General features: G+C 46.2%; 4 protein-coding genes across 7 annotated transcripts; 2 read left to right on the forward strand and 2 right to left on the reverse strand.

Annotated features, from left to right (window-relative positions):
• Nucleotides 1–20,034: 20,034 nt before the first annotated feature.
• Nucleotides 20,035–25,013, reverse strand: LOC125537201 (serine/arginine repetitive matrix protein 1-like). The gene is made up of 3 exons (XM_048700502.1): nt 24,927–25,013; nt 20,980–21,337; nt 20,035–20,887 (listed from the first exon to the last, which is right to left on the reverse strand). The coding sequence occupies exons 1-3, from the start codon at nt 25,011–25,013 to the stop codon at nt 20,319–20,321; spliced, it is 1,014 nt and encodes a 337-aa protein (XP_048556459.1). The 3' UTR covers nt 20,035–20,318.
• Nucleotides 24,854–32,812, forward strand: LOC125538470 (putative pentatricopeptide repeat-containing protein At5g08490). Of its 3 annotated transcripts, none has more exons than XM_048701755.1 (4): nt 24,854–27,847; nt 28,083–28,210; nt 28,703–28,878; nt 30,668–30,704. In XM_048701755.1, exon 1 carries the CDS (start codon nt 25,012–25,014, stop codon nt 27,631–27,633), a length of 2,622 nt encoding a protein of 873 aa, XP_048557712.1. In that variant the 5' UTR covers nt 24,854–25,011; the 3' UTR covers nt 27,634–27,847; nt 28,083–28,210; nt 28,703–28,878; nt 30,668–30,704. The 3 variants fall into 3 exon arrangements, with proteins under 3 accessions (XP_048557712.1, XP_048557714.1, XP_048557715.1); XM_048701757.1 differs by lacking the exon at nt 30,668–30,704 and adding an exon at nt 29,324–29,837; XM_048701758.1 differs by lacking the exons at nt 24,854–27,847; nt 28,083–28,210; nt 28,703–28,878 and adding exons at nt 29,554–29,838; nt 31,722–32,107; nt 32,263–32,812 and having other exon boundaries at nt 30,668–31,454.
• A 2,032-nt stretch (nt 32,813–34,844) lies between these two features.
• LOC125538471 lies at nt 34,845–41,113 on the forward strand. Of its 2 annotated transcripts, none has more exons than XM_048701759.1 (12): nt 34,845–35,103; nt 35,962–36,114; nt 36,199–36,369; nt 36,579–36,661; nt 36,762–36,960; nt 37,500–37,621; nt 38,230–38,296; nt 38,371–38,421; nt 38,593–38,645; nt 39,086–39,296; nt 39,578–39,748; nt 40,814–41,113. In XM_048701759.1, exons 1-12 carry the CDS (start codon nt 35,023–35,025, stop codon nt 40,904–40,906), a joined length of 1,455 nt encoding a protein of 484 aa, XP_048557716.1. In that variant the 5' UTR covers nt 34,845–35,022; the 3' UTR covers nt 40,907–41,113. The 2 variants fall into 2 exon arrangements, with proteins under 2 accessions (XP_048557716.1, XP_048557717.1); XM_048701760.1 differs by lacking the exon at nt 40,814–41,113 and adding an exon at nt 39,863–40,153.
• A 286-nt stretch (nt 41,114–41,399) lies between these two features.
• On the reverse strand, nt 41,400–44,056 carry LOC125538473 (two-component response regulator ORR1-like). The gene is made up of 7 exons (XM_048701761.1): nt 43,806–44,056; nt 43,520–43,703; nt 43,195–43,253; nt 42,673–42,750; nt 42,495–42,565; nt 41,910–42,108; nt 41,400–41,806 (listed from the first exon to the last, which is right to left on the reverse strand). The coding sequence occupies exons 2-7, from the start codon at nt 43,635–43,637 to the stop codon at nt 41,666–41,668; spliced, it is 666 nt and encodes a 221-aa protein (XP_048557718.1). The 5' UTR covers nt 43,638–43,703; nt 43,806–44,056; the 3' UTR covers nt 41,400–41,665.
• Nucleotides 44,057–71,112: the final 27,056 nt, after the last annotated feature.

Here is a 71,112-nt window from a genome sequence, read left to right on the forward strand (position 1 = left end):
CTTTTGGCGGACGAAATCCTTTCAATCACCGTACCCATCAACGTGCGGTGCTCTTCTGAGATAGCCGCTTGCTCTAGCAGATCCCTCAGTACGTCCGACCATACACCAGACGGTGCCAGACTCTTTCGATTGCCCTCTTCAAGAGCCGGATACTGAGGACTTCGGGTGGCCATTGGATTACCTTCTGGCCTTCCCGGATCAGGAGAAACCCTCAGCGACGACACCTCGAGGTCGCCCACCTCATGAGGCGGTATGGCAGGGGGAGGCGTTTCGCTCTCCATCATCTCTGGAAGAAGATCCCCTGAAGACGAGCTCTGCTGAGAAGGGCTAAGATCCGAACTGCAAGATAAATGCTTCGGTTATTTTCCTCACAAGTAAGGCGAGATATTTTCATTATTAAGTAACCTTTTACTTACAGCTCGGTGGAGGGCTGATCCCCTTGGGGGCATAGTGCGGCCGGAGTATCCCCCAGGGCAGGACCCTCCGGCGAAGATTTCTTCCCCCGTTTGGAGTCCATGGTCTCCGGGTCCTCAGAGGCGTTCCTCTTCCTTCCCTGGGGAGAGGAAGTTTCAGTTCCTCCTCCCCAGTTGACCTCCTTTGCGGAGGCGCTATCCTCCTTGTTCCCCCCTTTATCTTCTCCTGAGGGCGCTTGATAAGGCGCGATCTCCAGCATCCTGGTTAGCACGGGATTTGGTGATGTCTCAGGGAGGGGGGCCGGACACCTGATCAACTTTGCCTTCGCTATCCAATCATGGTCAAAGAGCGGCTTTTTTAGGGCGATGTTGCGATAAATAAACGGACAGTGTGTTCGTATGCGGGGCTACTTACTTGGGTATCCGGCCGATTGCAGCTCAGACTTGCATCCTCAGTGATGTCCGGACACATTATTTGTGGTCCGAAGAACAATTTGTACATCTCCTCGGGCGTCATGCCAAGGAAGTGTTGAATAGCTCGCGGTCCTTCTGGGTTGAATTCCCACATGCGAAGGGGCCGGCGTTTGCAAGGCTGGACTCGACGAACTAGCATAACTTGCACTACCATAACCAGACTGAAATCTCTCTCAAAGAGATCTCGGATACGGCTTTGCAGTATTGGCACGTCCTTGGCTGGACCCCAGCTCAGCCCCCTGCTGATCCATGACGTCAGTTGTAGTGGGGGGCCTAAGCGAAAGGTGGGGGCAGCTACCTACTTGGCACTTCAGGGAGCTGTGATGTAGAACCACTCCCGCTGTCACAATCCGGACACCTCTGGGAAGCTACCCTCAGGCCATGGAGCGTCAGCAATTTTGCTTATTAAAGCGCCTCCGCACGCTGCGTGCTGCCCCTCGATCATCTTCGGCTTCACATCGGGTCTTGAGCCACAGGCTGAAGTGAGGGGTAATGCGGAGGAAGGCCTCACATACGACAATAAATGACAAAATGTGAAGAAGGGAATCCGGGGCCAGATCGTGAAGATCTAGCCCATAATAGAACATAAGACCCCTAACAAAGGGATCCGGAGCGAGGCCTAGTCCTCGGAGGAAGTGGGAGACGAACACGACGCTCTCGTTGGGTTCGGGAGTAGGGACGACTTGCCCTCGGGCAAGCAGCCGATGCGAAATTTCGGCGGTCAGATATCTGGCCTCTCTCAACTTCTTGATGTCCTCCTCTGTGACGGAGGAAGGCATCCACCGACCTTGAAGGTTGGATCCGGACATAGTTGAAGTTCTGAAGTGCCTAAACCTGAGCTTTGGGTGTTGGAACTCGAGGCGGGAGGAGGATTCGATTAAGATCGAGAGGAAAAAGCCTTGTCCCCTTTATAAAGAGGGTGAATATCGAGCGTCCTCCTCGTGGCCGTTTGGGACTTGCCTAAGATCTAGGAGTCCTACCCATAGGCATGGTTGGGTTACCCACGTCCGTATTGATGAGAATCTCATGATAAAGGGGACACGATCTCTGCTTCGACAAGACGTGCCAAGGAAACCGCCTCGCGAAACATGCTGAGATGGGTTATGAAAAACGATTCGAATAAAGACCTGGCTGTGGTGTGATGTCACACTACGGGGTACGTCAGCAGATTAGATTTGTGGAAATATTATTCTCTCTACAGTGGTATGTGGAACTCATTTTGTAGAGCCGGACACGATCCTCGTGTTCAAAATCTTCTATGAAGTATTCAGAGGAGGAACCCGCCTTGCAATGCCGAAGACAATCTGCACGCCGGACTCATCGTCATTGAAGCCTGGTTCAGGGGCTACTGAGGGAGTCCTGGATTAGGGGGTATCCGGACAGCCGGATTATATCCTTTGGCCAGACTATTGGACTATGAAGATACAAGATTGAAGACTTCGTCCCATGTCCGGATGGGACTCTCCTTGGCGTGGAAGGCAAGCTTGGCAATACGGATATGTAGATCTCCTTCCTTGTAACCGACTCTGTGTAACCCTATCCCCCTCCGGTGTCTATATAAACTGGAGGGTTTAGTCCGTAGGAACAACAACAACAATCATACCATAGGCTAGCTTCTAGGGTTTAGCCTCTTCGATCTCGTGGTAGATCAACTCTTGTAATACTCATATCATCAAGATCATTCAAGCAGGAGTAGGGTTTTACCTCCATTGAGAGGGCCCAAACTTGGGTAAAAACATCGTGTCCCCCATCTCCTGTTACCATCCGCCTAGACGCACAGTTCGGGACCCCCTACCCGAGATCCGCCGGTTTTGACACCGACAGTGAGTTTTGGTTGAAGGAAGTTGGATTCCTTGGACATGTTATATCCGGAGAAGGAATAGCGGTAGACCCCAACAAAGTCGTCACTGTGCCAAATTGGGAGGCACCCACGACAGTTGGAGAAATCCGGAGTTTCCTTGGACTCGCGGGATACTACCGGAGGTTCATTGAGAATTTCTCGAAGATTGCGAAGCCTATGATGGAGTTGTTGAAGAAGGACACCAAGTTCAAATGGACTGAGGAATGTGAGGCTAGTTTTCAGGAATTGAAGAAACATTTGGTTACATCACCAATGTTGATTCTGCCAGATCAACGCAAAGATTATGAAGTGTATTGCGACGCTTCTCGTCGAGGACTTGGAGCAGTGCTTATGCAGGAAGGAAGAGTTGTTTCATATGCCTCACGGCAGCTTAAACCCCATGAGTTAAATTATGCTACGCATGATTTGGAGTTAGCAACCATAGTGCATGCGTTGAAGACTTGGAGACATTTTCCCATCGGAAACCATTGTGAGGTATACACGTATCACAAGAGTTTGAAGTATATCTTCACGCAGAAGGAGTTGAATCTCGGGCAGAGGAGATGGTTGGAACTCATAAAGGATTATGATATGAAGTTGCACTATCATCCCAGAAAGGCTAACGTAGTAGCCGATGCGTTGAGCCGCAAGAGTCATGTCAATACACTCATGACAGGAGAGTTACCCAACGAGTTAGCAGAAGACCTTCGTGAGCTATGTTTGGGGATAGTTCCGAGAGGCTATGTTGCAGCTTTGGAGATTCAGTCTACTTTGATGGATAAGATCAGAGAAGCGCAGAAGACGGACAAGGAGATATCTGAGATAAAGGAAAGGATGAGCAAAGGAAAAGCCAAGGGATTTCGTGAGGATGAGCACGATACCCTATGGTTTGAGGACCGCGTATATGTACCAAATGATCAGGAGATCAGGAAGCTGATTTTGCAAGAGGCCCATGACTCACCATATTCGATTCACCCAGGAAATACCAAGATGTACCTGGATCTGAAGGATAGATTCTGGTGGACCGGAATGAAGAAGGATATTGCGGAGTATGTAGCAGTCTGTGATGTATGTTAGAGAGTGAAGGCAGAGCATCAGAAGCCAGCAGGATTGCTGCAACCATTGCCGATACCCGAATGGAAGTGGGATAAGCTAGGCATGGACTTTATCACGGGATTACCCAGGACTCGTTCAGGCTATGACTCGATATGGGTTGTAGTCGATCGTTTGACGAAAGTAGCTCATTTCATCCCAGTGAAGACCACTTACACCAGTGCTAAGTTGGCAAAGATATACATGACCAGGATCATATGTTTGCATGGAGTTCCGAGGACAATTGTATCAGATAGCGGAACCCAGTTTACCTCAAAGTTTTGGAATCAGTTAGATGAAACTTTGGGAACCAGGCTAGAGTTCAGTACGGCTTTTCACCTGCAGACGGATGGACAGACTGAGAGAGTCAATCAGATTCTGGAGGACACGTTGAGAGCCTGTGTGCTAGATTATGGATCTAGTTGGGACGATAATTTGCCTTACGCAGAGTTCTCTTACAACAAAAGTTATCAAGCCAGTTTGAAGATGGCCCCTTTCGAAGCATTGTACGGAAGGAGGTGCAGAACACCGTTGTTGTGGGATGAAGTTGGAGACCGACAGTTGTTTGGACCAGATTTGATTAAAGAGTATGAAGAGAAGGTTAGGCCGATTCATGATAGACTCAAGGTAGCCCAGTCCAGGCAGAAGAGCTATGCGGATTCAAAATGCAAGGAGACAACTTACGAAGTTGGAGACAGAGTGTATCTTCGTGTATCACCACTCCAAGGAGTTAAACGCTTTGGAGTTAAGGGAAAGTTAGCACCATGTTTTGTGGGACCATACAAAGTTTTGGAACGTATGGGAGAAGTTGCTTACAAGTTGAAATTGCCCAAAGGATTGTTAGGAGTTCACGATGTGTTCCACGTTTCTCAGTTGAAAAAGTGTCACGCAGAGATGGCTGATATTCCTCTGAGAGATACAGTACCACTGGAAGCGATACAGTTGGATAGTGATTTGACATATGAGGAGAAACCAGTCAAGATACTCGAGTTTGCTAGCCGAGTCACACGCAGAAAGTTATCAAGTTTTGCAAGGTTCAGAGAAGTCACCATATCGAAGATGAAGCCACCTGGGAACAAGAGGAAGACCTACGGAAGGATCACCCACACCTATTTTCTAGCCAACCCGAATCTCGAGGGCGAGATTCATCTTAAGGGGGATAGGTTTGTAACATCCCAAATTTTCAATTTGGAATGTTATACATTAGATCATCATTGCATATCATATTTTATTGCATTTTGGCTAGATCCTAGAAATTCTACGCAACTCAAGGACCCACGAAGAGAATTGGGAATTTCGTTATTTTCATATTTGAGTTTTTCTCAAATTTTGAAAAGAGGATCATTTGATTTTAATTATTTTCTCTTCGATTATTTCTTTTGTAAAAATAAAAGAGAGAGGATAAAATGACTTCCTCAAAATAAAGAAATATCGAAGATTTAATATTATAATTAAATAAGATTTTTATTCGGAGTTTTATCGCTATTTTATTTGAATTAGGAAAAATATGCATTTTTCAAAATTGCATTTTAGGCCCAAATAAATGTTCACCTTGTCCGGCCTATTTTTAGAGGACGGGGAAAATTTATTTCGGGGTATTTGGAGTGCGTTTAGTATTTCTTTTCTTTCTTTTTCTGCATGTCGGAATTATTTAAAAAAAGTCAAACCGCCTCCGGGCCGTACCCGAGCGGGACTCCGCTCGGGGGGGGGGGCTTTATAAGCCGCGCCATCCGAGCCGCCGAGGCCCAGCCGCAGCCGAAGCCCACCGTCGCCCAAACCCTAACCATGTCGCGCCCCGCCGCCGCCCCACACCGCCGCCGCGCCTTGCCGTCGCCCGCGCCGCCACCTGCCGTCGCCCGTCGCCGCCGACCACCACTGCCGGACCCGCCGGAGTCGTCAAGGTAGCCGAAGTCACCGCCACGGTTTTCGTTAGAAAACCGTCGGGTTTTTTTGTGAGAACCCTAGATCCACTTTTTTAGACCTGGTTCGGTTTTTTCGGTTTAGTTAAATAGCGGACGCCCGTTCGTACGTTCGTTTTAACGAATGGTTTTCGTCCGTTAGCCGCAGACAACGAACGTTCGTCCGTTAGCCTATTCGTCAGTTTTTCTTTTTCTCAGATTTTCCATGATTATTTCTAATCGCGATTTCTGATCCGATTTTCGTTTTAGTATAACTTTTCACTCGTTTATCGGAATCAGGCGATTCAAGCGCCTAGAGTTTCGTCTCGAAGCCTTCTTTCTGTTTAACCAACTTAAACAAGTTTTTGCTACTGTAAAATTTGACTTTAGTCCAGATTAGTACACGAAGCTTGTTTCTTTCGCCGTTTGAGTTTGGTTGCTTCGTTTGATTTGATTCTTTTTGCAAGCCGGAGTTCTTAAGTTGAACTTTCTGGTTAGATCTCTTATTTGAGTTTTACCCGTGCCCTTGCTTGATTGCTTATTGTATTCTTGTTTGATTGCGATAGAGTACCCGGAGTGCCAAGCGTGCTACATCGAGTCGCTAGGTTTCACGAATCATCAGCAAGGCAAGTAACACTTTGATCATACCTCTTTACTACCCAGTTTTATTGCATTAGATCAATCCTCAAACAATTGCATGGTTAGGATCTGAATAAATTGTGGGTTGGGAAGTAGATGAGGTAGTACCTATTCACATGTTTATTAGCAAACCCTGGGAGTTACTTCTACGTTGCTTATACTGCTATGCTATGCTCGTAGACGTGGATTGGGTTTGAGTGTATTCATGACAGATGTGAGATTGTTAATTAATGGCTCAACTTAAGGTGGCAACTTAAATACACATCTGGGTGGATTGAGGCACCTGGGGTATCCAGTGATTGCCTGTATTTTTTTGGAAATCCCGGGGTACCATGTGATTTTCCTATGGACCGCCACCCAGGCTCAAAGGGATCATAAGATTATTCATGCTGGAAACTTCTGTGTGCAGCCACATGCCATTATGGGCTCTGGCATAGTTGAGTAAGTTGTGGGAAACCTTTCCATGATGGGCTAGCAGATGTAGGGGATTGTAGGTGTACCGGCCTATCTATCGGTTAAGGTGACCTATTTAGAAAGACTGTGTCTCGGTCATCCGTTTCTCAAACATTATGTAGTGCAATAAATCCAACAGAGGAGATCGAGTCTTGTGGGGAAAAGTGCACAAACCTCTGCAGAGTGTACAAACTAATCATGGTTAGTCGTGTCCCCGGTTATGGACATCTTGAGTATCTAGTTCTTGGATTATCATGTGGATCTCATCACTCTTAAATATAATTTGATTGGGTTATTAATTACTTTTAATTGGGATTGCGATGGGGTTTACCTTCTCAATGTTTTTCAACAAACTTTGTAGTTAAATAAAATATATTCCTTTGCAGTAGGGAAAATTTGGCTTTTCGCAAAATCTATTAATCATACAGCCTCCACCAGCCATATATGCATGTAGTGATAGCATTAATCTGTTCATTACTCTCTTGTGTTACACTACCATCATATTCCATGTGCTGGCCCGTTTTCGGGCTGCAACGTATCATGTTGCAGACTTTTCAGACGACGAGTAAGGTGCCTTAGGTCGTGGTCTTTCACTCAGTGATGCCATTGGAGTTGATGGACTAACTTTATCTTCCAAGCCTTCTGTTGTTATCGTTTTAGATGGCCTTAAGCCATATTTATTGTAATAAGTTCTCTTTTGAGACATTCGATGTAATAAGTGTGTGATTGCTACTCTGTTATAAATCCTCAGGTACTCTGCGTGTCAGCATTACCGATCCAGGGATGACAATGATGCACGGAGATCAGACTGTTTGAGGTCTGGTCTCTACAACAAGCTTCGCTTGAGTCCGGAGGCCTTGTCTGAAGAGGAGCTAGCTATGGCTCTCCGCCTCTTGGTCGGGGACGACCAAGAGTATCCGTCGAGTGCCCATGTTCCCTTGTTCCTTCGTAAGGACGGGGCGCAGGTCGTGGTCACCATGCTCACCTTTGACGGGCACGGCCTGATGCCGTCGACGCCCCCTGGTGTCCCGGTGGCGACGGCACCGGTGGACGTGTCTTCTGGCAATTCCCATGGGTGGGGGAAGAGGAGGAGGGTGAGGAGCGCGACTCGGAGGCGACCCCCGAGGGGATGGGGGAGACCTCCCCCTTGCGCAAGGCCGACTGAGGGAGTCCTGGACTAAGGGGTCCTCGGGCGTCCGGCCTGTTATCTATGGGCCGGACTGATGGGCTATGAAGATACAAAGACTGAAGACTACACCCGTGTCCGGATAGGACTCTCCTTGGTGTGGAAGGCAAGCTTGGCGAACAACTATGAAGATTCCATATTGTGTAACCGACTCTATGTAACCCTAGATCCCCCCGGTGTCTATATAAATCGGAGGACTTAGTCCGGATAGGGGATACTCAATACCGTAGTCATACAGGCTAGACTTCTAGGGTATAGCCATTACGATCTCGTGGTAGATCAACTCTTGTAATACTCGTATTCATCAATATCAGTCAAGCAAGACATAGGGTATTACCTCCATCAAGAGGGCCCGAACCTGGGTAAAACTTCGTGTCCCCTGACTCCTGTTACCATCAACCTTAGACGCACAGTTTGGGACCCCCTACCCGAGATCCACCAGTTTTGACACCAACATTGGTGCTTTCATTGAGAGTTCCTCTGTGCTATCGCTGAAAGGTTTGATGGCCCCTTCAATCGTCAATAATGGCGATGTCTACGGAGAAGCTTTCCTCCCCGGACAGATCTTTGTGTTCGGCGACTTCGCACTGCGGGCCAACTCGTTTGGCCATCTGGAGCAGATCGAAAGCTACGCCCCTAGCCATCAAGTCAGATTTGGGAGCTTGAACTACGTCGTGGACATCCGTGGAGACTTGATCTTCGCCGGATTCGATCCCGCGGTAGCCGCTCCCGATTACCCTGATGATCATGACTTAAATTTATCATCGGACCGCATCCAGGAGATCGCTCCTGTAACCGCTCTGGCCCTAGAATCGGAGTAGGCCGCGCCATCCAAAGATGGGAGGATTAACTCCACCACGGAGGCTGCAGATTCCACGGTGTTGGAGCCGCACATGGACCTGGTCTCACTCGATGCCTATGCCACCGGAACACCGGACTCGTCTCCGGCTATAGGTTCCGAACCACACGAGCCCGCGGACGCCGAGCTTGATCATTTATCAATCTTTGAATTCGGCGCCGCAGACATCTTCCAGCACTCGCCTCTGGGCGATGTGCTAAACTCGTTAAAAAGTTTGTCCGTAGCGGAGGACTCTCAGCCGAACTATATCCGGCTTGAACTAGGGGCTGACGATGGAGAATTTCGCTTCCCACCCGCCACCCACTTTATAGCCACGGTCGAGGATTTGACCGACGAACTTGATTACGACTCCAAGAACATCGACGGTATGGACGACGATGCCGAAGAAGAAGAAGACCAGAACCCTCCGTTCACCGGACGCTGGACGGCCACTTCCTCGTATGACGTATACATGGTGGATGCACCAAAGGAAAACAGTGGCGACGACAAGGAAGACCCAGTTGAGGATAAACCTTACGAAATACAGTCCAAGCGTCGGCGTCAGCGGCGCCGCTCTAAGTCACGCCGCGGTAAATATAATAACACCGGCACAGGAGAAGATGACACTCCGGAAGGTGCCGAAGACAACGAAGACCCCGTTGACACAACAAATGAACAAGATGAACGGGAAGATGCGCAGGTTAGCCCTATTAAACAGGCCACGCACAAAGATTCGGAGGATGATAGTTACCTTCCGCTCTCCGAGGACGAGGTGAGCATCGGCACCGAGGATTTCATCATGCCTGAGGAACCTCTTGAGCAGGAGCGCTTCAAGCGCCAGCTAATAGCCACTGTAAGGAGCCTGAAGAAGAAGCGGAAGCAGCTTCAAGCTGACCAAGATCTGCTCAACGATAAATGGACTGATGTCCTAGCAGCCGAAGAATACGGCCTCAAGCGCCCAACCAAATCCTACCCAAAGCGTAAATTGCTACCTCAGTTCGACGAGGAGGCGCCGGAATATATACCACCATCATACAATGCGGCTGACCGACCACCGCATGGTTGGGACAAAACGGCAACCCATGCCGAACACTAGCCCACCCCGCCTCGTCACTCAGGCAAAGGTACATTCGCCCACGGCCATACATATGACCTCCGGCAGAACCTGAACAATAAATCAGGACCTACCAGATCAATCTACGGATCGCGAGGACGCACCTCGACACGTGACAACGGCCACCTATTAGGACATGACAAACCCAGTCATGCGCAGGCCGAACACCGCAGACGGACTTCATCATAGCTGCATCACGATACGACCCGATACAGAGGCCCCGCACACCCTCACTGTTTCACCGATGAGGTCCTGGATCACGAATTCCCCAAAGGATTCAAGCCCGTGAACATAGAATCATATGATGGGACCACGGACCCAGTGGTGTGGATCGAAGACTTCATTCTTCACATCCATATGGCACGCGGAGATGACCTCCACGCCATCAAATACCTCCCTCTCAAACTCAAGGGGCCCGCTCGGCATTGGCTAAACAGTCTGCCTAACAATTCCATTGGCAGTTGGGAGGACTTGGAAGACGCTTTCCTCGATAACTTCCAAGGTACATATGCTCGACCTCCGGACGCTGATGACTTAAGCCATATAGTCCAGCAGCCCAGAGAGTCCGCCAGGAAATTCTGGACAAGGTTCCTAACTAAAAAGAACCAAATCGTTGACTGTCCGGACGCTGAAGCTCTAGCAGCTTTCAAACATAGCATCCACGATGAATGGCTCGCTCGCCACCTCAGCCAAGAAAAGCCAAAATTCATGGCGGCCCTCATGGCACTAATGACCCGCTTTTGTGCAGGCGAGGACAGTTGGTTAGCTCGTAGCAAAAACAATGCAAGCGACGCCGGCACCCCTGAAGTTAAAAATAACAAAGACAAGTCTCGACGCAATAGATACAAGCGCCAAAATAGCGGTGACAACACTGAGGATACGGCGGTCAACGTCGAATTCAGTGGCTCTAAGTCCGGTCAGCGGAAGAAGCCATTCCAAAAAAACAATTCAGGCCCATCCAGCTTGGACCGCATACTTGATCGTCCATGCCAGATTCACGGCACCCCCGACAAGCCTCCTAATCATACAAATAGAGAGTGCTGGGTTTTCAAACAGGCCGGCAAATTAAATGCCGAGAACAGGGAAAAAGGATCGCAAAGCGAGGACGATGACGAAGAGCCACGGCAGCCGAACACAGGGGGACAGAAGAAGTTTCCCCCTCAGGTCAAAACGGTGAACATGATATATGCCACCCACATCCCCAAGAGGGAGCGCAAGTGTGTGCTTAGGGACGTCTACGTGATAGAACCAGCCGCCCCAAAATTCAATCCATGGTCGTCGTGCCCGATCACTTTCGATCGCTGGGACCACCCGACCAGTATCCGTCACGGGGGCTCAGTTGCACTAGTCTTGGACCCAATAATTGATGGGTTTCACCTCACTCACGTCCTTATGGACGGTGGTAGCAGCCTCAATCTGCTCTATCAGGATACAGCGCGGAAAATGGGCATTAACCCATCAAGGATCAAGCCTACAAGGACTACCTTTAAAGGAGTCATACCAGGTGTAGAGGCCCACTGTACGGGCTCAATCACATTAGAGGTTGTCTTCGGATCTTCGGACAACTTCCGAAGCGAGGAGTTAATCTTCGATATCGTCCCATTCCACAGCGGCTAACATGCACTGCTCGAATGAACTGCGTTTGCTCGATTCAACACAGTGCCACACTATGCTTATCTCAAGCTGAAGATGCTCGGTCCACGCGGCGTTATAACATTCAATGGAAATACGAAACGCTCTCTCCGTACAGAAGAGCACACAGCTGCCCTAGCAGCAGAAGTACAAAGCGGCCTTCTCAAGCATACCCTTCATTCGGCTGACAAGCCCGCGGACATCCTCAAGAGGGTCCGAACTACTCTTCAGCATGAGAGCTCGGCACGTCAGGAGATCGACCAGCAATCTGGCCTCCGTCTCAGTCCTGATCAAGTGGTGGCATTCGTGCCGCGCGTACATAACTACGCACTTAAAATTCCATGGGCATTGACAGAGGCACAGACAACTTGTGATCCATGGCATGGCTCAACCGACATCGGATACACACATACTTTCACTTTAATTTGTTTTCCTTTCAGGTCTCAATCCCACAGGCCCCATCGGGGGGTCTGGTCATCGGTCCTCTTGTAGGATAAATACACCAAGACAGCGAGAAGCGCGGACATATGGGGAACTTTTTAGGTGATTCCGTTAACGATAACTCTACCTACTTTCCAGGGCCCATATGCAGCTCTCCCCTGGTTTCGGCATGTTAAATAGCCTATTGCTTATTGCACTATTTGTATCAATGCGCCTTGACGTACTAATTACATTACAATGAAAACAGATTGTAGCTGGAGCTTTAGGACCCCAGCTTTTCACCTTTACGTCTTGTTTGTTTTCTTTCTCTCTTTTCTTTTTTAGATTCCCTGTGGATAACCCCATCAGGTAGCACCCGTACACTTTGATACATTTGACGTTTGCCAGGGGCTTTATAGCACCTTACACTACGGCAACAAAAGTCCGAACACTTTCTATAAGTATAGTTCGGCACCCTGAATTTAGCATTATATGCATTGGCTCCGAAACATGTCTTTGGTCAATAGTTGGGTTGCCCAGCTCTTGTGCTTGCTACCCTACGTTCCGCTACATCGGCTAGGGTAGTAAAGGGAGAACTACTGTGATTGTGTCCTGGTCTAAATCGGATGAGCACCTCAGTAGAGAAAGCCGAAAACTAACTGTCATGATGCGACGAGAGTTGGTCAGCTGTTCGGAGGTCTCAAATAGTTGGAGATTTTTCTGCATTTCACGAAGGATCGGTACTTCTCGATTAGACGCTGACGGCACTTTGGTTCGTATACCAGGGGCTGCGCCTATGTTTTATTATAAAACTCCTATGGCTAAGTGAGGGCGTTCAAGCCGTGTAGTCTGGTTGCCTGGTTCGTTGCGCTAAAGAACTCCTTCAAGGACCATATAATTAGATCAAGATTGTTTAGATTCCATCCCGAACACCTCCATACTACCTACGCGAGGGCTGAAGCCGACGGCTGGTTAACCCTCAGATTTCATACAACACGGCCGCACAGGAGGAAACAATCAAAACATAATAAAAATTATATATTACAAAGTGGATTTGTTGTCATCATACAAGACAAAATACGAGTGTATTCACTCAAAAATAATGTCATGTCCGCACTGCGTGGCTACAATAGGAGACCCCTCGAGGACATCCGCAAAATAGCGCTCGGGTGTACGGTGCTCCTTGCCCTTCGGCGGCCCCTTGGTCAGCTCGATGGCATCCATTTTCGCCCACCACATCTTGTAGCGAGCAAAGGCCATCCGGGCACCTTCAATACAGACCGACCACTTTACGACCTCAAGTCACAGGCAGGCACTAACAAGCCGCTTCACAAGCCCGAAGTAGCAGCTGGGTACCGGTGCGGCAGGCCATAGCCGGACTATCAGGTCCCTCATGGCCAGCTTGGCTGCCTTGTGCAGCTCGACCAACTGTTTCAGCTAGTCGCTGAAGGATACTAGATGTTCTGGTCCAAGATATTGAGACCAGAACAGCTTCTTTGTCGAACTCCCTTCCTCGGCTCGATAGAATTCAGCAGCATCGGATACGCTGCGCGGCAAATCCATAAACGCCCCTGTGGAGCACCAAATTCAGGTAAGCAGCAGGAGTGTTCCCTTCATCAACTTGCTTTGCATAATGAAAAACTTACCCGCCGCAATCTTCTTAGCCACCTGGAGTTCCTGAAGAGCGCTTTGGGCTTCGGCTTGAGCCTCTTGTGCGCTCTGGCGAGCTTTGGCAAGTTCGAACGTCTGCGTCTTAGAATCACGCTCCAGGGACTCGTACTTCTTAACGGCATCCTGAAGCTCTTGCTTCACCTCGCTGACCCAAGCCTCGTGCTTTTCGCGTGTAGCGCGTTCCTTGGCCGCTTTGTCCTCGGCCTCGGCTAATGCCTTCTTGAGGGCCGCCACCTCGGTCGTGGCCCCTAGCATAGTCCATGACACTTTAGTCAGCACGAAGTATTCATCCTTCCTAACATACACGCACAGGTTACTGCATACCCTTGTTGTCCTCCAGTTGCGTCTTCACAAGACTGAGCTCTTCCTCGGCCTGCTCCAGGCTCCGCTTCAGTTCGGAGACCTTCGCAGTATGAGCGGCAATAGCCAGCAGCGACGCCTTCTTATTCACATAGACATCATATGTTAGACTCCTGCGGAACTTGTTTTGATCCTTTGTTCGGCTTTTCATGGATAAGGGCAGCCCTTCTCCATGGATAAGGGCAGCGATGGCGCTCGCGCTTCTCCGGCCCGATCATCCTCGCGAGGTTTGGGGGAGCATCCTCGGGAGGAGTCAGCCCCCGTGGCCCCGCTGGCTCCGGATGTGCCAACGCCTGGCTCAGTCGCCAAGATCCCCAAAGCTCAGGAGCCTCCGTCTTCCCAGGCCATGGTGACGACGTCGCCTCCTCCCCCTTCTGCCGCACTGCTATCTCCGGATCCTTCGGCCTCCCCTAACGTTCTGGAGCGTGCTCTTTTTACGATGACCCTGCTGCGAGAAGATCTTCAAGGCACCGACCGTCGCCTGGTGGTCGGGCGCCTGGAGCTGGTCTCTGGCTGGCTTTACTCCGATGTGTCTGTCCGGACGACACTGAGCCAGGATGCTGTGGACTCCAAGAAGGACAGGGAGGCCTCGCCCAAGCCGTGGCCGCCCGCGAGGTGGCGTTGAAGGATGCCGAGGCCGCCCAGGACAACGGCCTGTCGCTGGAGGCCGAGCTGGAGACCGTGCGGAGGGAGCGCGCGAAAGAAGCCCGAGGCCGCAAGGTGGAGGAGGATAAGATGAAGGCCCGAGAGGACACCGTTAGGGACCGCGCCGCCGAGCTAGAGAAGTTGGCGAAGGCACAGGCCACGGAGCACAGCCGGCTAGAGGAGCTGGAGCTGAAGCTGAAGGCGGAGAAGGCCGAGCTTGAAGCCAAGGCGAAGGTCCTGGCTGAGGACCGCGCGGCCTTCAAGCTCCTCGAGGAGAGGTCTCAGACAGTGTTGTGATCACTCAATGAGAAGGGCTTGGAGGAGCCACCGGCCGTTGGCGACGAGGGCCCCACCCAGCTGCTTCCTTATCTGGTCGATGCGCTTGAGGACGTCGTGAGCGGTATCGGCCCCATGGCAGAGGAAGAAGCCCGCGTTCTTTCCTCAGCCGTTGAAGGATTTTGGGTTCCGGCAAAACCCTTGAGGTTCGAACACTGGGGTGCGCACGAAGATCTCTCCCCCCTCTCTAGCTCGCACACATCATGATCTCACGGCCTAGCTCGACGAACCCAAAGAACAAGAGACACAAGAGTTATACTGGTTCGGGCCACCGATGTGGTGTAATACCCTACTCCAGTGTGGTGTGGTGGATTGCCTCTTGGGCTGAGGATGAGTGGTTACAAGGGAAGAACAACATCCTGAGGAGAGGTGTTCTTGTGCTTGATGAGCTTGAGTGGCTGAGGATGGTCTGGATCCAATCTCCCTCCTCCCCTGTCCTAAGGTGGTGGCTAGTCCTCTTTATAGAGGCCTTGGTCCTCTCCCCAAATTTTGAGTGGGAAGGGATCCCACAACGGCCAAATTCGAAGGAAGACAACTAGTACAAGTTATCCTGACTAACCGTCCTGCCGTCATGCTGGTCTTGGTCTTGTTGCACCGATATGGAAACCTTTGCCTGATGCCTCGGGACTCCTCACCTGTGCTTGCCTATTTAGCACCAAAGAGGAAACGAGGACACTGCGCGCTGGCGCCCGCCTGGCTCCAGTCGTCATGGCTTGCGTCACAGAAACCTCGCGAGGTGTCCCTTGCCTTGATCTATCCGCTCCTCGCGAGCCTGCTTGGTGAAGCTGCCCCCGAGGAGGTCTTGTGTCGTCTGCCTCGTGAGGCTTGGCCCCTCACGAGGGTCTTGAGTGTTTGCTGGCGAAGATGGGTCGTACAGCGCCGCTGGTCGAGCCACGCTGTGGGCCGCAGGCAGGCAAGTCTAGGGACCCCTGTTCCTAGGACACCGACAGTAGCCCCAGGGCCCAAGGTGCGCTCAGACATGGCTTCGAGGCGAAGCCAAGGGGTAAGTGTAGAGCGTTGCGGGCCCCAACAGCCTGCGGCCCTGCTTGACGTGTGGTGATTGATTGGACGTGGTGTCTCTGCTTCCCCACACCGCCTCAGCAACTGCCCGACTTGACGAGTCCTTGCTGTATGCAGAAAAATATCATTATTACCTTAGATCGTGGAGGCCGGCGGTTGGCCTCCCCTTGGCTATAAATGGGACAGAATGAAGAATAGAAAGGTTGAACCAACGACGGAAAGAATTTGAAAGATCTTAGAGAAAGACATATGACTGATGACAATTCATTCTTACGTCAAAAGTTGAAATGAATTTGAGAATAGCTTCGAGAAAAGAAGAGTTAGGTAAGATCTTGGAAACGGACCTGTGGGTTAAGGCCCATACAAAGATACACCGTTGAAATGGTTGCTTGGAAGAGAGATTGCACCGGTTGAATTAAATGGCTTGAATGAGATATCAACCTCGAAATAGCTTGAATTGATTAAGAATGAAAAATACGAATCTCCTGAGATATATTCAGTACTCCAGAACAAATGAATGGTGAGAAGTGGATGATTACGAGGTTCACCGGCATGAGAAAACATTTGAAACAGAGAAAGGAATATGATTAACACTAAAAGGTTGAATTGAATCCACCGGAAAATAATACGAGAATAAAGAATGATAAACTTGAAGCTTCCTGAGCATCTTCCTGAGAATCACCGGATAAGAACATTGAAAGAAAAGAATGAAGAGACTTCACATCCATAAGATGGATACTTGATTAAGAAATCCGGGTCCTTGAATAAAAGGGGGGGGGGGGGGGGTAAAACAAATGCAACTTGGGATGGATGAAACAAACACCGTTGAGAGAACTTAGAATTGATCTTGCGGATGTTGAAAGTGATCAGATCCACTTGAAGAGGAGCACTTCGGATGGAAAAGAATTGGCATGACAATCTCGATGATCAAGAAGGATTAGTACTCCCATAGAAATATGAGAACACCGCTTAGGAAAAGGTATGGAATCAACACTTGACATTGAAGCAACTCGAATACCACAACTCAAAACAAAACAAAGGATTTGGCTCGCAGAATAAGCCGGAACAAACATATGATAGAGATTTCGTCCGAAATTTTCATGGTGGGGCCCGCACGGGCTCGATCGTACAGCACCATCATGTACAAGGCAGTGCACATGACATACGAAGCGTCCCCAAGTCAGCTTAGCCAAGGCCTCTTTAAGACACAACAAGACCACTGTAAAACCAACCGTGGACAGGCGGACCACTAGACGTCGACCCCAATCTCATATCATGCATCTGTCGAAAAGATATCCTAGGTAACTACTTGAATTCCCACCTATAAACTCCTTTCTGGTTATGCAGTCTGGTATTGGGGATACAGGGAGGCACAATATACATCACACAACTAACAAGCCCTACGCTCCAACTGTATCCATCCGTCAACACATAACCAAGAAAAATCCGGAAATCGTGTACCTCAACCTTCGAAAAGCATCTGTTATACAAGCTATGGCAATACTCCCGAACTCCCTCCCCAGTACTGGGTGGCGTCGAGGTTATCTCACCACTAACTTCATAAAAGAGATTTTCGATGTCGGCGAACTCAAGTATTCCAGAACTGCAACAATAAAATTGTGACGACAACACCTCAGAGCTCAACTCCCCGGGACACTACCACAACCCCTAAATGTTAGGAGGCACCAAGAACAATGTTCTCATCACAAGAATATCAGAACGATTCCAAGATACCCGCGTGATCCTAAAAAAATTAGTGAAAATTTGAGGAGAGGAAAGTCAAAACTTCTACGTCAGGAGGCCTCACCAGAGCGACGAAGGGAATAGGGAGTAAAAGGAATCCTACTCTCTGATATATATAATCCTAAGACTCAAAACATTTTTGTTCTAGACTCAACGACGTCAGCGATTCGATCAAGCAGGGGGCTCCTAAGTTGGGGATGGCTCTGATTACCAACTTGTAACACCCACGACGCGGCTATATCTTCCACATGTCGAGGCACGACTTAGAGGCATAACGACATGGTGGTTTTGTCGCAAGAGGGGTAATCTTCACACAATCTCATGTACTGAATAAGAAAGGGATAAAGAGTTGGCTTACAATCTCCACTTCACATAATACAATAAATCATACATCATTCAAATACACTCATAGCCCGACTATGGTCAAATCCAAACGAAAAGTAAGATAAACCCCAAATGCTAGATCCCCTATCGTCCCAACTGGGCTCCACTACTGATCATCCGGAAACGAAACATAGTATCGGCCAAGGTCCTCGTCGAACTCCCACTTGAGTTCGGTTGCATCGCCTTCACTAATATCATCAGCACCTGCAACTCTTTGGAAGTATCAGTGAGTCACGAGGACTCAGCAATCTCACACCCGCGAGATCAAGACTATTTAAGCTTATGGGTAGGATAAGGTAGTGAGGTGGAGCTGCAGCAAGTGCTAAGCAAAATATGGTGGCTAACATACGCAAATAAGAGTAAGATGAGAAGCTACGCAACGGTCGTGAAGCTAGAGGTGATCAAGAAGTGGTCCTGGAACTACTTACGTTCAAGCATAACACAAGACCGTGTACACTTCCCGGACGCGGTTGATTCATTTTAATTAAGTCAAGTGTCAAGTTCTCTACAACTGGATATTAACAAATTCTCATCTACCACATAACTGCAGGCACGGCTCTCGAAAGTTTATACCCTGCAGGGGTGTCCCAACTTAGCCCATCACAAGCTCTCACGGTTAACGAAGGATATTCCTTCTCCCGGAAAGACCCGATCAGTCTCGGAATCCCGGTTACAAGACATTTCGACAATGGTAAAACAAGACCAGTAAAGCTGCCCGATGTGCCGACAAATCCCGATAGGAGTCGCACATATCTCGTTCTCAGGGCACACCGGATGGGCCAGACGTCGGGTTGGCATAGACCCTGGTTGCCCAGGGGGCGCCGGACATCGCCCAGGTTGGACCAACACTTAGAGGAGCACTGGCCCGGGGGTTTAAAATAAAGATGATCCTTGAGTCTGCAGAACCCAAGGGAAAAGGCTTAGGTGGTAAATGTTAAAAACAAGGTTGGGCCTTGCTGGAGGGTATGACGGAAACTAGGGCGGCAAGAGTGGAATAAAACATTAAATAAGAGATATGATATCCCAACATAAACATGTTCCAACATGGAACAAACTTCAACTTCACCTGCAACTAACAACGCTATAAGAGGGGCTGAGCAAAAGCGGTAACACAGCCAAACAACGGTTTGCTAGGAAGGTGGTTAGAGGCTTGACATGGCAATATGGGAGGCATGATATAACAAGTGGCAGGTAGCGCGACTTAGTGATAGAGTGAACAAATAGCAAGCAAAGATAGAAGTGATATCGAGGGTATGGTCATCTTGCCTGAGATCCCGCAAGGAAGAAGAACGAGTCCATGAAGAAGACAAACGGACATAGACGAACAAATCATCACAACTCCGAAACGAAATCGAAGCAAACGAGAGAAGCAAACCAGAAAGAAGCAAGCAACATGGTAAACACCCAAGCATAAACATGGCATGATGCACAACCAAGGATGATGCATGTCCGGTTTAAATATGCATGGCATGGCAAAGTGCGCAAACAAAACTATAAGTTAAGTGGAGCTCAACATGTAACAAGATGCATGTTGACGAAACACCACATTCGATTATTTAGTTCACTCCCGATTAGGTACTCAACAATATTAACTGTTGTTAAACATGGCAAGAGGTGAAACATAAGTAAACTAACTATTTAGGCAAGTTTAAATGAGGCCGGAAACTACAAGTAACAATTCCGAAAAATCCCCATATGCATATTATGAATTTGGTATTGTTTTGCCCTAAATCATATTTTAGAGTTGTTAAACATGCAAGATGAGTGCACCATGTTAAACTAGGCATTTTTCTACCCATTTTGCATATAAAGTTTATTTAAATCCGAGCTACGGTTAATTAGTTATGAATTAAATCATTTTAGCAACATATTTATGCAAACTAAAAGGAAACAACAATTTAAACATTTCAAACATGGATGAAAGTTGCATATTGTGAAACTAGATGAAATTCTAAGCATTTTTCATATTTAAAACATTTTAATCCGATGCATGATTAATTAATTGTGAGCATTTAAAAACAATGGCATTCTCTGAAATTATGCATGCAGTGGTTAAATACAAAATTCGTCAGGCAGGAAAAAAATACGCGGGCCGAATCTGCAACAGGAGCGGGCGCTAGATAGCAAAAACGCGCTCGGGGCGGGACTTTGTGGGGTGGCTCACTTTGGGCTTGCGGTGGTCGGGCTGCGCAGGGGTCGGATCTGGGCCAGACGGTGGGGAGGTGCAGCTGGGCCTGGCAGCAGGACGCAACCCACGGAGGCTAGATGCATGGTCAACGCAGCGACCAACGCTGGATCAGGCGAGGCTGGAGCGCGTTGGGCCTTGGGGAGGCATCGGCCCACGTGCGTGCGTGTGAGCAGTGGTTGGCGAGCGAAGCGCTCGTCCTCCTCCGGGAGCAGAAGCAGGGGAGACCGGCGGGGTCCTGGACGGCAACGCGGGCACTTGACGACGAGGAAGACGACGATAGCTTGGCATGGCGCGGGACTTGGCTCGGAGTCGAGGTCGCTGGAGGGGGCGAGGATGGGGCCTTGGGCATCGCGGATAGCAGAGGAGGCCGAGGCTCCATGGCCGGAGAACAGCAGTAGCGGGGCAACTTGGGGCACCGGCAGCGCCAAGAACGGCGAAGACGGGTGGATCCGGTCGGCTAGCACTGGGTCCGGGCAATGGCGCCCGCGGACTAAGCTCGACGACGACGCTGTTCCAAATCCACGGCAGTGGCGGCGAGTTCCTGCGAGAGGAACGGGAGGGAGAGAGAGAGATTAGAAAAGAAAGGGGCCTCGGGATGGAGAAAAAAGGAAGGAGAGCAGAGGGGTCGGCGACCTGCGGGGTTTCGGCCGGCGATAGAGATGCTCCGGCTAGTAGTGCGTGGCGACGGGGATCGAGCTCCACTCAGGAGCGAGGGGCGGTTGCCTCGATCCAGATCGGATCGAGCACTGCGGGAGGTGTAGGCGTGGGTGGCTGGGGACACTGGCTGTCGTTGGATCCTGATCCGACGGATCGGATCACGGTGAGGCTGGTGCCCTGGGATTGGCTCGTGGGGAAAACAAGGGAGGGGGTGGCGGCGGCTGGTTGGTGGATCAGGAGGGGAGCTGGTGGTTGGCTGGATCGAGGAGGATCCCGATGAAGGAGAGGGAGTGGTTGGCCTGCGACGGCGCGATGATGGAATGAATGGGACAAGCTAGGGGCTAGGGTTTCATCTGCTTTAAATATAGTAGGTAGGGATTGGGTAGGGGCTATCTCGTCCCTCCAATCGCAATCGGACGGTCGAGAAAAAGAATAGATTGGGAGTCCAAATAAGAAAACGAAGATGTTTTATAGATGTTTGGGGATGATCCGGACCCATCGGTAACGACAAACCGGGTTGGGTTCGGGACAGCTTTCGCACGCGCGTGAAGGGTTTTAGTATTGTGTAGAGATGGTCAAACGGTCGGACAACAAAACAATGGTCAGTCTGAGAAAGGTCAACAGAGACGAGGAAGAAGCGGCAACTACCAACAGATGCAAGTTTTAAAAACAATGACGGCAACAGAGTGCCGATGCAATGCAAATGATGTGATGATGAATGCAACAAACAAATAAATCACAGAGCTGACAAGCAAAACATGGAAGGCATCCGGAGCGCCGGTCTCAGGGCGTCACAAGTGGCTACAATCCCGCTGCCTGGCGGACGTTCACTGTAGCCACACCCCATCTCTTCTGATTAATCGAGCACATATTTTGAGGGGGGAGGGGGCCGCCTGCTAGGAGGCGGCCCGACCCCATTACCGCCTGCTGGGGATTTGTCGCCTTCTGGGGCTCGCCGACAGGTAGGGCTCGCTGCCTGCGGGCCGTACCGACCGGCCGTCGTGGGAGCATAGCTCCCTACGTAGTAGGTAATGTCACGGGCAGCGTGGCTACAGTACCCCGTCGGGTGAGGGGCGTCCGCTTGGTACGGTCGTATTGTAGCTGCGCTCAACCGTAGATTCGGGGGTGGCAGGTCGCACTGTAGCCACGCCCCGTCCTGTCGTAGTTATGTGGGTGCAAACTTTGAGGGTATGAGGGGCCGCCTGCTAGGAGCCGGCCTCCTCGTAGCCGCCTTCTGGTGTCTTGCTGCCTTCTAGTAGCCGACCCACTAGACCAGCCGGCCCGAGGAGCCGGCCATTCGTCCAGGAGGTGTGAGGGGCGCAGCTAGCCTCGATGTCTTGAAATATCATAGGGAGCCGATGAGGCTACCCGTGGTCATTTACTCCGACACCACCTGTGTGCAAAGCACGTCGATAGAACCAGTCTCATAAACGCGGTCATGTAATGTCGGTCCGGGCCGCTTCATCCAACAATACCGCCGAATCAAAGTAAGACGTTGGTGGTAAGCAGTATGACTATTATCGCCCACAACTCATTGTGTTCTACTCGTGCATATATCATCTACACATAGACCTGGCTCGGATGGCACTGTTGGGAAACGTAGCATGCAATTTCAAAAATTTACCTATGCTCACGCAAGATCTATCTAGGAGATGCATAACAACGAGAGGGGGGAGTGTGTCCACATATCCTCGTAGACCAAAAGCGGAAGCGTTAGGTTAACGTGGTTGATGTAGTCGAACGTCTTCGCGATCCAACCGATCAAGTATCGAACGTATGGCACCTCCAAGTGCTGCACACGTTCAGCTCGATGACGTCCCTCGAAATCTTGATCCAGCAAAGTGTCGAGGGAGAGTTCCGTCAGCACGACGGCGTGGTGACGGTGATGGTGACGTGATCTGCGTAGGGCTTCGCCTAAGCACTACATGAATATGACCGGAGGAGTAAATCGTGGAGAGAGACGCCGCACATGGCTTGGAAAAATTGGTGTGTCTCCAAAGGGTGCCCTGCCCACGTATATAAAGGAGGGAGAGGGAGGAGGCCGACCCTAGGGGGGGCGCCATAAGGGGGGAGACCTACTAGGACTCCTAGTCCTAGTAGGATTCGCCCCCCCCCCCTTCTTTTCCTTCTCATGAAGGGGGAAAGGGGGAAAGGAGAGGGAGTAGGGGAAGGAAAGGGGGGTGGTGCTCCCTTCCCTAATCCAATTCGGCCTCCTCCCTTGTGGGGGGTGCACCAGCCCTTGTGGGCTGGTTAGCCTCCCTCCTATGGCCCATATGGCCCATATCTTCCCCCTGGGGGTTTCGGTAACCCCTCAGGTACTCCGGTATGTACCCGATACACTCCGGAACCCTTCCGGTGTCCGAATACTACCTTCCAATATATCAATATTTACCTCTTGACTATTTCGAGACTCCTCGTCATGTCCGTGATCTCATTCGGGACTCCGAACAAACTTCCGTCACCAAAACACATAACTCATAATACAAATCGTCATCGAACGTTAAGCGTGCGGACCCTACGGGTTTGAGAACTATGTAGACATGACCGAGACACATCTCCGGTCAATAACCAATAGCGGAAACTGGATGCTCATATTGGTTCCTACATATTCTACGAAGATCTTTATCGGTCAAATCGCAATAACAACATACGTTATTCCCTTTGTCATCGGTATGTTACTTGCCTGAGATTTGATCGTCGGTATCATCATACCTAGTACAATCTCGTTACCGACAAGTCTCTTTACTCGTTCCGTAATGCATCATCCCGCAACTAACTCATTAGTCATATTGCTTGCAAGGCTTATAATGATGTGCATTACTGGGAGGGTCTAGAGACACCTCTCCGATACTCGGAGTGAAAAATTCTAATCTCGATCTATGCCAACCCAACAAACACCTTCGGAGACACCTGTAGAGCATCTTTATAATCATCCAGTTACGTTGTGACGTTTGATAGCACACAAGGTGTTCCTCCGGTATTCGGGAATTGCATAATCTTATAGTCAGAGGAATATGTATAAGTCATGAAGAAAGCAATAGCAATAAAACTTAATGACCATTATGCTAAGCTAACGGATGGGTCTTGTCCATCACATCATTCTCTAATGATGAGATCTCGTTCATCAAATGACAACACATGTCTATGGTTAGGAAACTTAACCATCTTTGATTAGCGAGTTAGTCAAGTAGAGGCATACTAGGGACACTCTGTTTTGTCTATGTATTGACACATGTATTAAGTTTCCGGTTAATACAATTCTAGCATGAATAATAAACATTTATCATGATATAAGGAAATATAAATAACAACTTTATTATTGCCTCTAGGGCATATTTCCTTCAAAACTATATACTCCATATAACATATATGGTTGAACCATGTATTTTTTCTATTCAAAACATTTTAATGTTGAATTGTTGTGTGCTATTTGAATAGTTAAATGATCACGTGTACGTGTTTGCGTAAAAACGGGGGTTTGCAAATGGAGAGAAAGTAAGTTTACGTGTAATTTTTGTAGCTTGCCCGGGATTATTTTGACCACCATGGATGCGGTAGTTACTGTAATGTTAAAAATTCGACGTCAAATTTTAACCATGGCAAATCGAATGTTTTTATGCCAAATTTAATTGTAGTAAGAATGAAAATTTTCTTTAGTAAGCATACCAAATCCTGACTAAAAAATTGAACATGGCAAGGATTTACCATAATTGCTAGGAAATTGCCATCCTCATGATAATTAAATTTGACATGAAAACCGGTCTATTTGCCATACTAAAAAGTGAGTTCGATTTGTTTGGGTCAAAATAGCCCGTTATGATGATGATCGGAGATGCTCCGTAACGCGAGGCCCGTCCCCTCTCGGCCCCATCATTTCCTCCCTCTTTGGCAGAGCGCGCGGCTGCGGCCCGCGCCGTGCCCACCTTGTCGCTGCGCCCCAGCAAGCTTTCAAGGCCTCCCATGCCCACGCCGGCACGCCATTCTCCACACTGGACCTTCCACTGAGCCATGCTCCTCCTCACAAGGCTGGCCAAACCCGGGTGCTGCTCTCCGACGACCTCCCCGCGTGTCGCCCATGCTGCTCTCGGCTGGAACCGATTCTTCCACACCGGCGACGCACACAATGTGTTCGGTGCGATGCCTGCACCGGACCACAGGCAGTGCAGTGAACTTCTCAGGGCGCGCACCGCGAGCGGGGATCACTACGGGTCCGTCTGCCTCGTCCGCGGGATGCTCGGGCGGGGCCTCCGGCCCGACAGGCTCGCGCTCGCCGCGGCGATCAAGTCGGCGTCGGCGCTCCCCGATGGCGGCGCCCTGGGGAGGTGCCTCCACGGGTTTGTTGTCAGGCTCGGGAACGCCGCGGGCGTGGCGGTGGCGAAGGCGATCATGGACATGTACGGGAGGCGTGGGGCTCTCACGGACGCCCGCCTAGTGTTTGATGAAATGGGCTGCCCTGACGCGGTATGTTGGAACATCCTGATCACTGGGGCCTCCCGGGCTGGGTATTTTGACGACGTATTTGCCTTGTTCCGGTCGATGCTTGCGTGTGGTGTAGATGAGAGCATGCCGACTGCGGTGACGGTGGCTGTCGTCATTCCGGTATGTGCAAAGTTGAGAGATTTAACGGCTGGGAGGAGTGTCCATGGCTATGTCGTCAAGACTGGGTTGGAATCTGATACTTTGTGTGGGAATGCATTGGTATCCATGTATGCAAAATGTGGTGCAGGTGGAATCACGGATGATGTGCATAGAGCCTTTTCTTCAATTCATTGCAAGGATGTTGTTTCATGGAATTCGATCATCGCAGGATACTCCGAGAATGGGTTGTTCGAAGAAGCACTCATACTATTTGGTCAGATGATCTCAGAGGAATGTCTTCCGAATTATTCAACGGTAGCTAATATTCTTCCTGTATGCTCGTTCATGGAGTATGGGAGTAACTATGGCAAAGAAGTGCATGGTTTCGTGTTCCGGTTTGGCTTATATATGGACATATCTGTTTGTAATGCGCTGATAACTCATTATTCCAAGGTGTGTGAAATGAGGGTTGTGGAATCAATATTCAGAAGTATGAATTCAAGAGATATTGTTACATGGAACACAATAATTGCTGGATATGTGATGAACGGGTGCAACTCTAGGGTGTTAGGCCTGTTCCGTAGGCTTCTGTCTACAGGAATGACCCCTGATTCTGTTTCTTTCATTAGTCTGCTCACTGCTTGTGCTCAAGTAGGTGATGTCAAAGGAGGGATGGCAGTTCATGGTTATATTTATCGGCATCCAGTACTTTGTCAGGAAACATCCTTAATGAATGCTCTTATTAGTTTCTATAACCAGTGTGACAGATTTGATGATGCTCTTCATTCTTTCGCTGATATTTTGGACAAGGATTCAGTATCATGGAATGCAATTCTATCGGGCTGTGCTAACAGAAAAGAACATATTGAGGAGTTCGCCAAACTCTTCTGTGAAATGTGCCGCAAGGTAACTCGTTGTGACTCAGTCACAATCTTGAATTTTATCCGCATGAGTACCTTCTGTGGTGCTAAGAGGGTCCGGGAAGCTCATGGATATACCTTGCGAGTTGGTTATATTGGGGAAATATCAGTTGCAAATGCTATTCTCGATGCATATGCAAAGTGTGGTCAGCCGCAGGATGCAGATACACTTTTCAGAAACCTAGCCGGCCGGAACATTGTAACAGGCAATACTATGATTTCTTGCTACCTGAAAAATAACAGTGTAGAGCAAGCTGAGAGAATCTTCAACCAAATGCCTGAGAAAGATAGGACAACATGGAATCTCATGATCCAGTTGTATGCACGCAATAATATGTCTGATCAAGCTTTCTGCCTGTTTCATCAGTTGCAGTGTCCCGACACTGTTGGCATTACAAATATTCTCCTGGCTTGCATCCATTTGAGTTCGGTACAACTTGTGAAACAATGCCATGGCTACATGCTCAGAGCATCCCTAGAAGACATCCATCTTGAAGGAGCTCTTCTTGATGCATATTCAAAGTGCGGGAATATAACCAATGCATACAACCTATTTCGACTCGGCCCTAACAAAGACCTTGTCATATTCACTGCCATGATAGGAGGCTATGCAATGCATGGAATGGCAGAAGAGGCAGTGGAGCTGTTTTATGAAATGCTTACACTTGACATTAAGCCAGACCATGTAGCTCTAACTGCTCTGCTGTCAGCCTGCAGTCATGCTGGGCTTGTTGATGCAGGAATCAAGGTTTTCAAGTGCGCCAGAGATATTTACAGAGTTGAACCGACAGCAGAGCACTACACATGCATGGTTGACCTTCTTGCCCGCAGCGGGCGTCTCCAAGACGCATACAGTTTTGCGTTGGATATGCCCCCTCACATGGCCAATGCAAATGTATGGAGCTCTCTGCTAGGAGCATGCAAGGTCCATGGAGAGGTCAGAATCGGCCAACTCGCAGCTGATCACTTGTTCTCCATGGAGGCCGGGGACATAGGGAACTATGTCATTGTGTCAAACATCTATGCAGCTGATGAGAAATGGGACGGTGTGGAGCATGTCAGGAAATTGATGAAGTCCAAGGATATGAAGAAACCTGCAGGATGCAGCCAGGCACTTGTTTATAGCCAGTGATGTTAAGCACCAAAATAGTTCTTTTATCTACGACATGGTTGGAAGTTTGTATCAGCAAATCAAAGATACACAAGCTGGCAAAGAACATTCAGTTACAAGTTTCAACGTTAGTGCAATTGATCTGGTCACAGGGTTACAGAAACTTGAATTGGAGTTTTTCTTCTCAAACTTGTCTTTGCTAGCTCTTCCCATCCATGGTATTTATCTTTCTGAGGTATGCAAATACGAAATTACCTAAGCCCATTACATTTTGGTCATTTGCGCTATAATAGCACTTTTGTAAAGGCAACAGCATGCTACCAGACATGTCCGAGAAAGAGTTACTTGACTGAATTTTGTGCATTCACGTTTGTCTCCTGACATCCGGCGTGGTTGAACTGTGGATGAACTTGATAACTTTGTATCCATTTCTTCTTATGCTTATGCTAACAAATTCATCCTATTGACAGAGTTGAGACAAATAAGTAACATGGCTCCGCGCCACAGCATGCATCTTGGAGTTGAAGCAAGCAGCAAAATATATCATGTGCCATCTACATTGGAACTCTCTTCGGCTTTCTACCAAGTACCAACCAAGGTTCAGCCACATCTCATTTTGTTCATGCCTTACATCGCAACAATGTTGTTTGTTTCTGACATCTCATTATCTTGTTAATATTTTATTATGACACTGAATTATAAAATAAGGGTGCCTGCTGATTAATTTTATCTTCAGAGGGAAACTTATTGTGTGTTTTGATCTGCATGCTGACTTGCAAGATCGCATTCTTATTCGTTCATATGGGCTGCTGTAATCATATCCTTAATATCTGTACCTAAATCCTGCATGTATGCCTTAAGATGTACCTTTCCGACGATCCTCCTCTGCTAAACTAGTAAAACTATCATGGCGATCATAGAGGGCAATGGAATTGTTTTCTTCATAAAGTTGTATCAGCATGGACTTTCTGGCTGTCTGGCACGACTCTTGCCTTTAGAACAAGAGTCCGAGACTGATTGATCAAGGAAATGAGCCCAATGCGACTCCTGAAAGAAGTTGGAACTAATAAACTTAACTCCTTGATGACAGGTTCACTACTCTTGAAGTCTTGGTGACAGTTGCCGATCCACTGGCATTAGGAATTTCAGCAATGTTATCTTTTGGGGGAAATCTGATTGGAGGTCTGTTAACAGCGCCAGCGAGGCGCAGGAGTGAGGGTGAGAGCTCTCGTTCGGCTCGCTTGGTGTTGATCGAAGATATCTTGGGTCAGTAGCTCGCCTTCCTGCTTGTGCTGATATTTTCGTGCATAAAATTGGTGAAAGATTCACGCTTGCCCCCCTGACTTGCTTGCATCATCAATTGCGTACAGTTCTTCCTTTTCAGAGTTTACACCAAATTTTTTTCTCATCTTTGGGTAGCTGTACAGTTCTTCCTTTTCAGTTGCGTTCTTAGGACCTCATAAATTTCGTTATGCCTTTCTTTTTTCTTTTCTTTTTCGTTTTTTTTAAATTTTATTGAGCCAGTCCGTAAGACCCGCACCGCGCACCTTCTCGGTGCTTTCTTCTAATTCAGGAAAACAAGATTGATGAAGATTTTGCATATGTACTGCACCAGGTCGAGATCCTCTGTAGTAGTGCAGTTGACGTGTGGGGTCAGGTCCACTGCACCCATTCTCTTTGACAATGCAAAGCTCTTTCTGCTGATCTGCAGATACATCATCATCAGGTGGCTAATGGAAGAAAAAAAAATATAACCGCATACGCACGCTTCATTCCCAGCCCGCCACGGCCCAGAAGACCCAGGCCCAACCGCGTTTGAGGAGTCAACTATACTTGCCGGGAACGGAAACGCGCACCGAGTCCAGCCCGAACTTTCCTTGCCATGGCACGCGCTTTTTACCTCCACCGTCCGAATCGGAAAGAGGACACCTCACGTCACCTACCCTATATAATAACGACCTTCACCACGAGTTTGTCCCCCTTCGCGACCTCGCGGACAGAAGAAGAAGAGAGAAAAAGAAAGATTCCCCCGAGTTCGCTCTCCGGAATCCTCCGCCCGCCGCCGCCGCAGTTTATGGATTTCGGAAGGAACGCTGCAGCCCGGACTTGTGAAGCCAAGAGCAGCGTCTCCCCCGTCCCTCCGGTCTGCCCTTCTCACCGGCCCCCTCCACGCCGTGGTTCCGTGAGCTGTGGGTCAACGCCCCCAAATAACACCCTTCTGCAGAGGTACGTACGTGCGCCTACCGGTCTATCTGAATAGTGAGTAGAGACCACGGGGAAAGCTTAAGCTGTGGGCGGCTGGAGCTTGCGTGGTGGATTCCCTGTGCTATCAAATCTGTGCAAATTTCTATTGGATCGCTGTTAAATTTGTAAGGGCTTAGTATTTGGGGGAAGCCAAAGAGGGTCGGACTGTCAGAAAAGTGGATTCGGTAAAAAAGAAGAAGTGCATAGTAGCTTAATATTTGTCTCCGGCGCTACTCGTAGTGAATGTTGTGAAAGAGGATGGCTCTAAATTGATGAAGAACGACTTGGAAGGCATCATAAAGAGTAAATCATTGTTTCATTTATGACTTAATGATTGTTTCCAGCAATTGTTAATCAATAAAGTGGTGGAAACAATCATTAGTAGCAACTGTGACAAAGAAAATAACCTCAAGGCTTATTTTAAACAGGACACTGGTTTGTATTGTGCAGTGTGACAGTTGCCTTAAACAGTTACTACAAGCAAACGTGCATAATCATAGGTCTATTTGGAACTTCTAAAATCACAGGGCTTACTGTCGGACATTCAAGTCAAAGGTCCAATCATTTCTATTGTAACTTTTTTCTGTAACTAATGGAAAGACTCATTGGTACTAATAAGGTTTAATGCGAGAACATATCAGTTTCAACAAAACCTTGTTATGAAAATGAAAAAATGGTGTGGACCATGTTGTTCTTGAACTTAATTATTACTGTTAGTGATATGTTTGTGTTCCAAGATTTGCCACTTTTGAATGTTTTATTATATGGTTGTATTAGATGAAGTGAGTTGACATCTTTGCCCACGTTTTAGGTGGAAATTGGTGGATTTCTCGATTGGTTGAAGGAAGTAAAACAAAGGGGACCCACTACCCAGCGTCCTTTCGGCGAGTGTTGGGGTCTTATCTATTTAAGCTAAAATAAGGCCATTCAAGAAGGCTGTCAACTGTAAACATGTATAGGCCGAAGATCCCCAATTCGGGGTGGGCTGCTTTCGATCGCAGGTTGCGTGGCACAGCTGATGCAGGCGATGATGTTGATGTCAACTCATTTCCTGCTCTCTCGGGTTCTAGAGGCTCCAGTTCTGCCAGCAGCTCAGCTATAGGAAATAATAATATGCCAAAGGCAAAGCCTTTTGCATCAGTGATTCGCCCCCCTGTTGAATTTGCAGTTGTTGGTAATGAAAACGGAAATAGGCATTTGACTGATCACATGGTGAGAACAAATTCTGGTGTAAACTCTGCATCTGGTAACAAAATTAAGCTCCTGAAGGATGCTCATAGTTGGGCCGACAGTAATTTAATTGAGGACATATTGGCTGGCGTGGATAATGATGTTGGCCAGGCATCTGTTTTGCTGAAATCCATGGTCGCTCCTGACTTTATGCCAAGGGGGGATAGAACAACTGGTCAACCTCCTTTTGAGATGAATAAAGCACATGGTTCAGTGTCAGGAAACACTATAGCAGAGAATAAACATTCAAATGAATCACAACTGTTGCCACCGCAAATGAATTTAATCTCTATACCCCAGGAGCCTGAATTAGAAGAGTTTGATGATGATTACTTAAACCACCGGAAAGATGCATTGAAGATGATGAGGTATATTGCAAACCCTTATTTATGTTATGGGTTTCACTAGCTTATGCATATCAGAGTAGGCTGCATTCATGCAAACCCAGACAAATGTAGGTCGAATAAATGCAAACTTTCGTAGCAACATACTTCTGTAACTCATGTCTTGCATCAGCATGATGGTCAGAATCTGAGAGACAAGATTAGCTAACTTTGACCCCTTGAATGTGCCGCACTCCTGACGTTGAGTCTTTTCGTGTGAAACTGACCCATTGTATTTCCTTTTGGTCATAGGGCTGCCACAAAGCATTCTCAGGCTGCCAGCAATGCATTCTTCAGAGGTGACCATGCTGCTGCCAAGGAACTCTCCCTCAGAGCTCAAGAAGAGCGGTTGGCTGCTGAAAAGTTAAATAATAAGGCAGCAGAAGAAATATTTCATCTCAGGAACAGCAACAATAACATTTGGAAGATAGACATGCATGGTCTACATGCATCAGAGGCTGTAACTGCATTGGAGAGGCATCTTCACATGTTAGAGTTCCAGCCACCAGGGAATAATCCAACTTCAACTGATGAATTAGATAAGTCTGAACCCACAATTGCTGTCCCAAATGAGGTGGCAGCAGAGAAAGTGGTGGTGTTTCTTCGCCCTAGACAGTCTGTCTTAGAGGTGATCACAGGTAATATATTGCCCTCTATTAACTTATTTGTTAATTACTCGAAACTTCTTGTTACCGCAATCACTGCCACATGAGGGCATCACTACTCTTTTGTAGCCGTACCTTGTGTAAGCAACACCAGATTAAGCGAGATCTTATTGTTTTGCATCTTACAGGGATTGGCAGGCACAGCAAAGGACAGGCTTCACTGCCTGCTGCAGTCAGGGGCTTCCTTATTGAAAATGGGTACCGATTTGAGGAGCTGAGGCCTGGTGTTTTCTCTGTTTGCCCTAAATTTCGCCGCGGGTAAACCTGTGCAAGACTGAAACCATTCCATCAAGTTCCGTTGTTCGGCAAATAAATTTCTGTGAAATGTGCTGTCAACGAAATAGAACGTAGAAACTTGGGCAACTTGTAGTTCGTGTATCTTGAATGTGGGAACTAGGCGTCGACCAGTTGGCTAGTGATGCGCTACCAGCTGCGCGCCCAGCCTTTCACCATCGTCCGAGCCTTGTGTTCCGCAGGGTGCGTGCCTGATTTTAGTTTTTCTTAACAAATTGTCGTAGGGGCTAGTCCGTATGGGTCTCCTTTTTTGTTGTATCTTGAATGTAACAAGTTTTACAGATACTAATGTTATTGTGTAGCCACCTGACAAGAGATGCATAATTGTATGTAACTATACACAGGATGACAATCAAGGCCACAATGTACTGTTATTTTTGCTTACTGCTGCAACCAAGGCTCCTGATTACTCTATGATTTGAATGCCTCAGAATTTCGCTTGGCAGTTTTTTCTATCTTTTGCCCTATGCAAAACATTGCATTGGATCATGTGCAGTGCAATAAAAAATAAGAGGAGAAGAAAAGAAGTGAAAGAAGAAGAAAGCAAAAAAAAAACTTAGGTTCTTTTAGGAAATGTCATCATGGCTTAGCTTTATTTCGCACTTCCTCCGTTCCATAATGTAATGCATATAGATTTTTTGAAAACTCAAACCTCACAAACTTTGACCAAGTTTGTGGAGGAAAACAATTACATGTAGAAAGCCAAACATATGTCATTAGATTCGTCATAAGATGTAGTTCTATTTTTATTTTTTTTGGTATTATAGATATAAATAGTTTTCTCTGTAAACTTTATCAAAATTTGCAAAGTTGACTTCTCAAAAAATCTATATGCACTGCATTAGGAATGGGGCAAACTAGGGTACATCATTTAAGTTAAGAAAAAGGACACATCATTCAAAAACCAACCGGTAATAAACCGGGGAGGATTCTTCGTCCACAAACCCTAACCATACTACCTAACTCGTGAGCAACACGGTTTGGAAAAATGTTGCACAATAGGCAGGAGCCCATTCAGATTGGATCCGAGTGGAAATTGGTGTGGACTCCTAGTGGGCCAAGTGTCGAGCCTGCGTCGGAGGTGTATATAAAGGGGAGTGAGGTGCACCTTTTATGTTTGATATTTTTCTCCCTACCACAACCGCCGCCACTCCCAATGCCCCTATGCCTTGCAACCAGACCTAGCAGTCCGCAGCCCGACGCTACTCCTCGTACGGGTGGATACCTTGGAGGTATAGCAATTGGTTCAGAACCTTCTAAACCAATTTCACTTTAATTTACTTACCTTCTGAACCTTAATTTACTTACCTTTTGAATCAATTTCACTTTAATTTACTTACCAAACTTTTAATCAAAATATAAGGTAATTCATCGTCAGAATTTGATGAACATTTATTTATACAATCGCATTATTATTGACAGGTAAATCACAAATTAACGTATTAGAATATTTATATCCCGTTGAAACGCACGGGCATTGTTCTAGTCAAACCAACTAAAAAAGCTTGACACACCAACATAAACACATCAGATCCGAATAATCGGATGTGCGAGGACAAAAAACTCTAACTTCATAACACCGCCAAAAAAGAATGACAGTACTTTTATTCTTAAAAAATACAAAAATCACTAGATGTTGAAGAGGAACATAAAAATCTTGAAGATGCGAAGTCCCCCTAGCTCGCAGCGCTAAGATGGCAGCCGGAGGCGAGGTACCCAAGATCGTTGGCGACAGCTGTTGCTGCGCCGTTCATGAAATCCAACGTCGTGCTAATTGATTTTTACTAGGGAGTCTCCTCTCACTTCTATTCTTTCCTCTATCCACCTTCTAGTGTAAGGGTAAATCAGTTCGTGGGCTTTGGTGAGTATATTTTCGCCATGACTTTTCCTTGAATTGCTCGAGGGGATCGAAGGATATAACATATATGTATATTTTCGCCATCTTCTACCTTCCATAATTCACATGTAGCCTTTTCTGAAGGTTTGAATTTCATATCATATGTTGTGCCAAATATAAAATGAGCTGTTTGTCAAGGTTGCATCAAAATTTACCATCTGGAAATATATAGGGTGTAGAACTCTGACATACAAAAATGAGTTTTTTTTTTGCAATAAAAATGGGTTATTCTCGATAGGACGCCAAACTTGTTTCCCAGTAGGGTCCTGTTAAAGTACAAAACCGCATAACTCTTTTCTTTAGTCACATTCATTTTTCACTAGGCAAACCAGTGTATTTGCTTTTGGTTTTCCTTGTCACTCTACCAATATCGTGACATCGCCTCCTTAATTTTCTGGCAAAATAAAGTCCTAAATTGACGTTACCTTTAGAGGGACTGTAAAGTAATCTTTACGAAAGGAATTGAGAGGGAAAAAACGAAGAGAAGATAAAACGGGAGGCACAGCGGTTCATTGTTCAGGAATTTGCCACGTGGCTACAGATTTTACGACACGCTCTGTGGCCGCCGTCCGGTCGATGCCATACAGAAACCCTGCGTACTGGGCCCAGGTGTCAGTGAGACACACCCACTGCTCGCTCCCTCCCCCGAAACTGTCCACGCCTCCACGGAGCTCCGAGCAGTCGGAGGCAGGCAGCGATGGCCTCGCCGGCGGTGGCGATGCGGCGCCCGTCCCCCACCGTCCTCGCCTCCGCCCCTCGCCGCCGTCCCCGCCGTCACGTGAGTGCCCACTCCCGTCGCTCCCGTGGCGCCCGCCGGCCGAAATTGTTTAGGCCCGTATCTGCGCCTTCTGATTTGGTGTGTCGGCCTAATAATTTCCGCGCTTTGATGGCGGAATTCTGTGCTTCGATTGTGGAATGTCAAATCCTCTTGGAGCGATCCAGCTAGTCCAGCAGAGTTTGACTACCGTTGTCGAGTCAGTAACATTAGGGAATCGGTTGCTCTTGGATTGGCTCCACTTAAAGTGAGTGGACAGGACCATTACGTGTAGGCTTGAGGTTAGTAGGATTTGGTTTGTGTGATAATAAGCGCGGTGAAACTGGCAGTTAGAGAGTTGTTCCTGTCACATTATATATATATATATATACATAAAACCAATACTGATATGATGACTGTTTCCGATTTAAGTATCTACACCCTTATGAACACGGTGTTCTATTAAACATTAGAGAAATGAATCATGTACTCCCTCCGGTCCTTTTTACTCTGCATATTAGGTTTGTCCGAAGTCAATCTCATCCAATTTTGACCAAGTTTATATAAAAAATTATAGACATTCACATAACAACACCAATATCATTAGATTCATCTTGGAATATATTTTCATATTATATTTATTAGATATTATAGATGCTAATAATTTCTAATATAAATTTGGTCAAACTTAGCAAAGTTTGACTTTCGGCAAATCCAATGTGCAGAGTAAAAAGGACCGGAGGGAGTATACACTCCGATCCGTCTACAAATGATATCCATTCTGGAATTTGTGTAATTCTTGTCCAGTTTGATGTTTCTTATTTTGTGCCAAATTCTGTTCCCAAGCCTTTGCTTATTCATTTCATCCACAATGATTTGCAGGAGTATTCACCTTCCAACATGGGCTCCCCAAGCTCGGCTTCACGCTTAAAAGTTACTGCACTTTTTGGGTGGATCAAGGGAGATAGATATTCGAGGACTCGTGAATTGATCCCTTCTGCTGAATCGTACACTCTCACAGGGTCAGCCTCAGAGGTGTTTCTGTTTTTCTTGAGTCAACTCTTTTTCCAGGACTTGTGCGCCTGATTCATGGCTTTCTTAACCATTTCTTGATTTTAGGTGGACACAAAGCCACGTGAGGTATCGATTTCTGTTGTCTCTTCTATCATGGACATACCTCCGGCAGAGTGGGATGCATGTGCAGTTGATTCAGTTGAGCCTGAAAAGTTTAATCCTTTTCTTACACATGCATTTCTCTCAAGCTTAGAGGAATCGGGTTCTGCGGTGAAGGTGAGCATATAAAGCACCATTTCTTGATTCCGTACACCCACTATCAGACTTTATACTCATTTCATGGTTCATTTAGTCGTGTTAATATACTCCCAGAAATTTCAATACCTAATATCTCTAACTTTTGTTCTATCCCAATAAGCATGGGCCCTACAATTTATAATTGTTATGAGCCTCCTTGAAACTGTCATGTCCTGTACTCATTTCAGGAAACAGGGTGGTTACCCCTGCATGTTGTTGCACGGGACGAGAACGAAAATATTTTAGGTGTTATTCCGCTTTACCTTAAAAGGTTTAACATCATTAACACAATATCACTACCGTTTCCCTAATTTCTGTACACTTCCCTTCATCTCGTTCATTGGCTGAACAACCACAATGTGCATTTGCAGCCATTCTAGGGGTGAGTTTGTATTCGATCAGTCATGGGCGGAAGCTTACCACAGCTATGGACTTGAATACTATCCAAAGTTGCAGTCTTGTGTCCCTTTTACTCCAGTAACTGGTCAAAGAATATTACTTCGGAATACATCCTACCGGGATCAAGTTTTTGATGCTTTAGTAAAAGCTTTGAAGAATTTGGCTACCAAGGTAGTGAAGTCAGAATTCTAGCAATATATTGTTAACAGTCTCTTGGCTGCCGAATAATTGTAGCAAAAGTTACAAAATGCTATTGTATGGTTGTGCTTTGCTTCATATGGCAATGGCAATATGACATTTTGATATTCAATAGGAATCATTACTCATCAATTTATGAATCAGTTGTCTTTTCATTTACTCTAATTTTGTTGTCATTTCCAATGAATACAACAAGCCACCAGGTTTAGTTCACTGAATTGGAAGGCTCTGTTGTCTTCTTGCAGCTAATGTTTCGAAATCGATGCTTTGTCTTTATTGAATTGTCTAACAGAGATAAGTGAATGAGAGTTTTATAGTCAGAGTCTCTTTAGACCTGCTGAATCTTCATGGTGTTTGCTAATTTCGATTTTGGGGTATACAATGTTATAATAGCATGTAATTTGCCTATACATTTTTTTATTTCATGGATAGCTTCTGTGACTCTTAAATAGGTGGAAACCCTCCGATCCACTGGACGAATTGACAATCTTTTGTTTTCTGCTGCATTTCAGCTGAATGTGTCATCACTGCATATAACTTTTCCATCTGAAGGTGAATTTAGCAAGTTGAAGGATAGTGGATTGTTGCAAAGGATTGGGCTGCAATACCATTGGACAAACCGGAATTACAAATGGTACGTTAACATGAGATTTATAGAACTTCTGGATTGCAGTGGTTTAAAGTGCTCTTCTGACCACATAAGGCTATGACTCAGGGCCCACATTTAGTCATAAGCACGGCCTGGTAGACATATTAACAGGATTACATCACAAACAAGGGGCACCTACAATTTTCATCACAATAATGCAACCTCCAGGATTTTCTTTTCAACAACCTTCCACACTTGTTAACATATCAAGATCCCAGATTGTTGATAACTTGATATACCTTTTCTTTCATTTTATCTGGGAGTTTATTTGGGCAGTGTGGTGTTCAAGCTAGTAATACAATCTTCTCAGACATTTCTTGGCGGTTATGATATTGTTTCCCCCCTGTTTGGATTTTTACATCTGCATGACCATCCCAATGGAATAGTTGATGTCGGCAGATAATTGTAGATAAGAGCTTACATGCAAGAAATGCAAGTCCCTATGTTAAAAGTATAAACATTCTACCTTGGGATTTACGATCATGCCATTGCCCTCATTTGCTACTTTTGGAAATTTTATGAGCTTACATTCTACTGATTATGTGATTATGATATATCAATATTTACTGATATCTCTTTGTTCCACCCTTCAGTTTTGATGATTTTTTGATGGATTTGAAGCAGCCCAAACGGAAGAATATCAGACAAGAACGTAAAAAGGTTTGCCTTTGTTTTGGATTCCCTTTTCAAATTTTGGATATAAATAACATTTATATTTTTATCCTGCTTTTCAGATTCCTGCTCAGAACTTAAAAATGAAGCGCCTCCGAGGAGATGAAATAAAGGTACTTACGGTGCTCAGCTGCTTATTTGTACTCAGTATTAGTTTTCTTGACATCATCAGATACTTCCAGAAATGCCTGCTCATCCGCCTTTCTTTCTGAGGCACTTCAAGTTTATTTCACAAAACAGTTGCAGATTTTACCAACTTATAATGGTTTTCCTTCGCATTGCAGAGCAGCCACTGGGACACCTTCTATAAATTCTACCGTAACACAACTGATAATCAGTTTGGTCCAATAACACTCTTTCCTTGTAATTTACTTTCTGTATTTTCCATGTTAAACAATTCCCAAGTGGTTCTTTCCTGAACAAATCACAAGGTTTCTCCAAATAGTTGTCTATCTTCAACAGATTTTTACCAATGCATGTGTCACTGTGCAATAAGAGCTTGAAACTAATTAAAGCAATAACAGCTGGCAAAATGCTTTTAATTGGTAAATAGTAGTGCATATAATTGTACTTTGATTGGACGCACAAAGTTCTAAAAAATCACCATCATTGAATCATCCCCCCCCCCCCCCCCCCCCCCCCCCCACACACACACACACTCATTTTTGCTCGTATGACCCACAGAATATTTGTTGGTGGGTACTATTTGAATTTGTGGTACTTGCATAGAAGTTGTGTGACGTAATTTTTTCACTTATATGATAAGTTTGTTTGCAGCTGGGGCAGAGCATACTTGACGCGGGAGTTCTTTCACCTTTTGGGAGAAAAGATGGGCGACAAGGTAATGCTAATTGTTGCTGAACATGATGATAAAGTTGTCGCTGGAGCTCTTAATCTTATTGGAGGTGATACATTATATGGCCGCTTATGGGGATGCCTACCAGATGCCCATTTCCCCAATTTGCATTTTGAAGCTTGCTATTACCAGGTAATTCACACATCTTTGTACAATAATGTATACTGTATTAACTGAGAACTAATCTGTCATGGTAATACTGTTCCCAACTTTCATCGGGACATGCTTATTCGACCATTCTGCAAAAAGGTAGAGCTGTCTCAAATGATGGGATGGCCAGTTCATAAGAATCAATTTCCTGTAGAAGATTGACTTCAAAAGTCTCTTATATTTGTAGTGGACATATTATATCTGACTGTACTCTGAACAATGTGGAGACACATGTGGTTCTTATAGAATATTTATACGTTCAGGCAATCGAAGCGGCCATAGAACTAAACCTGAGTAAGGTGGAAGCTGGTGCCCAGGGAGAGCACAAGATCCAGCGTGGTTACCTCCCTGTTACAACTTACAGCTGCCACTACTTCTTAGAACCTGGTTTTGCGACAGCTATAGGAAATTTTCTTGTACATGAGACAGCTCAGGTATTCCACTTGAATACTCAATCAGTTACCAGAGATTATTCAAAATATATTCCCTTAAATGTCACTTAGCCATCTTTTTTTGACTAAACGCTTTTGAGATCTTGTGGGTTTCAGCTCAAGTCTACCCCAACTTGTTTCGGACTAAAGGCTTTGTTGTTGTGACTTAGCCATCTTTTTGTGTTTTCAATATATGCCTCCTATGGATTTGTAAACCGCTTTCCTAAATATATTGCATCCACAATTGCTACTCAGCCATCTGCATGCATAGTATCTGCAATTACTTAGTGTTATGTCATCCGAAAGCCGAACTCATAGCAGAAGACTATTATTGCGTCCTTAATTGTGAAATGTAAACATGGTACCCTGTTTTCGATAGAACCATTCCAGTGTTATGGCTTTATGTTATGATGGCTGATAAGCCACTACTGTGCGGATTGATTGCTCTTAAGTTTGCACTGTGTAGAGCATGCATCACCATTAAACTCCCATGTAATTCTTCGGTGGACAGTTATGCATTCTGCTCCCTCTCTCACATTGAGCTTCAGCTTTTGGAGCTAATAAATGCCAAACAATAGCGGCTACTGCTCTTGGAAAGGAGTGTATGCTTTCCTGCACACTTAAAAAAGGTGTATGTGTTAATATAGTAACTAGAATTTAATGATAACACTTGTCTAAATATGCATTTTCCACATAAAAGAATACTGGTGCCGTGTATCGACCCTTCGACATTTCTTTTCTAAATTAATACTCGCGCGCAAAAGTAAAAACGAACTAGTAAATTTCAACTTTTCCATCTTAGAAATATATTAATCATTATAGACTACCTCCATTTCATGATGTCATGAGTAATTCTATGTTTTCTGACAAATAATACTTGTATACTTTTATCTCCATCTAGCATGTGTCCACTCTTTTGAATTTAGGGACAAATAGTAATAGAGAAAGCTGATTTTTATGCTGCTCCTTCATTTTATTAGAATCCTTCTATTTTCCAATAGGTGCTTATCCATCAGGTACTGTTGCTGACAATTCCAACTAATGTTTTCTTGTTTGCGTTGATATCAGGTTAAGCATGTCATCAATGTCCTGCATGAATCAGGTCCATACAAGGAAGACATATTGAAAGAATTTGCACCTCAACCAGATGGTGAAATGTAGAATGGCAGAAGGAACTTGCACCTATGCATACAACCATAAAATACAACAGTAGCAGTAGGAAGACGGGCAACCCATGCCGCAGGAGGCAATATTGTTATTTCAATGGCTTGGATCCTCACCCACCTTTGTACATTATTATTACTAGGCATGTAAATAGCAAACATTTATCTGGAATCATCCAATAGAAAGGTCCCATCTGAAAGCAAACATTCTATCGCGCAATTTCGCTGTCTGAACTACCGCATGAATGCAATTACACAATCCGGGAGTACAATACATAGACGGTATAGACCTGACCTTTGAGACCATACTAGGGTGTCTGCATCATCTTTTTCTTTTCTCATCAGAAGATCTGGTGCTACTTTTAAGTCAGCTTGTGCTGTTCTTTTCTCATGAGATCTGATGAACTATTGAAACAGGTGAGCAGTCGCCCTCAACCAAGTGAAAGGCGAAGAAAAGTTCCCTGGATGTCACATCAGTAGATCAGCCAAGATCCAAGCCAAAAGGGACATCAGATACTGCCTGCCTCATTGTGCGTTTTGTACAAGGATGGATACAAGGGGTTCTTCCTCGACTCACCAGCCCAACAAGGCCAAGAACCGACGCCCGCCCGGTTAGAATCTCAAAGCAAACGAATCTACTACCTAAAGCTCCATCCATGGTTGTTGAAACATGGAGGTTCACTGCTCACTCATAAGCTACGACACAAGAGCTACTCCTCCTTGCAGAGCTGCAGCATGTCACTGGACCGCGGCACCATCACCTCAGGTAGGAGAGGAAGCAGCCGTTGGACCATCTGTGCAGGAGCTCGCCGACGCACAGGATGGCGTAGACCAGCAGGATGAACTTGAAGAGGAACGGGAAGTAGTGCGAGAGCCCGGCGCTCGACGAGTGGAGGACCTGAAAGAAACACAACAGCAAGCGAAGATGATGATGAGTCCTGGAACATCAGACGGCTAGACGACGGTGCGGTAATAAGATGGAGGTCGGGGTGGTGACGTGCCATGGCAATATCGGTGAGGTGTGCTCGCCGTCGCAGCGACGACGACGTGCCATCGACAGCAGCTATATGGTCCGCGCTCTTGCTCACAGTGCTGCATGGAGGGTCCTTGGGTTTCGCGTTCGAGCAGCTCCTCAGGCGCGGCACATCCTTGCTCTGAAGAGGCTTGACGATGTAATCTTCAGCACCAGCCTTGAGGCATCTGTCCCCAGCAAAAAGTTAAGGCGGTTACTATCAGGTATCAGCTGCAGGATTCTGTATAGTACAATCAACAGGTTACAAAGACACAATGAATGCACTGAGAAAAGCAGAGATCTCCATGGGATGTTCAAAATTCACTGATACTTGATACATAATGGGAGGAGCAAGGACAGGCAGCATAATGAACTGACTGCAGCGTATTTACTGAAGCAGCAAGCACTGTGGCTACGAATCCATGTTATTAACTGAGCTTTAGACCCATGATGTACTGTCTGCCTACTGTCGCAGCAAAGGCAACCTTTTTTGCCCCCACCCCCATTGCTTCATCGACTTTGAACAAAAATGGATGCTCGAGTGAAGGAAAGGGGAAACAAAATCGAGGCTCACCTGCTGATCCTCTGGGGCTCGTTCTCCGACGACATGACGACCACCGGGATAGGCTTGAGAGGACTCATGGCCTGAAAACGTCCATGGAAATTAGTAATGAAATCTGGGAGCATTGGACATCTTCTTTCATATCACAAATGTGAAGAAAAAATGGGCACGTATGCAGTGAGATGTGCACCTTGATGGCCTTGAGGAGGTCGTAGCCGGTCATCTCGGGCATGCAGTAGTCAGTGAGCACCATGTCGACGGCCTGCTCCTGGAGACAAACACCACAGGTGAAAGAAAACAATCAGTACTACTAGCAGATTATTATTTACCCTGCTAATCCAAGCAACACCTTTCTCCAACCGTGCCTTAAACTAGTGCTCTCATGTCCTGTGGCTACCAGACAGCCTCGGCAGGCCGCTGTAAGACGGCGAGTTTTTATCCGTTTCCCCCCATAAAAAAGCGGCGGCCTTTTCTGGCTCTCGTCCTCCCCTCAAGAACACAAAACCCTCACGCGCATGCGCATGCGCGAGCCCGCCCCTCCCCCCGTACGGTACGGCGGCCCACCGACAAGTGGCGCGCCGCCATGGTGCCAATGGATAGCCAAAGTGGGGAAAATAAAAGAAAATAAGAAGCAAGTCCTGCTTTGCAGCTGGTGAAGTACTGAATGCGAGGCGATGTGCCATGGACAGGGCGGATGGAATTTGTTGGTTACCTTGCCGTCCTTGAGCCCCAGGAACTCCATGGCCTTCTTAGCGCTGTCCACGGCGATGACTGCATGACGTTGTTAAGATTTTAGTACAGAGCAACCGTGGCAGCAATGGGGAAGGAAAGGAAGATTAATTATGGGGCGATGACGATCGATTATGCTCTCTATCTGCAGTTTGCAGTGCACACATGCTGTTCAAGAGAAGGCACGCGCATGGGCCGAGCAAATTAACAGAGCAAAAGCATGGGCGGCAGAGGAAAATTGAATAGCCGCGCCATTGAAGAGAATTCAATCTAAAGAAAAGGCATGGAAGGGAAGGAAGGGAGCTGACCGTGGAAGGAGCCGGCGAAGGTGTTGCTGCCGAGCACCAGCTCCACCACCTTCCTGTCGACCGGGGAGTCGTCCACCAGCAGCACCCTCGTCACCCCCTCCGCGCCTCCTCCTTGCATCTCCCTCTCCTCTCCTCTCCTCTCTACCAGACAAACTCCAGCAGCAGCAGCAGGTCCTCGGCCCTCCTACCAGTGGTAAGAAAGATACTAGATGGAATTATGACTGCGAGTGCGAGGCGTTGCACCGGAGTGAGATGAGGTGAGGTGAGGTGAGGTCAGAGGCGGCACCGAGAATGGGCTTTTAAGCAGCCGGGCGGGAGGTGGGAGGGAGTACGAGCATTTGATTTGATGACCCGGCGCACCTGCAGGCCAGTGATGAAGCCTCCTCTCCTCCCCTCCCCTCCCCTCCTCTTCTTGGGGGTGACCGCGAGCGTGGGAGAGAGGGAGAGAGAGGAGGAGTAGTGGGCCCAGGCCGCGCGCGCGCGGGGCCCGCCGGCGGTGGCCAGCTCGTGGGGCACGGGAAATGCTTTCTTTCCCCTCCCCCTCCTCTAGATTTTGCTGTCGGGGAATCTCTCCACCCCCTCCCCTCCCCTTTTCTCCCTTTTCCCCGGCCCGTTCGACACCACCAGAGAATCGCCACCGGCGGTACGACGGCGATCCGCGCGTCGTGGCGCCACGCGTTGCATCACATCATATCATACCATCGGCCAGCAAAACCATTCTCGTTATCTTAGCGTTGGTGATTATTATGTTCGCTCGTAGTACTAATTGAAAACCATTTGACCCGCGCGGGGTCCGATCGCGGGCATGATCGCGCCACGGCGCCGAGGGGCTAAACAAAGTCAGCACGTGGATTCGGCGCGGGATACGTCCCAACCGTTTCCTGCCTTGTTTTTTGCTTTTCCTTATTATCATGGCGCTGGCTGGAGATGTTTATTCGCATGTCTGTGCCAACTAAATCATGCTCTCGTGGATGCGTATCCTGCGGATTATGTATATATATGTTTCTGCTGCTTCAGTGCTGGCCGCGGATATGATGATGGTATGGTGTGCACATGCTAGTGGTGATATATGCATATAACCAGATAAGACACTGCATCTTTGCTTTGCTCCGCCCTGTCTGTATCCAGCTAAATATATAGCAAGTGGATCAAGTATGGATCATTCGCAGCAACAACAACAGTTAGCTGCAGGCTAGGCATCCCCTAATCGACTCTTCGACTTTGAAGTGAATTTCAAGAGAACTTCCAGCAGCTAGCGGGATTTACTACAGACAAGCAGAGATGGCAATCTATTTACATGAAGAAACTTCCTCGCTTGATCCATGATCGTTCGCTATTAGCAAAATGAATAAAACACAATAGGTATTTCGTCACCTCCAAATGATTACGTCAGCATACATGTGTCTTCGTTGCTCCGGGTTTCTCACATCAAAACCATTTGCTTCAAATGGGCGATTAGGGTTGTGGGCTTGAGCCAGTGCTGCTACTCTGGGCGGCTCCCCTGATGAGAGTGCGCCAAGGTTGGCTACATGGGGCGGACCTGAAGAGGGGGTTGTGGAAGATCCTTGGCTCCTGCTTCTGATATCTATGAATGACATGCATGTCAAGGGAGAGGGTCGTGGAAATAAGCAGAGGGAATGGTGGTGCCCGAAGAGATCTCGACAATGTTGAAAGTGGTTTTACCCAGGTTTAGGCCCCCCGATGCGTAATAACCCTATGTTGTGCCTACCTATCTTTACTAATCAATGAGGGAGATTAAAATGGTGTTTTACTATTTATTGAGTAAGTTACAGATATGAGGCTCCTGCGTGGTCTTAAGCTTTTGACGGGGCTCCGTCTAGCCCTTATATAGGTAAACGCCGGCAGGTAGTTTGGTAGCTATCTTTGGTAGAAATAAGACTGCAGTTTCAAGTGGAAAACATATTGAAACAAAAAAAATCGTATCGACATGTGAGAAAAAAAATCATCTTGTAGTTGTATACCACTTCAGCCCAAGGCATATACACTTTTGGTCTAATGTAGTCCTATCCAACAAAAACTTAACTCTCTCCCAATTTTGTGACCCTCGTCTCTCTCACTACACGCCTCCCGGGCTCCCATTCCCATCTTCCACGCCTCCTTGCATCTACTTTGGAGCGGTTTGATTGTGTTTGTCTCTATGGTTCAAGGGTTTTTGAGTTTCAGGAAACTTTCTCTTTTTATATCCAGGTCGACATTGCATTTGCTCCGAAATAGTTTTTGAATATATCTACTTTGGTATTCATTTTCAGGATTTCCCGTGCTTGTTTCTCCTTCCGTTTAAAGATGCGGAAACAAATGTGGTGCACTTGGCTATGTCAAGTGCATCATCTGAGTCTTGACCCAATTCACTTGAAGCCGTGGTGGGTGGTGTTGACATGAAGGCTCGGATCTGGCTTAAGTTTTTGAGATTGATTGTTTCTCATTTAAAATCTTCTTCCAAAAGTCAGACTCATTAATATTTTCAAAAGAAGATAGGAGTATAGTCATTTGACAAGGGTCAGAAGTGTCAATTTTCACATAAACACCGGTGTTAGGAGTAGGTTTGAACGTTGGCGTGGTGGAGGGGCATCCTCCCCATGGACCTCGAATGACGAGGCCGACTTCGACAGGGTGTGCTACTGCTACTAGTTCAGGTCAGAGGAAGATTTTCCGACATGACTAGGCAGACAGGCTCCTTCGTAGCTGCGCCGAATCCCTCGGACGCGACCTCCCGGACTGCGACGGAAGCAGCCTAGCCGCACCCAACACGCACGCATGAGATCTCTCTCTCTCCCCGGCTGGTCTAAGATTGACTGGCGTCCGTAATAAAGTAGCACCACCGTGCACGTACGCGCCCCGCAGATCGCTTCCAGCACGCAATAAAACGTTGGCAGACAGCGTATACGTGACGATCTGACCTGAGCTGAGCTAGCGTATCCCGGACCCGATCCTCGTGTCATGTATGGCATGGGCGCTGTACCTGTACGTACGCGCCTGCCTGCTCTCCCCAGGCCAGCACCGTATCCGGACGCAGGCGGCGGGAATGGATTGATCCAGCGACCCGCATCAAATGGCCGGCCGTGGCTTCGGGGCGTGGGCTGTGGCGTGTTGGCGACATGCGCATGTCGGCTTCCCAGAGGTCGGAATAACCCGTAGCCCTACGAGACCGGCCTCTTGGTTGGGCGGATCTACGCTGCTGGGCTCTGTGTCTGTAGGCTGTAGCACTCGCACTGGACTGAGCGCGGGCAGAGCAAATCTGCCTCTGATGCATGGTTGTCTTAAATGAGAGCGCAGAGGGAGGGAGGGAGGGAGAAGATCCACTGGCGAGGTGGCATCATGGCATAGCAGGGCTGCTCATTCATTCATTCATTCATTTTTTGACGCAGACATTCTTTAACTGCCGTGCGTGGGAAGCTGGGAACGTGTCGCGCCTTTTGCCCGATCGCCGTCTCTGTCCCGCGAAGATCGGCCGTGGGCCACCGAGCATTCAACCATAATATCCGCCCTCTGATCTCTCTCTGAGATCTTATGGGTGAACGTGTGGGTTTTGGGAGCATCTGTTTGGCGACTGATTTGAACCTCCTTAAAGAAATCGGCACCGATGAGCCCAAACTTCGAGCCCACATATGTTAATCTTCATTCAGGGGTCTGTATGTTGCATAGGAGAGGAAACATAAGAAGGCAATATTTAGAGTAATCCTAGCAAAGTCATCGTATCAAGCCAATCTTAGATCATCTACAGCCGGACTTTGCAAATTCAGCCCCTCAAACGTCCGTGAACACGTCCGGACGTGTTCGCGGACACTGACCGGGCACGCCCCAATCACGCCGTTCACATCGGTGTCTCTCATATCCGAACTCCTATATGCATACTATAGCATGCAACGTTGACCAAACTACGTAGATCATCTCCGGACATAAAAATTGCACAATAGTTCTCCAAAAAATCCATCAAAGTTCACACAAACGACAAACAACTATATACTACATCTAAAACTTGAAATTAAAATCAACTTCACCACTTCTGGGCCGGCCCTTTCCCCTTCTAGTCGCCGTCGTAGTTGTACCCGTCTTCGGTTGGTGGAGGAGCGTCCGATTCGTCGGAGCAGGAGCCGTCGTCAGAGGAGGAGGAGGAGTCGACGATGACGAGGCCCTTGAGGCGCTGGACGGCCTGGTCCTGCTGCCCCTTGAGCTTGGCCAACCAAGCCGCCTCCTTCGTCTTCTCCAACACCTCCCGCTAGGATTGCTCGATGGCAAGTCGAAGAGCCTTGGCGTTCTCCCGGTGGAGACGTCGAGCGTTCATCTCCGCCGTCGTAAGCGACCGATGTCGGTGTCAAAATCGGCGGATCTCGGGTAGGGCGTCCCGAACTGTGCGTCTGAGGATCAATGGTAACAGGAGACAGGGGACACGATGTTTACCCAGGTTCGGGTCCTTTTTGATGGAGGTAATACCGTACTTCCTACTTGATTGACTTTGATGAATATAGGGGTTACACGAGTTGATCTACCTCGAGATCGTAATGGCTAAACCCTAGGTGTCTAGCCTGTATCTACGGACTAAACCCTCCGGTTTATATAGACGCCGAAGGGACCTAGGGTTGTACATAGTCGGTTTACAAAGAAAGAAAACTACACATCCGATCGCCAAACTTGCCGTCTACGCAAAGGATAGTCCCATCCAGACACGGGGGAAGGCCTTCTATCTTGTATCTTCACGGCCCATCAGTCCGGCCCATGCCACACAGCCCGACCATCCGAGGACCCCTTAATCCAAGACTCCCTCAGTAGCCCCCGAACTTGCCTTCAAATGACGATGTAGTATCCGACTTTATGTCTTCGACTTTGCAAGGCGGGTTCTCCATTATACTTCGGATTGATGATAGTTCAGATCCATATTTTAAATGTCATATCGATTCATTGCCGTCGTCGCCTTGGCTTCCACGTGTCAAACGAATGCGAACGGTCCAGGTACCTTTTACAAATAACCCCTTGACCATGCAGGGATGGAGTCTATTTAAGGAGATTAGATCTCAGATGCCATTCCACACCACGCGGAAATCCTTAGAACTTCCCATAGGAAATCGCCCAAACATGGCCGGCGCTCCTAGCTCTTCTTCACGCCCCCATGCCCTTCAAAAAGGCGACTGGGAAAACTGCTCCGTATCCTGCGCCCATCTGAGTGAACTTCAGACGCAGGGATATCTTCCTCCTGCGGATCTAGTCTCCGTTCGGGCTGGATTAACACCCTTCAATGGCGAAGCCTTGGCGGAGAATTTCCCCAATCCTTCTAAAGAGGAGCGGGTGTGTTTCATTTCCTTCCTTCTAAGAGGCATAGGATTCCCTATCCACCCTTTCCTTAGAGGTCTTTTGGAGTATTATGGCCTCCAACTCCACAATCTGATGCCAGGCTCCATCCTGCACATCGTGAGTTTCGTTGCTCTCTGTGAGCTATTCCTAGGCTGTGAGGCCCATTTTGAGTTATGGCGGAAATTTTTCTGCCTCGTCCCCCGCTCCCAAAAGGGATCTATATTCGAGGTGGGCGACGCCGAAGTATGGCGCATAGCCGGGACAGGATACTTGTCCGGCACTCCGAAGAAGGCATTCAAAGAGTAGCCCTCGGAATGGTTTTATATTGAAGACGTCGTTCTTCCGGACCCAATCCGGTGCGGACTTCCCGAATTCTCCAGTGCTCCTTTAAAGAAACGCGCCAGCTGGCGTCCCCGAAGCCCCGAGGAAGAAGACATTAGAGAGGTCGCGAGATTAGCCATCAAGATCAGAGTGCTTGCCAAACTCCGGGTTGTCCATAATTGAGGTAATAGCGATTTCAATAACGCGATGCGTTCAGCCGCTCCAATCGAGAGGTTTTCCCATGTGGAATTATAATGGGGAGGACGATACCTCCTGTTGTCTACGCAAGGGTCCAGACAATTTTGCCGCCCTGGCCACCATCTTAGCCGATCTTTACAAAGGGGAGAAGGAAGACTTCACTCGCTTGAAATGTCGGGAAGGTTTTTCCATGTATAACCCCATCGACTGGGTGAGTTTAATTATTAGCCTTACTCAATCTTTTTTCAGAGTCATGCTAGTCGAATTTAATCCGGCTACTTTTAATAGGAATGAAGAAAGGTCGTCGAGGGGTTCTACAGCCCCGCTCCGCAGCCAGTGGACCATATTCGAGACCTGGACCCCGGATATGAAGAAGATCCGGATATATTCATAGAACTTAAGGAGGGGGTCTTTTATCAGGCGAGCTACGATGGCACGGAAGTGGTCATTATAGCCGATTACCCCGGCCTTATCCCCTCCTCTCATGTAAGTACCCAGGAGACGTGTCCTTCAAAAGAGTTTTCTCATCGCGCCTCACGCACCATACTGTCTCATGCTCCAAAGGGGCGGCGCTCATCTCGCCGAGCTGTATCAAAGGCGTCATCCAAGAAGGCAACTGCTACCTCTTGAGCACTGCGTTGGTTTTCCCTTGAAAAGGAAAGGGTGATGCAGCAAAGTAGCGTAAGTATTTCCCTCAGTTTTTTGAGAACCAAGGTATCAATCCAGTAGGAGACTACGCGCAAGTCCCTCGTACCTACACAGAAAAATAAGAACCTCGCAACCAACGCGATAAATGGGTTGTCAATCCCTTCACGGTCACTTACGAGAGTGAGATCTGATAGAGATAATAATAGTAAGATAAATATTTTTGGTATTTTTATGATATAGATTGAAAGTAAAGATAGCAAAATAAATGATGATATAAATAACTTGTTGACGGGAGATTAATATAATAAAGAATATACCCGGGGGCCATATGTTTCACTAGTGGCTTCTCTCAAGATAGCATAAGTATTACGGTGGGTGAACAAATTACTATCGAGCAATTGATAGAAAAGTGAATAATCATGAGAATATCTAGGCATGATCATGTATATAGGCATCACATCCGCGACAAGTAGACCGAAACGAATTTGCATCTACTACTATTACTCAACACATCGACCGCTATCCAGCATGCATCTAGAGTATTAAGTTCATAAGAACAGAGTAATGCATTAGGCAAGATGACATGATGTAGAGGGATAGTGTAACACCCACGATGCGGATATATCTCCCACGTGTCGGAGCACGACTTAGAGGCATAATCGCATTGTAGGCAATGTCGCAAGAGAGGTAATCTTCACACAACCCATGTAATGAATAAGGAAAGGGATACATAGTTGGCTTACAATCGCCACTTCACACAAAACATGAATATAACATTACATCAACCAGATACAAACAAGGTCCGACTACGGAACCAAAATAAAAGAAGACTACCCCTAATGCTACAGATCCCCGATCGCCCCAACTGGGCTCCACTACTGATCAACTGGAAACGAAACAACACAATGAACAAGATCTTCATCGGGCTCCTTCTTGAGCTCGGTTGCATCACCTGCACGGTATCATCGGCACCTGCAAACTGGTTTTGGAAGTATCTGTGAGTCACGGGGACTCAGCAATCTCACACCCTCGTGATCAAGACTATTTAAGCTTATGGGTAGGAAAAGGTAGTGAGGTGGAGCTGCAGCAAGCACTAGCATATATGTTGGCTAACTTACGCAAATGAGAGCGAGAAGAGAAGGCAAAGGCACGATCGATAAACTATGATCAAGAAGTGATCCAAGACTACTTACGGCAATCATAACTCCAACACCGTGTTCACTTCCCGGACTCCGCCGGAAAGAGACCATCATGGCTACACACGCGGTTGATGCATTTGAATTAAGATAAGTTTCAGGTTTTCTACAACCGGACATTAACAAATTCCCATCTGCCCATAACCGCGGGCACGACTTTCGAAAGTTCAAATCTCTGCAGGGGTGTCCCAACTTAGCCCATCACAAGCTCTCACAGTCAACGAAGGATATTCCTTCTCCAAGGAAGACCCGATCAGGCTCGGAATCCCGGTTACAAGACATTTCGACAATGGTAAAACAAGACTAGCAAAGCCTCCCGGATGTGCCGACAAATCCCGATAGGAGCTGCACATATCTCGTTCTCAGGGCACACCGGATGAGCAATCCGTACAACTAAAACCAACCCTCAAGTTTCCCCAAGGTGGCGCTGCAAGGGGCTCTAGTTTGGACCAACACTCAGAGGAGCACTGGCCCGGGGGAGGGGGTTAAATAAAGATGACCCTCGGGCTGGCCGACCCGAGGGAAAAAGGGCTAGGTGGCAAATGGTAAAACCAAGGTCAGGCCTTGCTGGAGGAGTTTTATTCAAGGCGAACTGTCAAGGGGTTTCCATTATAACCCAACCGTGTAAGGAACGCAAAATCAAGGAACATAACACCGGTATGACGGAAACTAGGGCAACAAGAGTGGAACAAAACACCAGGCATAAGGCCGAGCCTTCCACCCTTTACCAAGTATATAGATGCATTAATTAAATAAAAGATATTGTGATATCCCAACAAATATCCATGTTCCAACATGGAACAAACTTCAATCTTCACCTGCAACTAGCAACGCTATAAGAGGGGCTGAGCAAAGCGGTAACATAGCCAAACAACGGTTTGCTAGGACAAGGTGGGTTAGAGGCTTGGCTTAGCAACTTGGGAGGCATGATAAGCAAGTGGTAGGTATCGTAGTATAGGCATTGCAATAGAGCGAGCAACTAGCAAGCAAAGATAGAAGTGATTTCGAGGGTATGGTCATCTTGCCTGCAAAGTTCTCCGAGTTGACGTTAGCTTGATCCTCGTAAGCGTACTCAAAGGGCTCCTCGATCACGTACTCGTCTCCCGGCTCTACCCAAGCAAGAACAACAAGCAAAGGGAGACATAATCAACCACTTGCAAGGCACAAGCAACATGATGCAAAACAAGGCATGATATGCGGGATGCGATATGCGATGCATATGCATGATTCGTAAAGGAATGATTGAATCTGGCCTCAACTTGGAAAACCAAGAGTGCCACTGGAAAGAGGAGTTGATTTCGGTCGAAATCGATATAAAGATCACCGGAATCGGATGCACGGTTTGGAAATGACAAGCAAAACAAATATGGCACCGGTCTGCGATTAACAGCACGAGGCCATCTAAATGCATCAAGAACAACAAGCTACAACACTTTAACATGTCAACAAAATACATGGCAGGGATCCACTCAAGATGCTTGACAGCTACGGCTAAATCACTCAATAGCAGGTTCCAACAAGCATGGAAAAAGTGCAAAAGATTACAGGTTACAGACTTGGTGAAAATAACAAGTCAGGAATTTAACATCAGGAAGCAATGTATAGAGCAAGGTAACTACATGTTACAGGAACATATCATGGCAAAGCAAGGCATGGCATGAAGCTACTCAAAGCATACAACAAAAATCCCTTACTGACCATAAGCCAAAAGGGATCAGAAAATACAATGGCAACCATGTGAACATAGCAATTATCGTTAACAGATTCAGACTGAGAAAAAACTGGAACATGGCAAAACAGATATTAAGTAGGCATGTTTACGAGCTCGATGCACTCACTACAAGGCATTGCATGACAATCTAAGCATACACCCAGCAAGTAGACATGGCATAGAAGCTAAACATGGCAAGAACAACAACATAGCATGTACGGATCAACTACAACAAGCTCGGCAAAAATGCTTAACATGTAAACATTCTGCCAGGAACATTTTATAGCAAAAGTAGAGCTCGATTGACTCAAGCTAGGGTGCTCCATATATGAAAACAAAGACATGGATGGATAGAGCACCACAATATCTACAAAACATCCTTACCGATCATGCTCAAAAGAGACACGGATCACTCGGTAGCAACATGAACACATGGCATAAAAATATAAACAGGGCAATGACTTAGAATATTTCTAAGTCCCTGAAATTAGCAACATTGAGAGGGCTACTTTGCATGCTTGTGCTAGTCACCACAGAGATCACAAAAATACATGGCATACACCCCTGTAAAGATGGCATGGCATACTTCAAAACTCATGTAGAGCTCAAGTTCATAGGAGGCACACATCAATCATGGCAAAAATGACAAATGTCCAAATACTGATATGAAACTGAAACTAACAGAAACTAGCACTCTTCCAACAACATTTAGGTCATCAAGATGAGCTCAAATGAACATGATGCAATGAGATGAAATGAAGTACTCGTCGAGACGAAAAATTTGATATGCTACACGCATGAATCGGAGCAACGGGTGCAAAGATATGATGCGATGAAGTATGCATAAAATGCTGGGGACTTAGACGAAAAATTAGACCTCGCGGGAAAAGTCAACCCAGGACGGGGGGATCCGGGACGGGGTGGATCCGGATCGGGATGAAGACATTTGGATCGGGGGAGTGGTGGATCTCATCCCACTCCCCGGATCGGATCTGGCCGGAGTTGTCTCCAGTGAGGGGCGGCGATTTCGGCGATGGCCGGCGACGTGGAAGGCGGCAGCGCGACGAGGAGGAGGCAGCGGGCCGGGCGGGTGCGATGAGTGAGGGGGCGGCGCGCGGTGGCGCAGATGCTGGGCGGCGGCGCGAGAGGCATGGCGGCGGCCGACGGCGGGCATGGGGAGGAGACAAGGCGGCGGAGCAGTGGTGCCGGTGGGAGGAGCCGCGGCTCGGACGTGGGGCGCCCGCGGGTGAGCGGCGGTGCAGCCGGACGGGCTTGGGCGGGCCGCGCCCGGGCTTCGCGGGCCGCGCGGCGCGGGGGAGAGAGAGGAGGCACGACACTGGTGACGTGTCGCGTACTGAGTGGGTGAGGGCGGCGGCGGAGCTGATGTGGCACGCCGTGGTTGGTCGAAGTGAGATGGAGGCTGGACGCGTCCGGCGGGCGCGGAAATGTCCGGCGGCGTGGAGGAGCGGGGCTAGGGTTTCATCTGTGCGAAAATTTCGGGAGGCACACCTATTTATAGGTAGAGGGAGCTAGGAGACTCCAAATGAGGTGCGGTTTTCGGCCACGTGATCGTGATCGAACGACCTAGAAGATGGAGGAGCTTTGGGTAGGTTTTGGGCCACTTTGGAGAGGTGTTGGGCTGCAACACACGCGAGGCCTTCTCGGTTCCTTGGTTAACCATTGGAGTATCAAACAAAGTCCAAATGGCACGAAACTTGACAGGCGGTCTACCGGTAGTAAACCAAGGCCGGATGACAAGTCTCGGTCCAATCCGAGAACGTTTAACACCCGCACACGAAAAGAGGCAAAAGGGGACACCAGATGACATAGGAGCGCCGGATTGCAAAACGGACAACGGGGAAAGTGCTCGGATGCATGAGACAAACATGTATGCAAATGCGATGCACATGATGACATGATATGAAATGCATGACACACAAGCAAAAGACAAGGCAACAACGACGAATAACTGGAAGACACCTGGCACATCGGTCTCGCGGCGTTACAAATAGACTCAAGCAATATGATATAAACCCCATCTTTTTATCCTCGATGGCAACAATACAATATGTGCCTTGCTGCCCCTGCTGTCACTGGGAAACGACACCGCAAGATTGAACCCAAAGCTAAGCACTTCTCCCATTGCAAGAAAAGATAAATCTAGTAGGCCAAACCAAACTGATAATTCAAAGAGTCTTGCAAAGATAACCAATCATACATAAAAGATTTCAGAGAAGAATCAAATATTGTTCATAGATAAACTTGATCATAAACCCACAATTCATCGGATCTCGACAAACACACCGCAAAAAGAGTTACATCAAATAGATCTCCAAGAAGATCAAGGAGAACTTTGTATTGAGATCCAAAGAGAGAGAATAAGCCATCTAGCTAATAACTATGGACCCGAAGGTCTAAGGTAAACTACTCACACATCATCGGAGAGGCTATGGTGTTGATGTAGAAGCCCTCCGTGATCGATGCCCACTCCGGCGGAGCTCCGGAAAAGGCCCCAAGATGGGATCTCTTGGGTACAGAAGGTTGCGGCAGTGGAAATAGGGTTTCATGGTGCTCCTGGATGTTTTTGGGGTATGTGGACATATATAGGAGGAAGAAGTAGGTCGGTGGAGCCACGAGGGGCCCACGAGGATGGAGGGCGCGCCCAGGGGGGTAGGCGCGCCCCCTGCCTCGTGGCCTCCTCGTTGGTTGCTTGACGTCCACTCCAAGTCCCCTGGATCACATTTGTTCCAAAAATAACTCTCCCGAAGGTTTTATTCCGTTTGATATTCCTTTTCTGCGAAACACTGAAATAGGCAAAAAAACAGCAATTTGCACTAGGCCTTGGGTTAGTAGGTTAGTCCCAAAAATAATATAAAATTGTATAAACAAGCCCATTAACATCCAAAGCAGATAATATAATAGCATGGAACAATAAAAAATTATAGATACATTGGAGACATATCAGCGACGCCCGCGCAGGGCGAGTCTTTCAAAAGAAAGGCAGACGGTGATGCTACCGGGCCTCCACCCTCACCAAAGAGGTATAGTTTTTAACACCCACTCGGTGGTTAAACCGAATTGTGACGTTTCCTGCTGGGCGATTTTTCAGGAAGAGCATACGCCAGACTATATCCGGGGACCTCGCCGGGCATGCATTGTCCAATCCTGCCCCGGACCCTGCCACAAGGACTAGGATTGATATGGGCAAAACGCCGGATTGTCATCTTCAAGAGGATTCGGATAATGTGTCCGTCACCAATTCCGAAGTGGAGAGCGCGATGAATCGTCGGCGGCGGAAAGAGGCCATGTGCGATCCATGTTTTACCGAAGAGGCGTTCAACGCCCTTAGCTCTGCGGATGCATATATCCGAGCTGCTTGGGATGGACTTGCCGGAGCCACTCACCAGCTTTCAAATGATATGCAGGTAAGAACTTTTGTGTAGATTCAATAATCCTGTGCCAGTAGCCCCTGAGACTTCAAGCAGTTGGCCCAACTAATTTAAGGGTTGTTGATATTATCAGGTACTCGCGGCTAAAAATAACACGTTGTCCAAGGAGCTTGAAGAATGTCGGACCAAGCTAACTGCTGCCACCGCCGAACTGGAAAATTTGAAGAAATCCAAGAAGGCTCCGGATGGTAAGTACAACAGTGTCCGGAAAATACGATTATGTGATAACAATGATTTTTGAATGTTCATTGTTTTTTTTACGGCAACATGATCGACAGATCAGCTGGAGGATAGACTGAAGGTTGCGCAGGCGGATAAACAAGATGCCGAAAGGCAAGAAGCTGCTGGTCAACGTATATTGACATGGACCAGGGATGAGAAGAACAAACTACAGGAAGCCAACATCAAGCAAGCCGAGGAGCTAAAGGACGTAAGAGCCCAACTGTCGGATGCCTTGAAGGAGAACCGAAAGCTGAAAGGCGACATATTTAGTATGTCCCTGAACCTAACTTTCATAAGATCCCCTCATGGGAAATTTTTACGAGATTTGTTTCTGTAGGTTTGCTAACTGGGCGGCCTGAAGGAGAAGTGTCCGGATTGAAGGAAATATGCCCTAGAGGCAATACTAAAGTTATTATTTATTTCCTTATATCATGATAAATGTTTATTATTCATGCTAGAATTGTATTAACCGGAAACATAATACATGTGTGAATACATAGACAAACAGAGTGTCACTAGTATGCCTCTACTTGACTAGCTCGTTGGTCAAAGATGGTTATGTTTCCTAGCCATAGACATGAGTTGTCATTTGATTAACGAGATCACATTATTAGGAGAATGATGTGATTGACTTGACCCATTCCGTTAGCTTAGCACTTGATCGTTTAGTATGTTGCTATTGCTTTCTTCATGACTTGTACATGTTCCTATGACTATGAGATTATGCAAATCCCGTTTATTGGAGGAACACTTTGTGTGCTACCAAATGTCACAACGTAACTGGGTGATTATAAAGGTGCTCTACAGGTGTCTTCGAAGGTACTTGTTGAGTTGGCGTATTTTGAGATTAGGATTTGTCACTCCGATTGTCGGAGAGGTATCTCTGGGCCCTCTCGGTAATGCACATCACTATAAGCCTTGCAAGCAATGTGACTAATGAGTTAGTTGCGGGATGATGCATTACGAAATGATTAAAGAGACTTGCTGGTAACGAGATTAAACTAGGTATTGAGATACCGACGATCGAATCTCGGGCAAGTAACATACCGATGACAAAGGGAACAACGTATGTTGTTATGCGGTTTGACCGATAAAGATCTTCGTAGAATATGTAGGATCCAATATGATCATCCAGGTTCTGCTATTGGTTATTGACCGGAGACGTGTCTCGGTCATGTCTACATAGTTCTCGAACTCGTAGAGTCTGCACGCTTAAAGTTTGGCCACGATCGGTATTATGAGTTTTTGTGTTTTGATGTACCAAAGGTAGTTCGGAGTCCCGGGTATGATCACGGACAAGACGAGGAGTCTCGAAATGGTCGATACGTAAAGATCGATATATTGGACGACTATATTCGGACACCGTAAGTGTTCGGAGCGGTTTCAGATAAAAACCGGAGTACCAGGGGGTTACCGGAACCCCCCGGGGAGTTAATTGGGCCTCATGGGTCTTAGTGGGAGAAGAGGAGGGGCGGCCAGGGCAGCCGCGCACCCCCTCCCCCTCTAGTTCGAATTGGACAAGGAGGGGGGGGGCAGTGATACGTCTCCAACGTATCTATAATTTTTTATTGCTCCATGCTATATTATCTACTATTTTGGACATTATTGGGCTTTATTATCCACTTTTATATTATTTTTGGGACTAACCTATTAACCGGAGGCCCAGCCCAGAATTGCTGTTTTTCGCCTATTTTAGGGTTTCGAAGAAAAGGAATATCAAACGGAGTCCAAACGGAATGAAACCTTCGGGAACGTGATTTTCTCACCGAACATGATCCAGGAGACTTGGACCCTACGTCAAGACACAAAGGAGGAGGCCACGAGGTAGGGGGGCGCGCCTACCCCCCAGGCGCGCCCTCCACCCTCGTGGGCCCCCTGCTGCTCCACCGATGTACTCATTCCTCCTATATATACCTACATACCCCCAAACGATCAGATACTTAGCCAAAACCCTAATTCTACCGCCGCAACTTTTTGTATCCACGAGATCCCATCTTGGGGCCTGTTTTGAAGCTCCGCCGGAGGGGGTATCCATCACGGGGGGCTTCTACATCATCACCATAGCCCCTCCGATGAAGTGTGAGTAGTTCACCTTAGACCTACGGGTCCATAGTTATTAGCTAGATGGCTTCTTCTCTCTTTTTGGATCTCAATACAATGTTCTCCCCCTCTCTTGTGGAGATCTATTTGATGTAATCTTCTTTTTGCGGTGTGTTTGTTGGGACCGATGAATTGTGGGTTTATGATCAAGTCTATCTATGAACAATATTTGAATCTTCTCTGAATTCTCTTATGTATGATTGCTTATCTTTGCAAGTCTCTTCGAATTATCAATTTGGTTTTGGCCTACTAGATTGATCTTTCTTGCAATGGGAGAAGTGCTTAGCTTTGGGTTCAATCTTGCGGTGTCCTTTCCCAGTGACAGTAGGGGCAGCAAGGCACGTATTGTATTGTTGCCATCGAGGATAACAAGATGGGGTTTTCATCATATTGCATGAGTTTATCCCTCTACATCATGTCATCTTGCTTAAGGTGTTACTCTGTTTTCATTAACTTAATACTCTAGATGCATGCTGGATAGCGGTCGATGAGCGGAGTAATAGTAGTAGATGCAGGCAGGAGTCGGTCTACTTGTCTCGGACGTGATGCCTATATACATGATCATACCTAGATATTCTCATAACTATGCTCAATTCTGTCAATTGCTCAAAAGTAATTCATTCACCCACCGTAGAATACTTATGCTCTTGAGAGAAACCACTAGTGAAACCTATGGTCGCCGGGTCTATCTTCATCATATTAATCTTCCAATACTTAGCTATTTCCTTTGCTTTTTTACTTTGCTTTTATTTTACTTTGCATCTTTATCATAAAAATACCAAAAATATTATCTTATCATATCTATCAGATCTCACTCTCGTAAGTGGCAGTGTAGGGATTGACAACGCCTTATCGTGTTGGTTGCGAGGATTTATTTGTTTTGTGCAGGTACGAGGGACTCGCGCGTAGCCTCCTACTAGATTGATACCTTGGTTCTCAAAAACCGAGGGAAATACTTACGCTACTTTGCTGCATCATCCCTTCCTCTTCGGGGAAAAACCAACGCAGTGCTCAAGAGGTAGCAAGAAGGATTTCTGGCGCCGTTGCCGGGGAGTCTACGCAAAAGTCAATATACCAAGTACCCATCACAATCCTTATCTCTCGCATTACATTATTTGCAATTTGCCTCTCGTTTTCCTCTCCCCCACTTCACCCTTGCCGTTTTATTCACCCTCTCTCTCTATCCTCCCTCTCCTTTTCCGTTCGCCTCTTTTCCATTTGCTTGTCGTTATGGCTAGTTCCTTATCTTCTCCGTTGTCTCCCGAGAATTAAATTCTAAATTTTAAGCAAAGAGAGGGAGAAAATCTAAAAGACGCTTGGTATAGAATTTGCAATGCTCAAAATAGATCTACCAGGAAGCAATCTACTTCCGTTCTTCTTCGCAATTTTTATGTAGGTGCTACTCCTTGGCACAGATATGTACTTGATACTATTACCAAAGGGAACTTCTTGGGTAGCCATACTTTTGATTCTTATAATGATATGATAGATTTGTTTGGCTCACCCCCTCTTTTGGTTAATGGAACTGTATTAACTTTGGAGCATGTAATGCAAAGGCTCGAAATTATTGAAAATAAGGTTGCTACCATAGATTTAATTGAAAATTTGGATAAAAATATCCACAACCAAATCTCTCAATATGGATTTAAAGTAGGAGTCACTTTGAAAAATATTAAAGAGAAGGAACCCATAGTTAATGAGAAAATAAATCACGATTCCACTAGGATTGATAAACTTGAGGATATTATTACCAACTTGGGAACCGCTTTTTCTTCTGTAAAGAATACTCCAAGTCCTCCCACTAAAATTGCCAAGCTTATGTATGTTCCTAAAAATAAGGGTGAATCCTCTAGTAAGGAAACTGCGGATCTCAAATCTATAGGTATTCGTCCCAATCTTTTTTCTATCATTAAGGAACTTGTTACCAATGAATTTTTCGATCTTGTGCCTAAAAATTTGATAATCAATAAAAAGAAATAAATTCCTAAAAATGGTAGATGCCTCATTGAGGAATTGCCTACCAAAGATGGCGATACCTAGATCTATCCTTGCTTTTTATGCCTAGCTAGGGGCGTTAAACGATAGTGCTTGTTGGGAGGCAACCCAATTTTATTTTTATTCCTTGCTTTTTGCTCCTGTTTAGTAATAAATAGTTTATATAGACTCTGTTTATGTTGTGTTTTTTTGTTTAATTAGTGTTTGTGCCAAGTAGAACCGTTGGGAAGACTTGGGGAAAGTCTTGATATCTTGCTGTAAAAAACAGAAACTTTAGCGCTCACGAGAACTGCTGCCATTTTTATTTGAAAGGTGATATTTAGTTAATTCTTTTTGCAGATGATTAATAGATAAATTCCTCACATCCAGCAATTTTTTTAGAATTTTTGGGGTTCCAGATCTTGCTCTAGATACAGATTACTACAGACTATTCTGTTTTTGACATATTCTGTTTTTCGTGTGTTGTTTGCTTATTTTGATGAATCTATGGCTAGTAAAATAGTTTATAAACCATAGAGAAGTTGGAATACAGTATGTTTAACACCAATATAAATAAATAATGAGTTCATTACAGTACCTTGAAGTGGTCTTTTGTTTTCTTTCGCTAACGGAGCTCACGAGATTTTCTACTTTAAGTTTGTGTTGTGAAGTTTTCAAGTTTTGGGTAAAGATTTGATGGGTAACTTTACTTGGAGCTATATTTTTATTCACCACATGATATGTGTTTTTCTTGGAGCGTCTTGTATGATTTGAGTCTTTGCTTTTTAGTTTACCACAATCATCCTTGCTGTACACACCTTTTGAGAGAGCCATATATGATTTGGAATTTCTTAGAATACTCTATGTGCTTCACTTATATCATTTGAGTTATATAGTTTTTCTCTAGTACTTCACTTATATCTTTTAGAGCACGGTGGTGGATTTGTTTTATAGAAACTATTGATCTCTCATGCTTCACTTAGATTATTTTGAGAGTCTTAAATAGCATGGTAATTTGCTTAAATAATCCTAATATGCTAGGTGTTCAAGAATAATAATTTTTTTTCTTATGAGTGTTTTGAATACTAAGAGAAGTTAGATGCTTGATGATTGTTTTGAGATATGGAGGTAATAATATCAAAGTCGTGCTAGTTGAGTAGTTGTGAATTTGAGAAATGCTTGTGTTGAAGTTTGCAAGTCCCGTAGCATGCACGTATGGTAAACGTTATGTAACAAATTTGAAACATGAGGTGTTATTTGATTGTCTTCCTTATGAGTGGCGGTCGGGGACGAGCGATGGTCTTTTCCTACCAATCTACCCCCCTAGGAGCATGCACGTAGTGCTTGGTTTTTGATGACTTGTAGATTTTTGCAATACGTATGTGAGTTCTTTATGACTAATGTTGAGTCCATGGATTATACGCACTCTCACCCTTCCATCATTGGTAGCCTATTCTGTACCGTGCATTGCCCTTTCTCACATTGAGAGTTGGTGCAAACTCGCCGGTGCATCCAAACCCTGTGATATGATACGCTCTTTCACACATAAACCTCCTTATATATTCCTCAAAATAGCCACCATACCTACCTATTATGGCATTTCCATAGCCATTCCGAGATATATTGCCATGCAACTTTCCACCATTCCGTTTATCATGACACATTGATCATTGTCATATTGCTTAGCATGATCATGTAGTTGACATAGTATTTGTGGCAAAGCCACCGTTCATAATTATTTCATACATGTCACTCTTGGTTCATTGCATATCCCGGTACACCGCCGGAGGCATTCATATAGAGTCATATCTTGTTCTAAGTATCGAGTTGTAATTCTTGAGTTGTTGGTAAATAGAAGTGTGATGACCATCATTCATAGAGCATTGTCCAAATAAAAAAAGAAGGGACAATGCTACTATCCTTTTTCCACACTTGTGCTTCAAAGTAGCACCATAATCTTCATGATAGAGAGTATTTTGTTTTGTCACTTTCATATACTAGTGGGAATTTTTCATTATAGAACTTGGCTTGTATATTCCAACAATGGGCCTCCTCAAGTGCCCTAGGTCTTCGTGAGCAAGCAAGTTGGATGCACACCCACTTAGTTTCTTTTGTTGAGATTTCATACATTTATAGCTCTAGTGCATCCGTTGCATGGCAATCCCTACTCCTTGCATTAACATCAATTGATGGGCATCTCCATAGCCCGTTGATTAGTCTCGTTGATGGAGACTTTCTCCTTTTTGTCTTCTCCACATAACACCCATCATCATATTCTATTCCACCCATAGTGCTATATCCATGGCTCGCGCTCATATATTGCATGAAAGTTTATAGGTTTGAGATTACTAAAGTATGAAACAATTGCTTGGCTTGTCATCGGGGTTATGCATGATGAGAGCATTCTTGTGTGACGAAAATGGAGCATGACTAAACTATATGATTTTGTAGGGATGAACTTTCTTTGGCCATGTTATTTTGAGAGGACATAATTGCTTAGTTAGTATGCTTGAAGTATTATTATTTTTATGTCAATATGAACTTTTATCTTGAATCTTTTGGATCTGAATATTCATACCACAATTAAGAAGAATTACATTAAAATTATGCCAAGTAGCACTCCGCATCAAAAATTCTGTTTTTATCATTACCAATCGAGGACGAGCAGGAATTAAGCTTGGGGATGCTTGATACGTCTCCAACGTATCTATAATTTTTGATTGTTCCATGCTATATTATCTACTATTTTGGACATTATTGGGCTTATTATCCACTTTTATATTATTTTTGGGACTAACCTATTAACAGGAGGCCCAGCCCAGAATTGCTGTTTTTTTTGCCTATTTTAGGGTTTCGAAGAAAAGGAATATCAAACAGAGTCCAAACGGAATGAAACCTTCGGGAACGTGATTTTCTCACCAAACATGATCCAGGAGACTTGGACCCTACGTCAAGACACAAAGGAGGAGGCCATGAGGTAGAGGGCGCGCCTACCCCCCAGGCGCGCCCTCCACCCTCGTGGGCCCCCTGTTGCTCCACCGACGTACTCCTTCCTCCTATATATACCTACGTACCCCCAAACGATCAGATACGCAGCCAAAACCCTAATTCTACCGCCGCAACTTTTTGTATCCACGAGATCCCATCTTGGGGCCTGTTCCGGAGCTCCACCGGAGGGGGTATCCATCACGGAGGGCTTCCACATCATCACCATAGCCCCTCCGATGAAGTGTGAGTAGTTCACCTCAGACCTACGTGTCCATAGTTATTAGCTAGATGGCTTATTCTCTCTTTTTGGATCTCAATACAGTGCCCCCCCTCTCTTGTGGAGATCTATTCGATGTAATCTTCTTTTTGTGGTGTGTTTGTTGAGACCGATGAATTGTGGGTTTATGATCAAGTCTATCTATGAACAATATTTGAATCTTCTATGAATTCTTTTATGTATGATTGGTTATCTTTGCAAGTCTATTCGAATTATCAGTTTGGTTTGGCCTACTAGATTGATCTTTCTTGCAATGGGAGAAGTGCTTAGCTTTGGGTTCAATCTTGCGGTGTCCTTTCCCAGTGACAGTAGGGGCAGCAAGGCACATATTGTATTGTATTGTTACCATCAAGGATAACAAGATGGGGTTTTCATCATATTGCATGAGTTTATCCCTCTACATCATGTCATCTTGCTTAAGGCGTTACTCTGTTTTCATTAACTTAATACTCTAGATGCATGCTGGATAGTGGTCGATGAGTGGAGTAATAGTAGTATACGTAGGCAGGAGTCAGTCTACTTGTCTCGAACGTGATGCCTATATACATGATCATACCTAGATATTCTCATATATGCTCAATTCTGTCAATTGCTCAACAGTAATTCATTCACCCACCGTAGAATACTTATGCTCTTGAGAGAAGCCACTAGTGAAACCAATGGCCGCTGGGTCTATCTTCATCATATTAATCTTCCAATACTTAGTTATTTCCTTTGCTTTTTTAATTTGCTTTTATTTTACTTTGTATCTTTATCATAAAAATACCAAAAATATTATCTTATCATATCTATCAGATCTCACTCTTGTAAGTGGCCTTGTAGGGATTGACAACCCCTTATCGCGTTGGTTGTGAGGATTTATTTGTTTTGTGCAGGTACGAGGGACTCGCGCATAGCCTCCTACTGGATTGATACCTTGGTTCTCAAAAACCGAGGGAAATACTTACGCTACTTTGCTGCATCATCCCTTCCTCTTCGGGGAAAAACCAACGCAGTGCTCAAGAGGTAGTAGGCGGCGCCCCCCTTTTTACTTCTCCTCCTCTCTCCCTTCCTTCCCTCTCCTACTCCAACAAGGAAAAGTGTAGGATCGAAAGTATGTTTAGAGGGGGGGGGTGATTAGACTACTCGACCAAATAAAAACTTATCCTTTTCCCAATTTTAGTTCTTGGCAGATTTTAGCAACTTTGGACAAGTCAAGCAATCTTAACACAATTCAAGCAAGCATGCAAAGAGTATATGAGCAGCGGAAAGTAAAGCATGCAACTTGCAAGAATGTAAAGGGAAGGGTTTGGAGGATTCAAACGCAATAGGAGACACAGATGTTTTTGTCGTGGTTCCAATAGGTGGTGCTATCGTACATCCATGTTGATGGAGACTTCAACCCATGAAGGGTAATGGCTGCGCGAGTCCACGAAGGGCTCCGCCCATGAAGGGTCCATGAAGAAGCAACCTTGTCTATCCCACCATGGCCGTCGCCCACGAAGGACTTGCCTCACTAGCGGTAGATCTTCACGAAGTAGGCGATCTCCTTGCCCTTACAAACTCCTTGGTTCAATTCCACAATCTTGTCGGAGGCTCCCAAGTGACACCTAGCCAATCTAGGAGACACCACTCTCCAAGAAGTAACAAATGGTGTGTTGATGATGAACTCCTTGCTCTTGTGCTTCAAATGATAGTCTCCCCAACACTCAACTCTCTCTCACAGGATATGGATTTGGTGGAAAGAAGATTTGAGTGGAAAGCAACTTGGGGAAGGCTAGAGATCAAGATTCATATGGTAAGAATGGAATATCTTGGCCTCAACACAAGTGTAGGTGGTTCTCTCTCAGAAAAAGTAAGTTGGAAGTGTAGGTTTGTTCTGATGTCTCTCTCCACGAATGAAGTGGTGGTGGAGGGGTATATATAGCCTCCACACAAAATCTAACCATTACACACAACTTGCCAATCTTGGTGGGACCGAATTGATAAACTCGGTTAGACCGATTCAGCAAAGCTAGTGACCGTTAGGGTTTTCGGTGGGACCGACATGCAACTCGGTAGGACCGATATGGTTAGGGTTAGGGCATAACGTAATCTCGGTGAGACCGATTACACAAACTCGGTGAGACTGATTTTGGTAATAAGCTAACCAGAGAGTTGGTCAGGTAAACTCGGTGGGACCGATCGCTCATTTCGGTGAGACCGAGACGTTACAAAGGGGAAACAGAGAGTTTACATTGCAATCTCGGTGGGACTGATCGCTCATCTCGGTGGGACCGAAATGTTACGAAGGGAAACAGAGATATTACAATCCCATCTCGGTGAGACCGAGATCCCTATCGGTGAGACCGATTTGCCTAGGGTTTGTGGCAGTGGCTATGACATTTGAACTCGGTGGCGCCGGATAGAAAGAATCGGTTGGGCCGAGTTTGACTTTTGGTTTAGGTCATATGTGGATGTGAGAAAGTAGTTGAGGGCTTTGGAGCATATCACTAAGCATTTTGAGCAAGAGCCTCATTAAGCAACACCTCATCCCTCCTTGATAGTATTGGCTTTTCCTATAGACTTAATGTGATCTTGGATCACTAAAATAGAAAATGTAGAGTCTTGAGCTTTGAGCTTGAGCCAATCCTTTTGTCCTTAGCATTTTGAGGGGTCCACTTTTCTCATCCATGCCATGCCAATCATTGAGCTTTCCTGAGATATTAATCTTGAAATAGCATTAGCTCAATGAGCTATATGTTGTTAGGAATTATCAAAACCACCTAGGGATAGTTGCACTTTCAATCTCCCCCTTTTTGGTAATTGATGACAACATATAGATCAAAGCTTCGACAAATGATAATAAGAGTGATAAACATTGTTGCTTTGAGAAGTATGTGAAAAGCAAGATCTCCCCCTAAATTTGTGCATAGTTTAAGATTTGCTTTGGACTGCAAATGCACAATGAGTTAGGAACATGGGTTACTCTTCCACGTCACATACATCTTGGTGGAGCGCTCAAAATGATAATAATGAAATACATGCACTCATCACCAAGCAAAGTGAATGATCATATGGGGATATAAAAGGATAATGTCATCCAAAAAGCATTAAGGTAGCATATGATCAAACACATGATCATCCAAGTATCACACAAAAGCATAAAGTATCTCAAACAAGCAAATAAACAAAGTTTAACCACCAAACAAAAAGAGAGAACAAAGAGCAACACTCTCTCTCGAAACCTATGATCTATACATTTTCTCCCCCTTTGGCAACAAGTTACCAAAAAGTTCATAAAAAATGCATAGTGCTAGATCGACTCTCAGGCTTGGTCTTCAGGTGGTGGTGTAGATAAAACACCAAGGACGAAGGCATCAGTTGATGTAGATGGAGCTGGTGGAGTGGGTGCTGGAGCTGGTGGCACTGAAGCTGTAGCTGGTGCAGATGAAGTTGCTCTGGTGTCTGTAACAGGCACTGCAGCAGATCTCTGTCCTCTGGGCACTCTAGCAAAAGCATCAGTGGTAGACTTTCCCTTCTTCTCCTGCACTTCATCTTGAAGTTGCTCAACAACTGACTAGATCTCAGTGACCTTCACATCTAAGTCATAGAACTTATGCTCCATGATCCTCTCCAAGCTCTCCTGGTTTTGAGTCAGGGTGGTCAATCCCTTCTCAATCCTCAGAGTGGAGGCAATCAAGTAGCCAAGCTGATCTTTCTTGCTCTTCAGAAGATACTGAGATGCCTCATCAATGGTTGGCATCTTTGCAGCCTTTTCAGCCCTTGCCTTCTCCCTCTTTGCCTGTGCGTGCACAGAAGATGGTTCATTCTCATCCATCACCATAGTGTTGTCCTCAAAGTCTGGGTAGATGGGCATGTGTTCCTTGTCCAAGAGATATGTGCTAGTGCCCATCTTGGAGTTGATTAGCTCCTGGATCTGTGGCGCATGCCCACAACTTCTCTTCTGATCTGCAGCTGGTTTCCATAATTAGGCTCATGACTTTGAATTTTTGAGGCATATCTAATATGTGAAGCAAGTTAATTGCATGGCCTCTGATCATCTTGTGATCACCTGACTTTGGCAAGAGAGTGTGCCTGAGGATCCAGTTGATTGTTGGCAAACCTGACAGAAGGTAATGTACTGATCCAAACTTGTGTGTCTCAAGAGTAGCATCTGGGATCTCTTTGTACATATGTGCCATGGTGTTGTGATCCTTATTTTTCTTGGTATATACATCCAAGTCATCTTCATTCTCCTCAGGAGCATTGATCAATTTTGCCCATTCTTCAACCGTTGACTAGTACCTAGTACCTTCAGACATCTAGATAATCCTTCCGTCTCGGTAGAAATGAGCTGTGGAGTAGAACTGCATAATAAGCTCATCATTCCACTTTGTGAGCTTCTGAGCCACAAACTCATCGACTCCACATGCCTTGAAGCTGTCATATGCACCAGGGAAGTGATCTTTATTTTCCTTAATGAATTTCCAATCAACCCATCTCATGTCACACACTATGGGCTTCTTGTCAAGTAAACTAGTCTCATAGAAGTCCTGTTGTTCCTTTGTATGGAACCTATAGTCCACAGCAGTCCTTCTCCTGGTGGCATATGGATCAGACTCTCTCCATAGCCTTTAACCTGAATCCTTCCTGATTTTCATGTTCTCTGCAACTGGGTGAGCATCATTGTGATCTGGAATTTTGGGCTTCAACTTCCTCAAAACGACAGAATCATCTTCTTCTTCAGCAGCTTGAGGCACTGGGCCTTGTTCTTCTCCTCAGCAGGGATGTTCCTGGTGCTCCTCTTGGGTTTTGGCTTTGGAGCTGGAGCAGCAGTCTTAGGAGCAGTCTTAGGCTTAGATGGAGCAGCCCCTGCCCTTATAGCATCTCCCATAAGCTTTTGAGCTTTGGGTGCTTCTTCAAAAGCATCAATTTCCTCTTGAATCTTATCCTTGCCTTTTTGCTTGTGGTCTTGTGGTGGAAGATCATCTTGAGCTTGTGTCCCCTTGAAGGAAGTAGGATCATACTTCTCTTGTTGAGGAACAAACTTCGTCTTGGGGTATTGATCTTCTTCCCACTCAACTCCATTGGCATTGAACTTTCGTTCAAAACCAACACCTTGGTTCTTCCGGTGCCTTCCTTGCTTGTGTACAATTTCCTCGAATGGCCTACTCCCGGCAAGGCTCTTGTAAACACCTTTCTCTATAATTCCCTTCAATAAGCTATTTTCTTGCTCAAGTGTAACTTGGCTAAGAGAATCATTAGTGGAATCAAGAGAACTACTAGAAGCAACAACATTAGATTTAGCATGATTATTGTTAGTACTAGAGGAAGAATCTTTCTTGTTCTTGTTACTAGACTTGACTTGAGGCATGTAAGTGGATAAGAGTAAACGCTTGGCAATGTAAGAAGAACTTTTCTTGAGAAGATCATCATTGATTGCCTTTAAGAACTCATGCTCTTGCTCAAGGTTGAGCTTTTCAAACCGTAATTTCTCATGAGTCCTTAAAAGTTCTCGATGATCTCCTAAGATAGTTTCATGAGGTAACTTAAGAGTGTTTAGTTCTTTAGTTAGAAACTCAATCTCCTCCTTATCATTGTCATTCGTTTTATCTTGATTAGCATGATTAATTGATGTTTCATCATAATATTCATCACTAGAGTTGTCAACAAGTAAATCATCATCACCTAACAAGTCATCTTCATCACTCTTGAAATCAACATACTCGGGGTGTGATACCTTTGGGCCTTTAGCCATGAAGCATCTTCCAAGTCCTTAATTTGGTGAATCAAATATGTCGTAGGAGTTGGTTGACACAAGTGCTAGACCGGCAACACCTTCATCTTGAGTATATTCGGAGTTGGAGTGATAGCTTCTCTCGGAGTGATTGTCGGAGTCGGAGCCGGATACCCATTCACCAACATGAGCTTGATATCTGAAGGAAATATGCCCTAGATGCAATAATAAAGTTATTATTTATTTCCTTATATCATGATAAATGTTTATTATTCATGCTAGAATTGTATTAACCGGAAACATAATACATGTGTGAATACATAGACAAACAGAGTGCCACTAGTATGCCTCTACTTGACTAGCTCGTTAATCAAAGATGGTTATGTTTCCTAACCATGGACAAAGAGTTGTTATTTGATTAACGGGATCACATCATTAGGTGAATGATCTGATTGACATGACCCATTCCATTAGCTTAGCACCCGATCGTTTAGTATGTTGCTATTGCTTTCTTCATGACTTATACATGTTCCTATGACTATGAGATTATGCAACTCCTGTTTGCTGGAGGAACACTTTGTGTGCTACCAAACGTCACAACGTAACTGGGTGATTATAAAGGTGCTCTACAGGTGTCTCCAAAGGTACATGTTGGGTTGGCGTATTTCGAGATTAGGATTTGTCACTCCGATTGTCGGAGAGGTATCTCTGGGCCCTCTCGGTAATGCACATCACATAAAGCCTTGCAAGCATTGCAACTAATGAGTTAGTTGCGAGATGATGTATTACGGAACGAGTAAAGAGACTTGCCGGTAACGAGATTAAACTAGGTATGGATACCGACGATCGAATCTCGGGCAAGTAACATACCGATGACAAAGGGAACAACTGTATGTTGTTATGCGGTCTGACCGATAAAAGATCTTCGTAGAATATGTAGGAACCAATATGGGCATCCAGGTTCCGCTATTGGTTATTGACCGGAGATGTGTCTCGGTCATGTCTACATTGTTCTCGAACCCGTAGGGTCCGCACGCTTAAGGTTTCGATGACAGTTATATTATGAGTTTATGCGTTTTGATGTACCGAAGGTTGTTCGGAGTCCCGGATGTGATCACGAACATGACGAGGAGTCTCGAAATGGTCGATACATAAAGATTGATATATTGGAAGCCTATGTTTGGATAACGGAATTGTTCCGGGTGAAATCGGGATTTTACCGGATTACCGGGAGGTTACCGGAACCCCCCGGGAGGTATATGGGCCTTAGTGGGCCTTAGTGGAAGAGAGGAGAGGTGGCCAGAGATGGGCCGCGCGCCCCTCCCCCCCTTGGTCCGAATAGGACAAGGAGAGGGGGCCGGCCCCCCTTCCTCCTCTCTCTCCTCTTTTCCCCCCTCCGCGAATCCTATTCCAACCACGAAAGGGGGGAGTCCTACTCCCGGAGGGAGTAGGACTCCTCCTGGCGCGCCTCCTCTTGGCTGGCCGCCCCCCTTTGAGCCTTTAT

Source organism: Triticum urartu, chromosome 2 (assembly GCF_003073215.2).
Source record: "Triticum urartu cultivar G1812 chromosome 2, Tu2.1, whole genome shotgun sequence".
NCBI lineage: Eukaryota > Viridiplantae > Streptophyta > Magnoliopsida > Poales > Poaceae > Triticum > Triticum urartu.

Bases quoted from the DNA above. Each gene is read 5' to 3' on its own strand.
- LOC125538471 (XM_048701759.1), top strand. From the start codon at position 35,023: ATGGCCTCGCCGGCGGTGGCGATGCGGCGCCCGTCCCCCACCGTCCTC. The intron at 35,104-35,961 runs GTGAGTGCCCAC...AATGATTTGCAG, and splicing joins GCCGCCGTCCCCGCCGTCAC to GAGTATTCACCTTCCAACAT. The intron at 37,622-38,229 runs GTACGTTAACAT...TCCACCCTTCAG, and splicing joins ACAAACCGGAATTACAAATG to TTTTGATGATTTTTTGATGG.
- LOC125537201 (XM_048700502.1), bottom strand. From the start codon at position 25,013: ATGGCTCAGTGGAAGGTCCAGTGTGGAGAATGGCGTGCCGGCGTGGGC. The intron at 21,338-24,926 runs GTGGGCACGGCG...CCTAGCCCCTAG, and splicing joins TGCTGGGGCGCAGCGACAAG to CTTGTCCCATTCATTCCATC. The intron at 20,888-20,979 runs GTCGCCGACCCC...TTCCTCTCGCAG, and splicing joins CGCCGGCCGAAACCCCGCAG to GAACTCGCCGCCACTGCCGT.
- LOC125538470 (XM_048701755.1), top strand. From the start codon at position 25,012: ATGCTCCTCCTCACAAGGCTGGCCAAACCCGGGTGCTGCTCTCCGACG.
- LOC125538473 (XM_048701761.1), bottom strand. From the start codon at position 43,637: ATGCAAGGAGGAGGCGCGGAGGGGGTGACGAGGGTGCTGCTGGTGGAC. The intron at 42,109-42,494 runs GTGAGCCTCGAT...TGCTGGGGACAG, and splicing joins GAGCCCCAGAGGATCAGCAG to ATGCCTCAAGGCTGGTGCTG. The intron at 41,807-41,909 runs GCACGTCACCAC...TGTTTCTTTCAG, and splicing joins ACCTCACCGATATTGCCATG to GTCCTCCACTCGTCGAGCGC.